General features: G+C 43.5%; 2 protein-coding genes across 4 annotated transcripts; one reads left to right on the top strand and one right to left on the bottom strand.

Annotated features, from left to right (window-relative positions):
• Positions 1-3,392: 3,392 nt before the first annotated feature.
• Positions 3,393-18,860, top strand: B4GALT4 (UDP-Gal:betaGlcNAc beta 1,4- galactosyltransferase, polypeptide 4). 2 transcript variants are annotated; one of them, XM_015559264.1, is made up of 6 exons: positions 3,393-3,788; positions 6,965-7,197; positions 10,100-10,287; positions 13,084-13,206; positions 15,654-15,758; positions 17,932-18,860. In XM_015559264.1, the coding sequence occupies exons 1-6, from the start codon at positions 3,536-3,538 to the stop codon at positions 18,062-18,064; spliced, it is 1,035 nt and encodes a 344-aa protein (XP_015414750.1). In that variant the 5' UTR covers positions 3,393-3,535; the 3' UTR covers positions 18,065-18,860. The 2 variants fall into 2 exon arrangements, with proteins under 2 accessions (XP_015414750.1, XP_015414751.1); XM_015559265.1 differs by lacking the exon at positions 17,932-18,860 and having other exon boundaries at positions 13,084-13,144; positions 15,654-15,759.
• A 7,328-nt stretch (positions 18,861-26,188) lies between these two features.
• Positions 26,189-54,055, bottom strand: UPK1B (uroplakin 1B). 2 transcript variants are annotated; one of them, XM_006756427.2, is made up of 8 exons: positions 53,944-54,055; positions 42,772-42,859; positions 41,361-41,561; positions 38,742-38,816; positions 37,672-37,794; positions 35,622-35,801; positions 30,450-30,533; positions 26,189-26,703 (listed from the first exon to the last, which is right to left on the bottom strand). In XM_006756427.2, the coding sequence occupies exons 2-8, from the start codon at positions 42,838-42,840 to the stop codon at positions 26,653-26,655; spliced, it is 783 nt and encodes a 260-aa protein (XP_006756490.1). In that variant the 5' UTR covers positions 42,841-42,859; positions 53,944-54,055; the 3' UTR covers positions 26,189-26,652. The 2 variants fall into 2 exon arrangements, with proteins under 2 accessions (XP_006756490.1, XP_006756489.2); XM_006756426.2 differs by lacking the exon at positions 53,944-54,055 and adding an exon at positions 52,376-52,459.
• Between the last annotated feature and the right edge of the window lie 9,631 nt (positions 54,056-63,686).

Below are 63,686 nucleotides of genomic sequence, written 5' to 3'. Positions count from 1 at the left end.
CAGGGCGAGGGACTGCGGGAGGTTGGCCAGCCACGGTAGGTTGGCTGTTGGAGCACACTGACCACCAGGGGGCAGCTCCTGCGTTAAGCATCTCCCCCTGGTGGTCAGTGCGTTGTCATAGCAACCGGTCAACCGGGTTGCTTAGATACACACACACACACACACAATTGGTTAACTTAAAAAGGAAGGCCTGATGCATGAAATTTGTGCAAGAGTAGGCCTTCCTTCCCCCAGCTGCCAGCACTGGCTTCCCTTGCAGCCCTGGCTTTGTCCGGAAGGTCGTCCGGAAGGACGTCTGGTCTAATTAGCATATTATGCTTTTATTATTATAGATCATAAGGATGGCCCCTTGCTTTTATAATGAATTTCTTATCTTTGGACAAATTGGGCTGCAGTTCAGCAGCAGTAGTCTATGCCTATTCCTAATTCACTACTTGGGTAGGTTTTTAACTCTCTCTAAAAAACACTCCCTCCCTCTGCAGAATGTGTGTGTGTGTGTGCACGCACTGTAGTTCTGTGATCAGAAGTCCTTTCAGGCAGGTGAGTGTCCCTGTTAGGGGACCATCCCTCCACAAGCAGCTCTTAGGAAAACAATGCTTCCAGTCCAAATTTTCCAAGATTGAGATTTTAATCAAAAGCCATTGGCAATCCTAGCATTTGTGCTTCCTGCCATTAAGTCCACAAGGTTGTCTGATTGGTCCCAGGAATCTGCAGACTTACCTGGAGGGAAGAGAAGAAACTTCAGGAAGCCCGTTGAACAAACAGGCCTGAAGAGAGGGACAGGAGGATGTGGGAGAGAGACAGGAGGCTGCTAAAGAAAACTCTGCCTATGGACAGGGTTTGTGTTGGGTGCACCCGGGCCACAAGGAAAGAGATTGACATGTCCATGTGAAGAATATGGCAGAAGCCCAGGCTTTGGGGCTGACCACGTGGGCTCAGATCCCAGCTTCACCATTTACTACTTGTGTATCTTGGGCAAGTTCTTTAATCTCTCTAAACCTTCATTTTTTTCATCTATAAAATGAGGAGACTAATAATTCTTAGCTCGTAAGGTTGAAATGGGAATTAAATAAGGTGATAAAGTGATTTAACCACATTACATGGCACAGAGTAAATGCATAAATAAACCACTCTTATTAGCTGTTATTATTGTTATTTTTTAGGTACCTTCAAGACTAAACACAGGTCATACTGTTTAATTGCTTGCTGGGTCAAAACCTCTCTTTTGTGGTTTGACCCAAGAACCTAACCTCCATCTATTACGTTGTGTCTAGAGAGAAATGCTTTCTAGGCTTCCCTCAAACTAGCCCTCAGCTACATTTTGAAATACTACCCTTCAGTAAGTATGAGGCCCTTTTGAAAGTAGCTAAGACTTTGTTTTTCATAGTAAATTACCATATCCCCACATCTCATTTAAAAGCAACTTTGTTTTCATTATTAAAAAAACAGAAGTGTATTATACAAAATTTGGAAAAGAAAAGAGAAAAATTCACCCTTGGCTAATCCCATACTCCTGATACAATTATTACTAGCTTTTGGCTATGTTTTTTTCTAGAGTTTTCTTATTTCTGTAATTTCAGTAGTAATCATACACACATATGGAGTTTGTTTTCTCTGTTTCATTTTTGTTACTTAAGATTTAATCATAAGTGTTTCTGTGTTATCACTTGGTATAGAAAATATTCATTCTATTCATATACTTGAGGATATGTTTGGCTATAGAGATTATTATGCCCTGACTTTAGCATTTCTGTGTTCTTCTGTTAACATGTTTAGAATTTGAGGAGAGGTGTGATTTTGGCAATGCAGAGAGGATGTGGGGGTATTGCTACTCATCACCTTCATCACCTTAGTGCACTCGCCATGGTCCAGCCGAGTCCTCACCTATGTGACCTCAGAGACTGATTCATACTTAAGTATGAAATCAGCATGGCAGTTTATCAGATGACAGTGAAAAACATAGAAAGGTGGTTCTGCCAACCTCCAGTGTGTCTGCCTGTTGGCCATCCCTAACCTAAAGTTACTTAAAGTAAAGCATATAACAGTATCAACAGCGATTGTCACCAGGTAGTGGGTGCCTCCTGTACACCAGGAGGTGGGCTAACATGTGATGTATGAATATATTAGGTCATCCAGTCCCACAGTAACCTCTCCGGGTCAGTACTATATTTATCCCCATCCTATATGAGGTAATATGCAAATTGACTGTCATACCTTCACACAAGATGGCCGCCCCCATGTGGGCACAAGATGGCCGGCAGGGGAGAGCAGTTGGGGGGGACCAGGCCTACAGGGGAGGGCAGTTAGGGGAAACCAGATCAGCAGGGGAGGGCAGTTGAGGGCGACCAGGCTGGCAGGGGAGGGAAGTTAGGGGTGACCAGGTCGGCAGAGGAGGGCAGTTGGGGGGGACCAAGCCTACAGGGGAGGGCAGTTGGTGGCGACCAGATTGGCAGGGGAGGGCAGTTGGAGGCAATTGGGCTGGCAGGGTAGCAGTTAGGCATCAATCAGGCTGGCAGGGGAGTGGTTAGGGGGTGATCAGGCTGGCAGGCGAGCAGTTGGGAACCAGCAGTCCCAGATTGTGAGGGGGATGTCCGATTGCCGGTTTAGACCCGATCCTAAATCGGGTCTAAACCGGCAGTCGGACATCCCCTGAGGGGTCCCAGATTAGAGAGGATACAGGCTGGGCTGAGGGACACCCCCCAATCCCGGTGCACAAATTTCGTGCACTGGGCCATTAGTTTTATAGATAAGAAGACAGGTTTCAGGGCCAATATGTGGCGGAGTTAGAGTTTCTGTCTGAATCAAAACCCCTGACCGTAACCAGTTTTACCTGTTATTTTTGTAGATGATTGACCTCCTGCATTGGGCTTTTCTTATGTTTCTTGCCCTCTCCCCCACCTGTTGGGATGTGCCCATGAAGTGCCTCATTGTGAAAATCCTTGATTTTTCATCCCTGTTTTTGAGGAACACATTTTTCTAACTCTCACAGGATAGAGCTTCTGTCTTGTTCTCCGTAACAATATTTCACAGGTTGTTAACCTTCTCTTACAGCTGTGCCAGGAAGAGGACCCTTATGGCTGTATTTTAGGCTGTGCCAGCTCAAAGCTGAGGAGGCATTTCCTGTCTCTGCTTTCTCCTCCCCTAATATCTGGGCATGGCTTTCTTCCTGGGTGACAGAGATGACCCAGAGAGAACTCCTATGATGAATAGATGGCTGGGACCTTCTGCCTCGAAAGTCTCTGAGTTTCTGATCTCTAAACCCTCGCTGGAGAACTCCCATTACTGTCAGTCAGGTTCCCTGGGGGATAGGTTTTCAGTTCGCGCTGACGTGTGACGTGAATCATTGCAGGGTAGGATTTCCATCAGAAACATGTCTTTGTGCTTGCCTTCCAGAGATTGTTGGAGCAGAACTACTGAACACAAGCAGGCACTGCGTCTTCAGCTGTCACCGAGTGTGCACTCGGATTGGAAAAGGTGAACTGGAAGCTTTCTGCTGCAGTGACGCGGAGTGACCCATCTGCTCACATAACAAGACATGGGCTTCCACGTGACTTCCTTCCTTTCCTACAAACTCCGGTTACTCTTGCTTTTTACTTTATGCCTGACGGTGGTGGGGTGGGCCACCAGTAACTACTTTGTCAGTGCTATTCAGGAGATTCCTAAAGCAAAGGATTTCATTACTACTTTCAAAAAGGCCATGGTTTTGGGGAAGAAAGAAACTCTGGCTGACGAAGCCTCTGTGAAAAGAGCAGACCTGGACGACTGCCCTTCCGTCTCTCCACACCTCAGTGAGTATTTGTTTTTCTTTCTTGCTTTCTTTTTCACAAGTGCTACATAAATTTTTTTTACTAGATACATATACAGAAAAGTAGAAAGATCAGAAGTGCCCAGCTCAACTAAGTTTCACCAAATGAACATACCTGTGTAGCGGCATGTAAATTATGAAATGGAATCTTCATGGGACCCTAGACGTTCCCATTCTTTCAGTCACGACCCTTACTTTGGGATTGTAACCCACCCACAGATTCCCCTGCTTTTGAACTCTGCCTACTTGGAAACATGCACTGTGTACTCCTTTGTGTCTGAACTCCCGTTGTTCGACGTTATGTTTGTGAGCTGTGTCCATATGGCTGATGCAGAGTCTTCCACTATATGCGCACATCCACTGTTATTATCCAGCTGCACACGTCAACAGGCATTATTTATTTAGCTCGCAAGTCTGTGGCGTGAGCTTGGGGTCAGTTGGTTTAGGCTGGTGGTCCTGCTCCACAGGTCTCTCATCCTTTTGGGACCAACGGGCTGGCCTGGGCACTTCTCTCCTGGCATCTGCAGACCACAAGTGGAGAAATACAAGCCAGTCAGGCCTCCATTTGTGCCCCACCTGCTAGCATCTCTTTGGCCAAAAGTATGATGTGGAAGGACAGGATTGAGTCCGTCCTTCAGTGTTGCATTTAGCGGTTATTTCTTAAATACGTTGTATGTTCCCCTTTGATGTGTTGCCTCTCTGTTTAAAGCAACAGTGAACTGGTTTTAGCGAACACGTTAATTAGAGAGAACAACCCCACTGCGATATTGTCTATAACCCACAAAGGTTCCAGCACACCTCTGATTCTTTAGGACATTAAATGCTGATGGTCTGTCAGGCACTGAGCCTACATATTGTTCCCTTTTCCGGGATGCCTTTTTCTCAATTCATGTCTGCCTGGTGGATTCCTGTTTATTCACAAAAAGTCTAGCTTAGATAACTTCTCTTCCCGAAAGGTTTCTGGGACTGCCCCAGAGTTCATCTCATGCTCCCTGTGTGTCTGCCTATATTCCTGTTGTGGTGCTGACCACAGTGTGTTCATACGCTTGTCTTTCTGTCCCCGGGCACAGCATGTGGGCAGGATGCAGGCAGGGTGAGCCCTTCCAGCCTACAGAGCCCGTGCCCCTCCCTGTCCTGCAGAGGTGGCTCTCTGTGTACATGAAATTAACTCTCCGTGGGGCAGCCTGGGGCTTTTCGGAGGCTTTTTGCTGTTTACAAAAACCTGCAGACCTGCTTTCCTAATTGAATCACAGTCTTGTACTGTGTTGGTATTGGCATGCTTCTCTCTACCTAGTCATGGAAAAGCCAAAACATTACTCTGAATTGTGTGAGGGAATTAGTCTTCTCAGAAACTACACAAGCTGGGATAGGAAAATGAGTTATTGAAATGCAAATCTGACGGTATTATCCTCCTTGTTCAAAATCCTCACAGCGTATTTAAGCCATATCTGCATTTATAAGAATAGATGGGCAGCTCTGGCCTGCGTTCTCAGTGGTTAGAGCATTGGCCTGTGCACTGAAGGGTGGCAGGTTTGATTCCTGGTCAAGGGCACATACCTGGTTTATAGGCTTGATCCCTGGCCCCAGTCAGAGAGGGAGCAGGAGGCAACCAATTGATGTGTCTCTCACATTGATGTTTCTCTCTCTCTCCTCCTCCCTCCCTTTCCACTCTCTCTGAAAACCAATGAAAAAATATCCTCAGGTGAGGATTAACCACAACAGAAATAGATGGGCAGTGACACAAAACTGAGCAAGGACCTGGATAAAGAGGGTGACATATTAGAGATGGAGGAAGGTGGGCCAGAAGGGACAAAAACTGAGGGTTGTAGGGAGGCTGATAGAGGACGTGGCAGCAGGTACTGGAAGGTTAGGATCATAAAAAATTATGGCAACGAGAAAGTGAGCAAGGGACTGGCTTATATCAGACCTGTTGCACGGGGCTCTTTCAGGGGCCAAGAAGAGAGGCGTAGCAGGTTAACTCGGATGATGGGGTTTATTAACAGGCTACACAGGAAACCACCTCAGTAGCCACACCATCATCTCTCAGAAGCTCTGTGGCCTGGCAGCAGCCCCGGTAGCTTGCCTTTCTTCTTACTCCTTTTCTTAGCGTTTGTTTTAAGGGCCTCGGTGCCTTGCTGACTCTGGTCACATGCAGAGCCTTCAGGAGTTACTCCCCTCAGGTGGCTGGAAATAGTCACTTGCTCTTGGGGCTGTTGGTAGAGTCTTTAACTACTTCATGGACGCTGGAGCCTGGTCTCAGCAGCCACAGCCATGGTAGGGGATGGTCACCGTGACATACATTGGAAGGACCTGCAATTGTTTGGTGCAGAAGAGGAGAGCACTACTTGCAAGCAACATGAGATCTTGCAGCCTGACCAGTGTATATGGAGCTTTAAGGAAGTGTGTCTCAGTTCTCTGCGCTCTGCCTCATTTCTTACCAGTGTTCCCTGTTCATTCAGACCCAAGAGGAGGGTCCCTGGCTTCAGCCTGATCTTCAAAGTCTTGCATGCGATTGGTTACCATGGACGGCTCCTGGGTTTCATCCCACCAGGCTGTGTCCGGACTCGCAGAGCAAATGCTCCATCGGGGATGCCTGCTATGATGGCACATGCCTGCCATCGCTGGGTTAGGGAGTGAGGCTAGTTTCTACATCCTTATGCTGTTTTACCTCCAAGGAGCTAGGATAGCTCCTAAGAGCCCAGGGAAGGTGTGGGCAAGGGGCCTCGTCCATGAGCTTGATCCCACAGAACACTCTTGATTTTGTAAGAGGCTTCACCCTCCTTTGGAACTTTGAGAAGGAAAAGTGGGTAGAGCACATTTGAAGTTAGTCTAGTCTTGCCCTCTGCTTTTCATCAGGGTCATCAGGACAGAATGCATTTCTAATTTATGGCTGAATCACTGAGCTGAAGTTGGCTATCCAGCCACAAGGGAATGCTCTTATATGTCGCTTTCTGGCTTTTGTAGCCAAAAACCTGAGTCATATTGTTCTGCAGTTGTAGTTTATGACCAAATGAGGCTTTGAAGTAGTAATAATAGAAGCTAGCACTCATACAGTGCCAGGCAATGTTCTAAATGCTTACGTGTGTACTCGCTCATGCCAGCCTATCAACACTTAAGGAGAGAGCTACTGTTGTTTCTTGTGTTCTGTTTTAATGGTAGGAGGTCAGGACAAGCTCGTTTTCAAACCAGATCTTACTCTGGAAGACGTGCAGGCAGAAAATCCCAAAGTGCACAGAGGCCGGTATCACCCCGAGGAATGTAAGGCTTTACAGCGGGTTGCCATCCTCATTCCACACCGGAACCGAGAGAGACACCTGATGTACCTGCTAGAACACCTTCATCCCTTCTTGCAGAGGCAGCAGCTGGAATATGGCATCTACATCATCCACCAGGTGAGTGTGGGGACAGACCAGGGCTCTGCCTCAGATTCTCCCCTCTCTGAGGTACTTGGCCACCTGTCCGTCTTGGTTAAAAGGCACATCACACTGTTGTCAAAGGAGGGATCTCTTACCTTGTTCATCCTTGAAAGGAGTGAAAGAAATTCTTGTCCCAGAGTGTGGAGTGATGGAGCTAAGTGCTGGGAAACTTCACTGCCCCTTCACTAAAGCTCTGGAGGAGGCCTGTTTTGTTGTGAGCCCTTCCATGTTCGCCAATGGCTGCCCTGCAGTTTCCCCCTGACATAGACCTACGCTTCCCTCTGTTCGTTACACACTACACAATGAGACGTTGGAATTGTTTTGCATTATTGAGTGTGGCTACTCACTGGGGAGCTAGCAGGATTTGACAGACCACTGTGTGTTCATCATGGAGTTCTGTGACCCTCTCCACCATCCTGCCTTTAAGTTTGCCACTATTTGTTATGTAAAACATGTTTAGTTTTCACTTTCTTCCCTCCCCTCCCTTTTCTTGTTTCTTGATTTATTTATTTGGCATCCAGAAGCATGATTTAGTGGGAACACAGTGTCAGTGTTCGCTTTTGAAGAGTTTAGTGCAAAGTGGAGTGCGTAATTAAAGATATCTTTATTTGGTATTAATGTTTATTGAAAGAAAAATAAGGCATCAACTGAAACGTCCATGTCTAGCTTTTCAAAACTGCCCTGGGCCTTCCAAAAATTTCCCCTCAAATCCTTACAAATGCTAAAAAATGCAAGCAGAAATCATTAATTGCATCCTTGCTATTGGTTATAACCAGTAATATTTGTTTAATGAAAACTTTTGACACATCAGAGGGTATGTATAGCTCTGCAATGTATATTTTATAATAAACTGGGGCTTTTGAAAATTAATGTATATATACAATACCTCTATGCCTATTATTTTAGTATTTGAAACAAAATTTTACTATTATTATATTGTTTTATAATTATTTTTGCTTTTAACATGGTTAGTCACTCTGAGTTTTTTTTCTCAGGACAGCTACACCCAATATATATATTTCATGAGTAGAAAAATGTTTGCTTTGTGTTATTCTTTTCAGGAGAGTACTGTGGGAACTTGAGAGAACTGCCTATATTTTTGTTATGATAAACTGTTTATTGAACTGGAATTTATTCTGAAGGAATTTGATCTAAACAGCCATGAAAATATGAATGCTGTGAAATCTTTTTCATGCTTTACTTCTGATCTTATTACTGGTCGAAATGTGTTCTTTTCTTACCCAGTGATGAATCCCTTCTGGGGGGTCACTGTGGGGATTAGCTTCTGCTGTTAAACATGAAAACAGAATTTTCTTACAGTGATTTTTAAGTAGCTTAGAAATACTATCAGTAACCTTCTCTGTGTATAGGTCAGAAACTTTTTTTTAAATTTAAATTTTTAATTTTTTTTTTTTTTTTTAGGTTAGTCCTTACCTGAGGGTATTTTTCCATTGATTTTTAGAGAGAGTGGAAGGGACGGGGAGGGACAGAGCAACATCAATGCCAGAGAGACACATTGATTGGTTGCCTCCCACATGTTCCCCAACCAAGGTCGGGGATCAAACCTGCAACCAAGGTACATGCCCTTGACCGGAATCAAAGTCAGGACCCTTTACTCCACAGGCCAACGCTCTATCCACTGAGCCAACTGGCTAAGGCAGCTCACGAACTCTTGGTCTTTTCTGGCAAGCTATATGTCTTGGAAGCTTAGTGTAAATTGATTACGTAGGATAAGATTGGGATGAGCTTAGAGCTGAACAGTGAGACAATGATACTTATCAGTTTGACTAGTATGTAAGAAAGGTTTTGTAGTTTTACACGGAATAAAGATATATTTTAAATTTTTTGAGTTATTTTCACTTGTATTTTAAAACTATGGGACCTTGAAAGCTTGTTTGGAGGTTCTGGCAGAGGAGTGAAGCTACACATATACCCTTGACTGAAGAGAAGTCCTCTTCTCTGTTGGGGAAGGTCACCCCGTTTGACGAAGAAGCGTGCGACTTTGGGAGGGATGAGCATGGAGCGGTGAGGAAGGAAGGGGACACCCGCCTAGCCAGCCAGATTAGCCAAATCAACCCTGGCAATCAACGGGGTGACAGATGTCGCAGCCAGATCGCCCTCACATCCATTTGAAAAAATATATATATATGTGGAATCCCCCCAAAATGTATACACACACTTTGAATAATTGTAAAGGCAGTGTTTATTAAAATACATTTCATTTTCAAAATTGAGCTATCAGCTGTTATAGTGTGTATACAATTTTTTGGACTCTATATGGGTTAAAAATTGTAGAAAATTATGCATAATACAAATTCACCACCTTAACTATTTGTAAGTGTACACTTCAGTAGTGTTAAGTATATTCACATTGTGCACCTTATCTCTAGAACCTTTTCATTTTGCAAAACTGAGAATCTATACCAGCCATGGGCAAACTACGGCTCGTGGGCCGGATCCGGCCCGTTTGAAATGAATAAAACTATTGAAAAAAAAGACCGTACCCTTTTATGTAACGATGTTTACTTTGAATTTATATTAGTTCACACAAACACTCTATGCATGCTTTTGTTCCGGCCCTCCGGTCCAGTTTAAGAACCCATTGTGGCCCTCAAGTCAAAAAGTTTGCCCACCCCTGATCTATACCCATTAAACGACAACTCATTTCAAGGTATGTTTTTCAGGTATGGAATTTAAGTTTGTATGAAACATTAAGGAACGGACTGTCTTTTACTGTTATTGCGCCTACTGTCACTTCTTCCTGTCACTAGTTGTGAGTAGCAGGAGTAATTCATAGCAGCTCCTGCATCTGAACTGAAGGGGGCCCACTGTGAAATCGTCTCAGGAGCTTTTCAACTTTCCACTTCTCTATCTACAGGCTGGGAGTAAAAAGTTTAATCGAGCCAAACTCTTGAATGTGGGCTATATAGAAGCTCTCAAGGATGAAATGTGGGACTGCTTTATTTTCCACGATGTGGACCTGGTGCCCGAGAATGACCTGAATCTTTACAGGTGTGAGGATCAGCCCAAGCACCTGGTGGTGGGCAGGAACAGCACTGGCTACAGGTAAGGCGGCTCTGCTCCTGGCCTGCTCGCCCTGTTGTCACCCAGGCTGCGCGATGTCATGCCCAGAGTGTCTTAGGAAAATGAGAACTAGGAAAAACGGCACATGACATATCACTGTCCCCACTGTGCAGAATTCAAGTAACTTACCTGTCTGTCCTTGAGTTCCCCTCTTGGAGGCAACAGCTCTTAGGTCTCTGAGTGAGAATGGGATGTCGGCATCTTCCCCGAGTTCTGAGGGAGAGTAGGGAGGGGAGTATCTACTGGGCAGTCAGCTCAGGAGCCAGAACACCCAGGACAAGTTCCTTTTCTCAAAGCCACCATGGGAAGTGCTAGGCACCCCATTTCTGTCTTCATTCCCCATTTCTTGTGCCCCCCTCCCTCCCAGGAAAGGCATATCCACTTTTCAACCTTATTTTATACCAGCTCCTATTTAAGCGCAGCCCAGGGGAAATAGTGACCAAGAAAATTCTCTACGAATGAAACTATATTTGCTTGTGTGTGTGCACACTTATCTGTCAGCTTCCCCCAGAGCCTGCCATTCCCATGTGCTCAAGTCTATGGTGCTTACTGTACTCCAGGCCATGAGACCACTTTGAATAGGCGTGCTGCCTGCCCTCAAAGGGCTCCCTGTTGTGTGCTGGTGGGGAGACAGCTACAGTGGAGTTGCATCAGTTTTGCACTTAACTTTAGCAAATTTAACTATGAGCACTTGGTAAGGACTGGGGGAGGGAGGAGGAGAAAAAGCTGTGAGGGGGTGAAGATGCCATGTGCCTGAATGAGGCAGGTGTGGTGGGTCCACAGGGCTGGGGAGGTTCTGGAAGAGAATCATGGATCTGAATCTCATTATCTGGAGGTTTTGTCTTTTGTTCTCTGAACCACCTTGGCCGTGAAGAAAGCAGTGTATCATGGTTGGGCACCGTGTATTTTCATGAACATGTAAAACCATCTGTTCACTTTTGTATTGATACATTGGCACTATCTACAACTCAGCATATCTGTATGTTGAACCTTTGACATAGATACTAAGTAAACATCTGTGGTGAGAAATTACAATTGCACAGGGTTTATTTTTCCAGTGCAAATAACAGGATTGTTTTAAGGGCAGGCCTTTTGTTGGAATTCTAGATTTTATGTTAAGCTATACCACAAAAAACTGAATTCTTGGGGCATTGCTCCTGGGAATTGATTTTGAATAAAACTTCCATGTCACAATCATGGATTTCATCAGAGGCTACTCACTCTAAAAACAGCTCCTGGCCTGGCCAGTGTGGCTTAGTGGTTTAGCTTCAACCTATGAACCAGGAGCTCACGATTTGATTCCCAGTCAGGGCACATGTCCACGTTTTGGGCTTGATCCCCAGAAGGGGGCATGCAGGAGGTAGCTTATCAATGATCCTCTCATCATTGATGTTTCTATCTCTCTCTGTCCCTTCCTTTCTGAAATCAATAAAAATAAATAAATAAAAACAAAAACAGCCCCTGTACAAATATTGCTGTTTGGACTTGCTATTGTAACTGGCCAGACATTTCTTTTATAACTATCAGCGTTTGTCTTTTTTTGAGTACCTGGCAGGTTTTCCTAATGTGAATCAGGGGATTGAATGTGTCCTCTTTTTCTTCTGGCTGTAAGGAGTTCTGAACCAAATTCATCTCCTTTTTATTGAATTTATTGGGGTGACATTGGTTAATTAAATTATATAGGTTTCAGTGTATAATTCTACAATACATCATCTGTATATTGTATTATGTGTTCACCACCTCAAATTTTCTTCTACCACCATTTATCTCCCCTTTACCCTCTTCTCCATAGCTTTATTTTTAAAACTGAAAAGAATCTTTTTTTTAAGAAAATTTTTTTTTTATTGATTTCAAAGAGGAAGGGAGAGGGAGAGATAGAAAGATCAGTGATGAGAGAGAGTCATTGACAGGCTGCCTCCTGCAGGCTCCCTTGTAAGGATTGAGCCTATAACCTGGGCATGTGTCCTGATCGGGAATCAAACCATGACCTCCTGGTTCATAGGTTGACACTCAACCACTGAGCAACACTGGCCAGGCTGAAAAGAGTCTTATTTGCAGATCTGAGATATATTTCAGACTCCACTTATTCAAAACATAATTTACTGTCTTCCTTTCAAAACCTAGTTATTGTTCTATATACTCTGTTTCTGTGAAAGCCACTATCATCTACCTAACTGCTCAAACCAGAAACATCAGGTAAGTTGAGGTGTATTGGGTTCTTCAGGAACAGACACTGAGATGGAGCTTTGCATGCTGGAAATGGAAATTTGCACACAATGTGTGAGCAGGAACTGTCTCCTGCTCTCTACCCCCACCCAAAACAAAGTGAGAGTAAAAATACCAGTATATTCTCTATGACACTTATTCATGCTGAACCTGGGTGCAGCTTCAGAATCCTTTTTAACCCAGTGCCCTGTAGCTACAGCTACACATTGGATTGGCACATGGGATGAAATCTGTCATCCACATCCTATGGTGCACACTTACAGGTACTTCTGTAGACCTCTGCACACAAACATTAAACATTAACAATAACAGGTGGGTGGCACCGTTGCTTAGCGAGGAGATGTGAGCACTTGTCTAGACAGGAATGGAGGCCAGAAGGCAAGGCCAGGAATGTCAGGAGGCGGGTGCCCAGCAGGCATGGATGGGTGGAGTGCATGGTCTTCAAGTGTTCCTAGAATGCCGGCCCCGAATCAGAGACTTCCCAGCGTCTGTGGAGAACAAAAAGCCTTTGCGCTAATGCTCTTACCCTTTCTCTCCTCTCTTCTGCTCCAGGTTGCGTTACAACGGATATTTTGGGGGTGTTACTGCCCTAAGCCGAGAGCAATTTTTCAAGGTGAATGGATTCTCTAACAACTACTGGGGATGGGGAGGCGAAGACGATGACCTCAGACTCAGGTGAACAACAGAGACAGGTCCCCTTCACGGAGCTCTGTGGTCAGTGAGGGCTCTAGAAACCTGTGTGTTATAGTTCCTATAGATGCCAGTCCAGCAGGGCACAAGGCCGCAGATTTGGGCATAAAGGGTGTCAGGGGTGGAGGGAAGAAGCCCAGATTGCTCTTTGACCCTGGCAGCGTGGAAATGATGGAAGGTGCCTGCTCCTGGCTTGCAGGTGTTAGGGGCCTGCAGTGTTGACGGAGGTCTCTGTGGCCTTGTCAGTGAGCACTGCTTACTGAGAAAGGTCTCACCAGTGAATGCAAAGCTGTAATTTGAGGAAAGTGGCCAGAGAGCTTGTTATAAGCCTATGCTTTCTCTCAGACCCCAGGGAATCCTGCCCAGTTCCCAGTGCCCAGGGCAGGGAGTGCCAGCAACCTGTGGACTGCACACCTGGAACTGGCCTAGAGGTCCTCTCAGGCATTAGCCAGCCCTGCATACCCAGGGAGCAGCTGCTGCCTGCCGCCCAGGCCGACCTCCGGGCTGCTAGCATTACCCTCAGGTTCTCCTGGACTGCTCTCTGCTCTGAGGGCTTCAGGAAGAATATATCTGACCTCTTCTCTTAGCTCCCTCTCCTGAGCAGGGTTTCGTAGCCAGATAGCTATTAGTATCCCTATCTCCCAGAGATAAGTAATTATTCAAGAGCCTAGGGCCAGTATCTTAAAAAAATATGTATTTTTACTTCAGAAAGGAAGGAAGAGGAAGAGAGATACAGAAACATCAATGATGAGAGAAAATCATTGATCGGTGGCCTCCTGCACGCCCCACACTGGGGGTCGAGCCTGCAACCCAGGCATGTGTCCTGACCGGGAATCGAACTGTGACCTCCTGGTTCACAGGTCAATGCTCAACCACTGAGCCACACCAGCAGGCTGGGGCCAGTGTCTTTAGACTTATAATAATAAGGCCTTCCTGGGGACCCCCTTTTCCTCCTGCTGTTGTCTCTTGGGAAGGAACTCTGTCAGCTGCGGTTCTGAATTAACGTATATGTGACTGCCAGACTTTCCCCTTGCTTCAGCCTAAAGAAGCCAAGGCTCCCTGCTGGTCTTGTCCCCATGTGTAGGCTTGGAGTCTGGGATGTTTCTGGCAGGAGGGGAGTGGATTTCCCTGACTGAAGTCTCCATAGGAGTGGCCATGTGACGGCAACAGCTCTTCAAGGCCTATGTGGCCGGGCCTTTTGAAGTGGACAAAGGGTATCCACTCGATTTCAGGGCAAGAGTAGCGAAGGCTAGAGGTAAACGACATCCATCATGTTCCCCAAGTCCATTTTGCTGCCCAGATGGATGGTTAGTAGAATTTTGCACTGATCATGTATCATCACTGTCCTTTATCCCACCGCTCCTTGGCTGCCAGGTCCAGGGGAGCACCAAGTTTTGCTTTTGTTTGATAAGAACGTCAGGGCCTTCAGAATGATTCTCAACCAATGCCGTGGATGGCTAGATGATTTTTTTAAATATATATTTTATTGACTTTTTTACAGAGAAGAAGGGAGAGGGATAGAGAGTTAGAAACATCGATGAGAGAGATTGATCAGCTGCCTCCTGCATGCCCCCTACTGGGGATGTGCCCGCAACCAAGGTACATGCCCTTGACTGGAATTGAACCTGGGACCCTTGAGTCCGCAGGCTGACACTCTATCCACTGAGCCAAACCGGTTCGGCTGACTAGATGATTTTAACGTAAAAGTTGGTTGAGATTTATTTACTAAATATTTTTTGGCTCATCTGTGCAGCAGTCACCACCCTTCTTTGCACTTATATATTACATTGGGGTTTGCAAAGCATGCTCCTGTGGACGCTCTCATTTGAGCCTGTCTGATCACCTCTATAACACCCTGGGTATTTTATAGATGGGAAACCAAGACCTAGAACAATGAACCGACTTACCAAGATTGTAAAGAACAAAGTCTAGATTTGAACCTCGGTTCATGGGCTTTATAGCTTGTCATTACTTTGGAAAAAGGAGGAAGTGCTAAGTAAATTGGGATCCTAAGAGACTTGATTCTTCTATTTGTCACACTTTAAAAAAATATTTTTCAATTACAACGGACATACAATATTATATTAATTTAAGGTGTACAACATAGTGATTAGACATTTATATACCTTAAATCATGATGTTTTAAAACATGTACTTTCTCAGTTGCTTTTGGAAAAATAACACACTATAAATTGACATATCTCCTTTGTACCCCAAAAGTAAATGTTAAGTGTGATTTTTTTTGATGGACTTACTGCCTGAGGCCCAACATTCTAAGAAAATTCTTTCTTTAATATGCAGATAAGCAAGCTATGTGTGACTCTGAGTGTGTGTGCACCTGTGTATAAATTTTTACAAATGATTCTGTTTAAGTGCCTAGTGGTAGGTAAGTAGACTAGAATTTTTTTTAACCACCTGTGTTCTTTTTCTAGGGTTGAACTTCATAGAATGAAAATAATCCGGCCGATGCCTGATGTGGGCAAATATACAATGATCTTTCACACTAGAGACCGAGGCAATGAGGTGAACATAGGGCGGTAAGTCCTGGCTTCCGAGCCTTGCCGGCTACCTGCTTAGTTCCTTCTGTCAGTATTGGATGCTGTGAAATCCGATCAGATGAGCCTATTTATTTCGTTCAACGCTTTTTTATTGGGTAATTTTTAGACAGACACCAGAGGATATGTTTTTATTGATTTGCAGAAAGAGGAAAGGAGAGAGAGAGAGAGAGAGAGAGAGAGAGAGAGAGAGAGAGAGAGAGAGAAACACCAATGAGAGAGAGAAACATCGATCACTTGCCTCCCCAGTGTGCCCCGACTAGGGATTGAATACACAACCTGCATATGTGCCCTGACAGGGAATCGAACCCACAACCTTTTTAGTGTGTGGACAACACTTCAACCAATTGAGCCACCCAATCAGGGCTCCCCTCACTTTTCCAATAGTTTTAAAGGGCTTTCGGCCCTTTTGTTGAAGTCTACATTTTTCTTTTTAAATCTTTATTGTTGAAAGTCTTACAAATGTCCCCTTCCCCCCCCCCCATTGACCCTTTCTAGCCTGCCTCCACCCCTCTGAAGTCTATATTTTAAAACAATATTAGTGGGCTTTTAGCCTTTTTGTTAAAATCTACCACTTTAACAAAACAAATATTTCTATTTTCCCTTTGTCTTACTAGTCTCTGTCCATAGGCTCTGTCCATGTGCATCTTTCTCTTTAAATAAAAAAAATTATTATTGAATAGATAAAAAAGAATACTTACAAATTATATGAAAAATCTGAAGATTCTTGATACCATGAACACTAGTGGTGTCCCCCACCCAATGTATGTCTATTACCTGTGTGGCTCTCCTCATATCTGCCCCCCATGACAGGAGGCAACAATTTCCTGAAATTTTGTGATAATTATAATTAGTTGTGCCATTTCTTGGTTTTCTTGTTTTCCCACATATTTGTATCCCTACACAAAAGACGGTTTAATTTACATGTTTCTCAATTTTCTGTAAGTGAAATCCTGCTGTATTATCTTCCCCTGACTTGATTTAGCTCAACATTGTGCTTCTGGTCTCCATGCACATTGTTATTGTCACTGAAGTGGATTGCTTTTCTCTGCTGGGCTCTTGGGACCAGCTCAGTTCACCACCCACTTTACCCACATCCCAGGCTCCGGCCACACACTTGCTTCTTCTTCTTCAAATGCGTTCGGCTGTTTGCATGTCTGTGCATCTTGCCCAGGGTGGTTTCTCTTCCTGGGAGTCCTTTGCCTCACCTTCTTCATGTAGTGAATTTCTCCTCTTTTAAGCCTCAAATTTTCCTTCTCTGCAACCCCTCTCCAGACTCCATCGTGAAGTGAGGTGCCCTTAATTCATCCTGCTCTCTGTACATTCTGACTTTGAGATTCTTAGGAAAGCTATGTACACTCCCTGCATACAGGCGCAACAACAGTGGAGGATTCATAGATCCCCTGAAGCCTATACAAGGACCTGTTAGCAGGGGACGACACATACCACACTGTATCAGTGTATATTGTACCTGTACATCCTCTGTCCATAGGCTAGAGCAGCCGTGGGCAAACTATGGCCCGTGGGCCGGATCCGGCCCGTTTGAAATGAATAAAACTAAAAAAAAAAAAAGACCGTACCCTTTTATGTAATGATTTACTTTGAGAATTTTTATTAGTTCACACAAACACTCCATCCATGCTTTTTTTCCAGCCCTCCAGTCCAGTTTAAGAACCCATTGTGGCCCTCGAGTCAAAAAGTTTGCCCACCCCTGGGCTAGAGTGTCCACCCTCGGACTGAAAAAAAGACCGTACCCTTTTATGTAATGATGTTTACTTTGAATTTATATTAGTTCACACAAACACTCCATCCATGCTTTTGTTCCGGCCCTCCGGTCCAGTTTAAGAACCCATTGTGGCCCTCGAGTCAAAAAGTTTGCCCACCCCTGGGCTAGGGGCTCACTGTATGCAAGTGTCATTATTACATGACACTTCATCATTGGTCTCCAGGGTCTCACATGGAGTCAGGCACAGGAACACATGGCTGTCATTGATGTCTGTTACCTTAGGTGGGAACAATAAACTTTTTTGCAGTAAGAAACCCAACGGGTATAATAATTTACCTAGATGCTTTTGTGAAATTCTATGGCAAGGCAAAAAGCGATGGAAATATATGTTAAATTCTTGTCTTACACATTTGCTCTTTTTATCTTTAGGATGAAGCTCTTACATCAGGTGTCACGAGTCTGGAGGACAGATGGGTTGAACAGTTGTGTTTATAAATTACTATCCGTGGATTACAATCCTTTATATGTCAACATCACGGTGGACTTCTGGTCTGGCCCATGACCCTGGATTGCCTGGTGATGTTCGGAAGAACTGGATATCTGATTGCAATAATTTTGGCCTAGAGACTTCCCCTAGTAGCACACAGTAAGAACGTGCTGCAGCTGATTATCGAGCTGAACTTTTCCTTTTTGTATTTTCTTAGTAGAGCTCCTGGTGAGATGGAACATAACGCAATAGTAACAAAACAGCGTTCTTAGTTGTTTTGATCACGAAGGTTAAAATATTGTAATAGATACTTGAAGGACTAAGTGTAAAAGGAAGACTCAAAAGCTCTCATGCAGGCTACTTGAGAACTCTAATTGAAGGAGATTTATTTAAGTTTGAAGTGGTTCATTGTGGGATAAAAAAGTCCACTGGAAATAAGATTGCTGAATGTCCCAGAGAACCAGAATTGTTCTCCCTGGAGGGAGAGAAAGGTACGAAGATGTATTTCTATTCCTCGTTTATCCTGCATGGCCAATCTGTGAAGAGGCTGGTCCCAGTGAGAAGACAGCGGCAGAAGAGGGGAGAAAGGTGAAGAACCAAGATGCAGTGGACTTGGGAATTTACGAGGTGGTCGGAAGACAGGGCCAGATGGAGAGGCAGCCACAGTACTGGCTGCTGCTGCTGCTAATCCTGTCACCTGCCCGGATACACCTTCCAGTAAGATCCCAGCAGAAGACACATTATCTACTACTTTTTCAATAATTTTTGTAAAATGATTTTGTACATGTAGGGTATGAATGAGCAGTTTACAAATTATATAGTGACTAATAATACATCGAAAATACCTCTGCAGTAAAATATAAAAAAGCTTTGGGTGCTCAATCTTGTTTACTGTTGTGTGAGGCCTACAGATGTGTTGATTTCAATATCCATAACCCTAAACAGCTTAAAAACAAAACAGAGGCGACCAGCCCTCTCACTCCCCCTCTTCCTCATCTTCGGTTCCTCCTCTGCTCTTCCTGTGTCCGGCCACCTTGTGGAAGCCGCTCCAGGCCTGTGGCAAGTGCCCGTGCCTCTGGTCTCCTCGGCCACATCATGGTTTTGTTCTCTTCATCGTCGTGTGCCTATTCCCTTCTTGTGAACCATTGTAATGACCAACCCCTAACCCTGGAGTCCTTAATTTGGAGGCTGTGGGTCCCTGGCTATGGTTGAGGAGGATAAAGCAAGAGACTATGTGCAAGGAACTTGAAAATCCATATTTGAGAATTCCATTTCTCAGTCAATGGAAATGACATACAGTTACTGCCATATGGGAACTCCATGTGCATTTTCAGCTATTAACAAAGCATCTGCATTTTTTAAATGCTAGTAATCACTATACCATGTCTATTACTATTCTTCAGATAATTCTTATAATTCTTTCAACCTACATAATGTCCAAATCACTTAAATGACTCATGAAACTTCTTGAGGTGGAAGATAATTAAAACATTTTTTGTTTTGTTAATCCTCACCCGAGGATATTTTCCCATTGATTTTTAGAGAGTGGAAGGGAGAGGGAGAGACACGGAGAGAGAAACATCAATGTGAGAAAGACATATCGATTGGTTGCCTCCTGCACGTGCCCCGACCAGGGACCGGAAGAAGCCTACAACTGAGGTGTGTGCCTTTGACTAGAATCAAACCTGGGACCCTTTAGTCTGAGGGCTGACGCTCTGTCCACTGAGCCAAACAGGCTAGGGCAAGATAATTTTTTAAGACCTTTATTTCCTCACTGTGCCACTGACTTCATGGGAATGAAGCCCGGGGACTGGCTGGAGGCATGGGGCTGCTCTCCCAAGCAGGGGAGTTCGGTCTCCTTGGAGCAGAGTTTTCCCCTAATTCCTGCCCTGTGTATTTCCCATTAACTGCCACTAAGAGACCACGGTTTTTGAGAATTGTATATGTGCCTGCCATAATTGCTAAGGATTATATGGATGGAGTTATTTGGACATCACAGTACTGAGCATGAAGACTGTTCTATAAGATTTCATTGTGTTTTTTCTCACACTACCATGCATCGCACTCTATGGCTTGTAGTGTTTTTACATGCACTCTATGGATCCTGTTGAATCTTGAGATAAGCAGGGTAGATGAGGAAGTGGGGATTAAAAACAGGTGGGGGACTTGCCAGAAGTCCCTCCGCTAGTGAGTGGCAGACTCAGGATGCAAACTCGGGTCTCCTGTCCACAAGATCATTTTACAATATCTCCTTCATCTAGGCTTCTCTCATTCTTTGTTGTAGTTTTCCTGGAGCTATATTTTGGTCCTAGTTCCTGGAAAAGGTATCTTCAGGGCCCTAAAGAGTATGTCCCATTCTCATTTGGTCTCTGACCTTTTCCCAGACAGCCTCTCTGTTTTCTTTTTTTGCCCTTAATGCCCTCACTTCTACTCAAGCTTCTATCAGACAGGTTTCCTGGGGGCACCCAAATGCTCTGTGAGTGGACTCTTGGGTGAGATGAGACATTTTCTGCCAGACTCGAAACCTCACTTTCCCCAAGTCCTATACATACACAGTTGCTCTCAAAAGCCATTACCATGCTTCTCAAGATGGGCCACAGGCAGGTACGTTTCATCATTAATTTTGTAATCACATTCCAAAACTTCTTTTAAAAAATCTATTCCTTAGTACCTTATATATTTAAGCGATTGCCTCCTTAATTGGTGTAGGTACCCTGCTGAGAGGGCCTAATAAGTCTTGAAAGCATTCACAAGGATGTAGCCAAGAGGCCCTTCCCCAGGGACCCTGCCTGTACAGGCAAAGGCTCCATTGCTCCACCGACAGCTATTGAAGTTGAAAATGCAAATAAAATTGTACCTTGTATGTATGTGTGTGGGATGTGTGCAAGTGTGTGTGGTGTATGTATGTGAGTGTGTGTAACTTTGGACCTTGGGGGAGAGATTGGTGAAGGGTGGGGCATAACAATAATTGAGTGCTAGCTTCTTATTAGTCAATTTCCTTGTGTTTTTTATTGTAACTTTCCAATAAAAATGTAGGTATATACATACTGCAAAGAAAAAACAGATTCAAGTGAGTAACTCCCTAAAGTAAGTGAGAGGGAAAGATAAGACTTGAACCCAGGTCTCTTTTGACTCCAATATCTGTGTGTGTGTGTGTGTGTGTGTGTGTGTGTGTGTGTGTGTGTTTGCCCTTGGAATATAACATTGTCAGGAGATTATGAGATTTTCTGTGAAGGCAGCATAGACAGAGATCTCATTTGTAGCTAAAAATAATACACAGAGCCCTGGCTGGGTATGTCAGTTTGTTGGAGCATCATCCTGTACACCAAAAGGCTGTGGGTTCGATTCCTGGTCAGGGCACATACCTGGGTAGTGGGTTCGGTCCCTGGACAGGACATGTGCAGGAGGCAACTGATCAAAGTTTTTTTCTCTCTCTCCCTCTCTTTCTAAATATTAATAAAAACCTACCCTTGGGTGAGGATTAAAACAACAACAACACAGAACTTGAGATGTATCCACTAAAATGTCTTATCTTCATGACCCTAGTACATTCTTCCACTATGGAGTAGGAGTTTTGCTGAAAAGCTATTACTCATAACTATTGTTTGAGGGCCAGTTAATTTGGACCAATATATTTGGTCATTAAACTTACTGCGATAAATTGAAGCAAGATGACATTAGTTGGCATGTTCCTAGGGATTATGGGCCAAGTAGAGTTCTTCAAAACAGATTTATGGTACAACTTCCTGTCGGTATCTCCGACAGGCTGTTAGCCATTCTAATGCACACTTTGCATATCTGGCAGGACCCTCCCAGATCTGTGTGAGAATCGACATGTTTCCCTGAAGCAGTTGCTGGGAGGCCGAGTGACCTGCCAAAGCCATGCAGAGCTGGGGTTTGGAGCCAGGTATTTGACTCCAAAGCTCTTGTTCTTAACCACTTCATGGTAACCACTTCATGGTAACGCGTATGTGTGTGTGTGTGTATGTGTGTGTGTGTGTGTGTGTGTGTGACAAATACACAAAGAGAGGAAATAAGGGTGGGTGATTGGAGAGTGTCATGTCCTTCAACCAAAGACCCCCAGGAACACATCTGCAGATAAATAAATTGGGATCATGACTCATTGCAGTGAGGGAGAGCATACCATGAGGAGCAGTGAGGTATCTCAGGCCAAGGGAGTTAGAAAGAACCTATGATAGCATTTGGGCTTGGGTCGGGTCATTTGGGGAGGGTCTGAGGAAACAAGGTGTGCTCTCTATGGGGTACTCTCAGAAAGGGGGACAGTTCTGTGGCTGTGCATCTCAGTACATTTTATCCATAGGGAGGGACTAGCAGGAAACCAGAGCGGAAATAGGTAAACACATAGTAGCCACTCATTTCAGCCAAGAAAGGGTGTGCAGCACTTGGTGGGGGACATGGTGACCTTGTGTCTGCCTGCGCTTACACAGAATTGTGAAGTGGCCTTGCTCTGCCTCCGTTTATCTTGGTCACAGAGGAACCTTATCTGAGGTTGGGATCCTATGAGATTGTTTATATCTAATAGGAGAACAGCATGACCTAGTTGTGGGGGCCAGGTTAGCTTCTTAGTGTCAGGGGCTCCCCCTTTTTCTTTTTTTAAGAGGAACTCAGAGTAGAGGCCATGAGAAAGTAGGGCATGATGGCAGCATTTCCCTTTAATCCTATTTGTCTTCTTTAAGTGTGTGTGTGTGTGTATGTGTGTGGGTGTGGGTGTGGGTATGTGTGTGTGTGTGTGTGTGGGTGTGTGGGTGTGTGTGTGTGTGTGTGTGTGTGTGTGTGGATGTGTGGATGTGTGTGGGTGTGGGTGTGGGTATGTGTGTGTGTGTGTATGTGGGTATGTGTGTGTGTGTGTGTGTGGGTGTGTGGGTGTGTGTGTGTGTGTGTGTGTGTGTGTGTGGATGTGTGGATGTGTGTGGGTGTGGGTGTGGGTATGTGTGTGTGTGTGTATGTGGGTATGTGTGTGTGTGTGTGTGTGGGTGTGTGGGTGTGTGTGTGTGTGTGTGTGTGTGTGTGTGGATGTGTGGATGTGTGTGGGTGTGGGTGTGGGTATGTGTGTGAGTGTGTGTGGATATGTGTGTGTGTGGATGTGGGTATGTGTTGAGAGTTGGTGGGGGGATGGGAGGAGAGAGGGTTGGGGAAGAATCTGGGAACTACGAATTCCTCAGGAATCTTGCCTTTTTCCAAGATTTCTTTTGGCTCTGCTCATTGGATATGGTCACTTGGGCCTTATCATAAAAATGTCACACATGGACTATGGGAATTGGGAGAGCGAAATGCCCCCTCATAGTCCCGGATTTGCAATAAATGTGACTCTTCAATTTGAAAAAATAAATGTCACACATGAAAGCCTACTCAATAGCTTACAATTGGCCTCCTCTGGGTTTCTTCTTTGATTTGGTGTCAGGTATAGGACATGATAAAGATCTGGGTGAGGTGAAGCAGGGAAGAGAAACAAAGAAATGCTGTATACAGAAGGAGAAAGGAAATTGTTCAGTCAATAGAAACGAGGAACCAGCTCAGTTTCTAATTCCTCAACCTCAGCCCAGCTTGTCAATCAGGTTGGTTGTGGTTGGGGTGGAAAAGAGAGATTAGAGTTTCAAACTCACATGACTATTATTATTCCTTCTTTTCTTTTTGGGAGTCTGGAGAGTGCCTGATCTGCTGCTTAGAAAGGAAGCAGCTCTTATTTATCCCAGCAGATGGAAAAAGAAGCTGTAGACCTGATACTATGGGCAGCAGGCTTTCTAACATTCAGTGTAAGCAGCCAGCCTGCCAGGAGCCTGAGTATCGAGCTGGGGAGGAAACGGCCCAGGAATGACCCGCTGGTGTTGTAATCAGGTAAAACCTGCCCCAGAGTTAGTCTGACACATTTCTGGTGCTAGGTAATACTTTTTCCTCACCGACTTGATAAGCAGGGGAACAGATGCGGGAGAAGTGAGAAATTTCATAAGATGGCTTGGTCTGGGTGTGCCTGAAGCCCAGCAACCCACCAGCAACCAGGCTCTCCCAGGCTCTCCCACTCTCTCTTTCCCCTCCCTGGGCTGGTGGGGCTGGAGGTGTCTTTGGTGATGCTGGGCCTGGGCCTCATCCTGAATAGTAGCCTGGGTCTCACTGTGAATGCCCTTCCTAGTGTCAGATGCCAGAGGAAGAGGGGCAAGGCTGGGCTTCCTGGAAAGGCGGTGTGTGTGTGTGTGTGTGTGTGTGTGTGTGTGTGTGTGTGCGTGTGCAGGAACTGGGCAGAGCAGAAGCTGCCCTGAGGTTAGCAGGAATAACAGAAGTCCTGAATGGCTGGACCTTCTGTAGGGGAATCTTCAGGTCCGGGTCTGCCTTAGCTGAAAAGTGTGTCCTTCCCAAGTGTTGGGGTCTGGACATAGTGGGTTCGGGGCCTTAGTTGCCTTTGGGAGAAGCAGAGCCCGTCCACGTACATCTGCAGTGGCACCGGCACCTTCTATGAAGGATGAGGCTGAGGCCCCACGAAGGAAGCTAGGTGCGCCCGGGGGTGGGGATGGGGGCAGCTGCTTTCTGAAGACTCATTCTCTTTATAGTCACTTCCTAGTAGAGAAGCAGGAGGTAAGATTTAAGGAGCAGCAGGCGGGCCATGTTGCCTCACAATAGCTCTTTTCTGCTCCCAGGGCTGACTCCGGTTCCACCAACAAGAGATACATTTCAGTTACCAAAGAAAAACCTGTAGAGAAGATGAAGAGAGTGAGGACTGGTTGCCACTCACCCCTTAGTATGAATTAGTTTTCAAAAAGGTTTTACTTCTACCTAGCTGAGTTCAAATCACGAGGAGGATGGAATTTTATGTGTGAAGCATGAAGACCTGGAGGGGAAGGCAGGAGTGGGCAGCGTTTGCTCAGCCAGTGGAGAGCATGAGGACAATGGAAAACCTAGTCAGCAGTGGAAGAGAAGGCACCAGAACACGGGAGAGATATGGAGAGGAAGATGGGAGAGAGGCATGTCAAAGCTTTGCCTGGAATACTAGTAAGTTTCTTCTCTCTCTTCTAAAAGACCATCGACAGAACCTTGTCAGCCACGTGTACGTGTCATTTATCCTGAGCGTGTAGCCCTGCCCTGGAAGATTAGGTGAGCCAGGGGCAGGTCAAGCTGGATGTGGGGCAGGACATGAGCTTGTATTTAGCCCCCTGTCCTGGGAATCATGAGTCAGGCTGTGGCCTCAGCTTTACCCCCGGGTGTGGGTGCACAGCGGAGGCTGCCCTCTGCTCCTCTCTTGTCTCTCCCGGTCCCAGGGCTCAGCCTGAGGCACAGGAACCTGGTCAGGGCATGGTATTGGAGCACTCCCTGTGACTGAGTGGGCCGGGAGTAGGACCTTAAAGTGACAGGCACATTTTCTTCATAGGAGACAGTTGGTAGCTGGAGTCAGAGGTGTTTCCAAGCACAGGAGGCAAAGGACTTGAGGAGCAGCGGCTCCAGGACCACTTCTGGTCCTAAGTGCAGCAGGTAAACATAGAAGTTCTCACCATTTGACTGCACAGTAGGGTTACTGGTGTCCAAGAGGAAACACACCCTATCGAGTCCTCATCTCCTAAACTTCAATTCCCAGGAATAACAACAAGAGAAAATGAACATATGTAAAAGCACTTTTTTTTTATAAGACAGATGTTGAATTACATGAACTTCCTTCAGGGCCAGAAACAGTTCAGAAGAGAAATATTTTGACAGTAAACACAAATCACCACAAATCCCCTAGCTAACAGCTGGCTTGCATCTCCTCTATATGAAAGGTGTTTCCAGTTGAGACTGGTAAATATATATAACGGGCCTCCACTTTGTCCCAGGAAGTCTACATACTTTTAACTAATGGAAGGTTGAGGCTACTAAACATACATCACTCTGCAACAGTGGTTCTCAACCTTCTGGCCCTTTAAATACGTTTCCTCATATTGTGACCCAACCATAAAATTATTTTTGTTGCTACTTCATAACTGTAATGTTGCTACTGTTATGAATCGTAATGTAAATATCTGATATGCAGGACGGTCTTAGGCAACGCGACCCCTGAAAGGGTCGTTCGCCCGCCAAAGGGGTCGCGACCCTCAGGTTGAGAACCGCTGCTCTACAATGTCTGAGAGGAAGTATCAGCTGTTGTTAACTCAAGATTGGGCGTTGTCCTGGAGAGTGAAAGGATCCCAAGGTAGCATTAAAAGAATCACCCAAGTCTCCACAGAACAAAAGGCAAAAGATATAGTTCGGCACCTTTTCCTTAGTTCTTCCACATGGACGACACTGAGATGAATGAAAGTCTTTGAAGGTATCCGTTAGCAGTGAGAAATACAGGCAGATTTGCTGTCTAAACACGGACTTGGCTGGCTGGGATAGCACAGGTTCCTGTGAATGCCTTTACGCCCCTGTTAAAAACTAAACAGGGATGGGAGACGTTATTGTCTACTTTCCAAATCCCCCCTCTCTTACGGTCCATAAAAATGTTGCAGAATCCTAGGGTGAAAATACAAGTGGGGAGAATTCCAGGAGCCAGAGAGCCTAAAGGACTCCGTACCCACTGACTTGGCAGCTTGAGGGAGAACTCAGGTTCCTGTGGGCACACGTGGAATATTAGGAGAGAGCAGTTCCAGCACCAAATGCAGAGTCCGTGGGGGAGGGGGGACTGTGGTGACACTGCATTCTTAATATTCAATCCTGCTCCAGTAGAACATGGTACCCAGGAGAACCCAAAACTAGAATATAAAAGACAGAAAAAAATAACAGGGGGTTGGTTTAGGAACATCTCATACTTGGGGAAAAGTGATGTTAAGTTCATTCAGGTTTTGACACTGGATTTTGAACAGTAATCTTCCCTTAAGCAATGTCAGTCATTTCTCTGTTAAATTTCCCCCTCCCACCCCCCGTCCCCACCCCCCGGGAAATTCTTCCTTCTTCCCATCAGGGCTCATTACCCTCTAGTGCAGTGGTTCTCAACCTTCCTAATGCCACGACCCTTTAATACAGTTCCTCATGTTGTGGTGACCCCCAACCATAAAATTATTTTTGTTGCTACTTCATAACTGTAATTTTGCTACTGTTATAAATCATAATGTAAATATCTGGTATGCAGGATGTATTTTCATTGTTAAAAATTGAACATAATTAAAGCATAGTGATTAATCACAAAAACAATATGTAATTATATATGTGTTTTCTGATGGTCTTAGGCGACCCCTGTGAAAGGGTCGTTCGACCCCCAACTGGGTCACAACCCACAGGTTGAGAACCGCTGCTCTAGGGGATTCCTACTTCTAGTCTGTATCATTTTGGAATATGTGTTTCTTGCTTCTAGTATAAACTTCTCTTCCCAGGGGACTCTCTCTTTTCCCAAAAATGCTTGTGACCTGGAACAGCTGCCCCCCAAAACTCAAGAATTTGCCTCAGATAAGGGGTTAGGCTATCTGGGTTCTGTGGCAGACCTGCCACGCACTTCCTGCATCTGTAAAGTAATCTAATAACATCTTCACCAATCCCAGAGTGAGAAGATTAAATGAGATACGGAAGTAATAATAATAGTGTTTAATGTTTATTGATAACTTACTGTACCTCAGGCACTGTTCTAGTTGCTACACATATAACTCAATTCAGTGCTTCCAAAACCGTATGAAGAAACTGAGGCAAAAAGAATTTAAGTAACTGGTACTCAAGGTCACAGAACTAGTAGGTGGTGAGGCTGGGGGTCAAGCCCAGGCAGTCACTCAGGGTTTGCCTGTGGAGCCGCTGTGGGAGGGCCTCCGTAAGCCGCCGTGGCCTGGACATGCCCAGGAGCTCTTCTGAAGCACAATTCTTAAGAACCCTGTTGAATTTCTCTATTCCTGTCAGGTAGGAGTCTGGCTACCCACCTAGCCACTGCTGTGGGGATGTGGCATGATGCCTTGTCTCTAGCAGGCCTTCCATAGGTCCAGTTCCCTTTCCTATTTTGAACGTCAAGGGGACTTACATGATCCAGAGTCCCGTCCACTTGATGATTGCAGAAATATCAAAGGTTTCAACTGGCCTGGAGTTCTAAGATCCTCAAAAGCCTTTAAACATTAGCCCATATAGTTCCTGCTAACATGGCATAGTAGAAACGTCACTGTTATCATTTTTCATTCATTCAATGGGTTTTCAAGCACTTACTATAGGCCCTGCTAGGCACTGGGGACACAAAAAGCAGCTGGTTGCCAGGCTTTGGGCAGAGACAAACACCTCAAAGAGGAGCAGTTCCCAGCTAGAGGTGTGTGCGGAGTGTCTGAGGGGTCATAGGAAACTTCTCCGAGGAGGTGCTTTTCTCCTCCCACCTGCCTCATCCAGTTTCCCACCCCAAACACAACATTTCTTAAAGTGTGGTGCACAAACACCTGATGGGCCAGTTTAGGGATCCACGAAGCAAAAATATTTGCATAACAATATTAATAATTTATTTGTCCTTTTCACTGTTTTCACATTTAAATGGATGGTGCAAAGGCAGTGGAAGGTAACACTGCTGGCATCTTAGCAAAATTCAGGGCAGAGGCACTAAACTGTATTAGTTGTCATTGCATTCTCACTGCTATGCACTTGCTGAAAAAAAGCCAGTTTTGCTGAGAATATTACAGATATTTCCTCTTCCCCCAACCCAGTTCCCACTCCACCCCAGGCCTTCACCACCCCATTATCTGTGTCCATGGGCAATGCATATATGTATGCTATAATACTCTCAACAATAAAGATTTTTTTTAAAGCCAGTTTTACTTGAGATTGTCCTTGACGGAGCAGTAAGAATGACTAATTTTATTAAATGATCACCTTTGAGTACACATCCTTTTAACATTCTGTAGGACAAGAAGGAAGCATGCCTAAAGCAGTTTTGTTGCAAACTGAAATAGGATGGTTGTCTTGAGGAAAAGCACTTGGGTGATTGTTCGAGCTGTGCACTGAACTGGTTATTTTTCATGGAACACCATTTTTACTTGAAAAAAATGACTAACAGAAAAGCTGTTCAGAGTTGGGTGTCTGTCACTTTGAGGGGAAAAAACTCACAATATTTGTTGAGAGTGATAAATTTGAGCTTTCCAACAAAAATCATGAAACTTGTATTTGTCCCCACAAGCTTGATAGCACCCCAAGGCTTAAGTTCTTTTCTAAAGTGGCAATATCAGTGAATGCGATTTCTAGTCTTGCATAAAGAAATTGGCCAACATTTGGAAGATCTACGTAACACCATGAGCCAGTATTTTCACAGGTAATCAATGGTATAGAATCATGCACGGGCAAAAGATTTATGCCAAATGCAAGCCATGCCAACATAATGTATCCTAATGTAACAGAGTCTGAAAAGTTCGTTGACATTGTCTTAGACTCCATATGGCAGCTAACCCTCAGAATACGACTTGTCAGGTTTTGGGTAATACCAAAGAAAATTCACACTTATCTTTAGGTTAAGGCTATTGAAACATTTTGGTTTTTCTTTTCCCCAACCACATATCAGTGTGAAAAATTTCAAATCCTTCAACCCAAGCAACCTATTGTAACGGATGGACTGCAAAAACAAATATGAGAATCCAGCTGTCTGCTATTAAGCCACACCCTGCAGAGGCTTTCAAAAATGTAAAACAATGCGACGTTTCTCACTACTTTGTTGTTTAGGAAAACAGTCATTTTCCCACACAAAAAATGTGTTGTTAATGCTAACACGCAATTGTTTTCTTTATTGTTATCTGAAATGCATTAATAAGTATTTTGACATTTCTGTGTTACTTTCCAATAGTGTTGAGAGTCGATAGGGATAGCCCCCACAGACAAAAGCTCTTTGAAAACCTCAATAATTTGAGAGAGTAAAGGGGCCCTGACACCCAAAATCTAGGACTGCTTCCCTAATGCAATGACTCAATCTTGACAGCAAATTAGAATCATCTGGAAATTAAAAAAAAAAAATAAATTCCTGGACCCCACCCCTAGATCAACTGAATTGGCATCTCAGAGGTTGGGGTCCTGGCGTGCTTTGGGTTTCCAAGCTCCCCCAGGAGGTTTCCATGCGCAGCCAGGGCTGAGAGCCACTGCTCCTCCCTCCTGCTGCATGTGCATCTAATAACGGGGGCAGTGGGACAGGCGAGACTGGCTGAGACAGCTCTTTGGGCGGAGCTAGGCAGATCAGTGTCTGGCGGGAGCCATAGATGATGGCAGTCTTTGACACCTCACCATAATGAGCTAATGAGATTTGAGACCTGGGGGAGCAGGCAATCACCCAGCAGGAGCTGGTGAATAGGACACATCCTGTCCCCGGTAGGGGCAGGTAACTCCCCACCCCCGAAGTGACGCCGCTGTCCTTGCTCAGGTGCCAGCAGTTTCCTGACTAGCTCTCAGGTCCAAGGTTTGGTTTCCAGACAGTCGAGTAAGGTTGGGCCAACGAAGGGCAATCTCAAAGCCTCTCTTTATCACCGTCCTCTCAGAAATAAAGCATGTGCCAGGAAATACTCACAGTCCAGCAGAGAATGGCAAATCCAAACCAGGCAACCCCCCAGGCATGTCGGTTCATTGGTCCAGAGATCAGTTCATAGCAGCCCTGGAGGAGCGGGCAATTCCACATCGGTGTGAGAGGAGCCAGGAAAAAAAAAGATGTAAGAGATGGGTGGGGCAGTGACTGCTGCGTGAATCAAAGTCCAGTTTAACATGACCAGGCTATTTCCACATCCCCATGGGCAGCCAGTTATTAACAGCCCGGGGAACAGAAATAATCCTGTTGAACAACTCCTCTATATCACATTTACTTATGTCTTTATCATTCAATCTGCACAGCAAAGGTTTATGCTATTTTTTTTTGTAATTACTTCTGATTAAAGCTTTTTTTTTTAAAAAAAGGTGTTGCTATTATATTTTCTTTTTTAATTTTTTCCTTTATTGATTTTTCAAAAGAGAGAAAGTGAGAGAAATAGAGAAACAGAAACATTGATGAAAGAGAAATATCATCGATCAGCTGCCTCCTGCATGCCCTCCACTGGGGATCAAGCCTGTGCAACCCGGGCATGTGCCCTGACTGGGAATCAAACCTGTGACCTTTTGGTTCATGGTTTGACACTCAACTGCTGAGCCACATCAGCTGGGCTGGTATTTTAGCTTAACATTTTTTTCGCATTGAATATTTGTGTAATGTAAAGTATTTTTAATAAAAATTTGAATTTTTTCCTTTCCAAAAGATTTTGTTGCTGATTTGCTCAAGGGCAGAGTTACTTTTTGATTTGTTTGTTTTTAAATAAAAGCGTTCTGTTCTATGAAAATCAGAGGTTGTTGTTTTAATCACATGATATAGGGACCTCTATATCATGCTTTCTAAATTTTCATTTATCATCATATTTCAACGTATATTTATTGGTTCTAGTGAGACTTTGAGGAGCTTTGGTATGTGTGCAAAAGCATGATTCATTTTTTTATTAATCAAATTATTTATTCATGCATGCTATAATCCAGTAAGTTTTCACATATGGCACACTCTGTTCTAGTCACTATGCAAAGTTCTGGAGTGATAACACACGTGTAGGGCTAAACCTGCTCTCTGACTGCCCTCCACTAAGCCCTGGGAATGTTCTTTGCATAATGCAAAAAACAGCTGGTTCCCTGAACCACAGAGTTTCACAGGAAAATGTTCTTGAATGGCTGACCTTGAAGTTTCGGGCCTCCCCTCCCCCCGCCCCCGAGCTACAGGTGCCCACTTGAGATTCTGTCCTTTCTGCCCCTGCCCCAGTCCCTTGTTAACCCACTGGCATGCCCTGCCTTTGCTATGCCTTGATTTCTCCCCAATTTATTCTTCTCCATCTATGTCAGAGGCACCTCCAATCATCTAGATCAGTGGTTCTCAACCTTCCTAATGCCGCGATCTTTTAATACAATTCCTCATGTTGTGGTGTCTCCCAATTTCATTGTTACAAATTGAACATAATTAAAGCATAGTGATTGATCACAAAGACAATATGTAATTATATATGTGTTTTCCAATGATCTTAGGCGACTCCTGTGAAAGGGGCATTTGACCTCCAAAGGCAGGGATCCTCAAACTTTTTAAACAGGGGGCCAGTTCACTGTCCCTCAGACCATTGGAGGGCTGGACTATAGTTTAAAAAAAACAAACTATGAACAAATTCCTATGCACACTGCACATATCTTATTTTGAAGTAAAAAAACAAAATGGGAACAAATACAATATTTGTATTTGCATGTGGCCCGCGGGCCGTAGTTTGAGGACCCCTGCCCAAAGGAGTCCCGACCCACAGGTTGAGGACCACTGATCTAGATGCTCAAATGAAAACTCTTGAAATTATCCTTAACTGTTTTTCTCTTATTTGACTTCAAACACTTAAGCAAATCCTTTGGGTCTACTTTTACAATATATCTCAAATCCAGACACTTATTACTTCCTGCTACCAGCTTGGTCCTCACTCCCGGATCACTACAATAGCTTTCTAACTGGTCTCCCCCGGGACTGAGTCCATCCTTGGCACTCTACTAGCCTTCATAGGTGCCAGGGGGATCCTTGTAAAACGTGAGTCAGATAGATCACTGTGCATACCTGCTCAAAGCCCTCCAATGGCTTCCCATCACCCTTCAAGAGAAACCCCAAGCCCTCACAATGGCCCACAGGCACTGGATGATATGGCCCTTCCATACCATAGAATCTCTAGAATCGAGAAGCTGGGGGAACAGAGAGAGAAACCAGCTTCACTGCCAGAGGCTGTGTTACTGCAAAGCTAGTGAGTTTGAGCTTCAGGGCTGCTCATTTGCAAGACCCTTTCAAAGGCCTGCACCTGTGTGCATGTTTTTTTTTTGTTGTTTGTTTTGTTTTGTTGGGGTTTTTTGGTTGTTGTAAATCCTCATGGAGGATATTTCTCCATTGATTTTTTTATTTTTAGAGAGAGAGAGAGTGGAGGGGGAGAGACACACAGAGAGAAATATCCATGTGAGAGAGACATGTTGATCCGTTGCCTCCTGCACAGGGATCAAGCCTACAACTGAGGTATGTGCTCTTGACTGGATTTGAACCTGGGATCCTTTAGTCCATGGGCCGATGCTCTATCCACTGAGCAAAACTGGCTAGGGCTGCGCATGTTTTTAATTGTTTTTCCTTAGGAGGACCATGCTCTACAAATTTTATAAGCTTCAGTCCATACAAAACCTAGATCCACCCTTGCCTTCCACTCTTCCTTTGCTGATTCTGGCCTTGCCGTACTGATGTCCCTCCAAAAAGTGAAGAATGCTCTTCCTTTAGGGACTTTGCACTTGCTGCCTCCTTTGTTTAGAACCCTCTTCCCCCATCTCCTTACTTCATTCAGAATTTTGTGCAAATATCATCTCAGTAATGATTACGAAAATATCCTATCTGACACAGTTGATAATTCACAAACACTCCTACATTTATTGTTCACTTGCTCGTCCTGACAATCCTGGGAGATGGTCATTTGTCCAATAATCTGTCTGAGGCTCTGGGATGGGCATTCATCTGTGACAAGACAGGAACGGGTCTTTCCCTCATGGAGCTCACAAACAAAACCCCCGTTTCTTTCACCTCTTCTCATTTAGTGCCTTTTCATCATTACTGCGGTGCGTAACGGGACCTTTCTTAGCTCCATCCATCATAACATTCTCGAGTGTAGTGATCTAAACTTGCACACTTGCATTTCCAGGGCAGATGGACCATGATCCAAGAATATACATAGCTGCATCTGACATGCTATGTAAAATTCTGGTTCGTTTCTATTCTTACCACACTTATGATGACTTCTCTAATCTTGTTAGCATTCACTCGTACAATATACTAGTAGATCTTGAAAAACTACAACATGGATGTGGAAACAGAACCATTCACCTCTTAATTTGCCCACCCACCATTTATCAATGCCTGCTTTGCACCAGGCATTATGCCAAGTAGTGAAGATATAGAACTAATAATGCATGGCCCTCAAGGAAACTAATAGGAAAAACAGACTTGTGAGCAAGTAATTCTAATATAGTTCAAGGTGTCAGCTGCAATAATAGAAGGGAGGTATATGAGGCACCAGGATGGCCTATTTTGTAAGAATCTGGGGAACAGGGGTGGGGGAATTTGAAAGGATTAATGGATAAGAGATTATGTTGAGGTTGAAGGATGAGTGAGATTGAGAAAATAGGAACACAGGGAATCAGGGACGGAGAGAGGTATTTCAGGATTCAGGAATTTGGGGAGCAGGGTTGAGTGATAATGAGTTTGGGTAGTGGAGGTGGAAATGTCAAGGACAAGGTGAGGCCAAGCAACTGTAAGGGAGGGTGCCCGAAGGGTTGTTGCAACAGGTGTGGAGGTCCCTCATTACTAGGATGTAATAGTATTTTTCTGAAATAGTATTATTTCTGTCCCTTTCAAGGAGATAATACAGTTTGTATGTAGTTACAATCCAGTCAAGGTATATCTGCACGGGCCAGCTCCAGGGTTGAAATACTGAAAGCATTTTATGACTCCTGAGAGTGATAATTATATCGTGCATTATAGTTATAGGCAATACATTTAATTTTTATAGCAGTGTGACCATAACTGATTAAAATGATTCTAAAGAACTAAATGAGGGTTGATTTGAACGACTCTGCAAAATAATCTGTATCATGTCCTTTTCTGATGAACTTGACCATTCCTAGGCCAGGCGCCCTTCCAGGTGTGGACGGATGATCTGCAGGGCTGCCCTTCATGCTGGAAGTGCACTTTGTATGATTTACTCCAAGACTAAAGAGCCAGACATTTCTCAATTATTTAATAGACTGGCCCACACTAGCTTTCCTCCAGGTGGTTACTTGCAAAGCAGTGCACAGCATTTCAGAGGCTGGCTGTACATGTGTGAGGATTCTCTTCAAGGCTTTATGGGAATATTTCCAAGTTCTTTCTTGGCTTGGAGTCTGGGCTCTGGAGCCAGACGCTAGCATTTTAATCCTGACTACCATTCACTACCTGTGTGGTTTTGGGCAAGGTACCCACTGGAATCTCTGTATTTCAGTCCCTCATTTGGAAAATAGGGACCATACTGGCACCTACCTGTGGGCATTAAATGAGTTAATATAGGTCTGGCACTTGGAACAGTGTCTGGCATTTGGTAAGTACTCAGTAAATGTTAGTTTCCATCATCAACATAGCATCCTCATTAGACAGGAGACACCTTTTCAAAAACCATCTGTATGTAAATTACCTTCTACCCAAATCATTATTCTAACGTTTTATTAAGGCTATCCTGTATGATTACTGAATAAGGAATGTGGATATATATAATTACGGCATTCAGCCTCAGCAATTTCCATTGCTTTGGAACTGGCAGATCATTCCTTCCAATTTACATTCTGCAAAACTAGAACAACTCTTTGTCCAAGGCAAATGGTTTTTGAGACACCACTTCTATACATTGTACAAATCGCTTTCCTTTAAACAAAGTTGGATTTTGCTATTGCAATTCTCATGTTCTGTTCATTTTATTCAAATGTAACATTTCCCCCCATCAGCCCTCGATCAGCACTGACATGTTACTAAGAGGAGAATATAGCATAAGGCTTAGGAAGAAGAATGCAGAGTTCCTTACGGAGAGACGGTTACGTTCAGTAACCAGTATGTTGCTTACGAAGTGGGAAGGGGCAGGGGGCGGGGACTCACCTGGCTGTGATAATAACCAGGCACGCCTAGTTTGCAGGCATCCACGTTGAGAGGTTCTTTCAGCTTGCTCATGACACAGCACTGACGAGGCCAGGGGTAGTCGGCATCGTTATTCTCCGTCCGGAAGGCAGACGTGTATTTCTGCCAGTCTGATGGGCCGTTCACACCACAGCAACTTTCCTGTCAGCAGATGAGAGATACAAAATGCTCTTCTGTGGTCCTTATTAGGGCCATCAATGCAGCAACTGAGATTTTATGGAGAATGAAAATATAAAGAGTGTACCATAGTTTACATTTACTACAAGTGCCTCAATGAGGGCTGAAGGTATCGAGAACTTACATTTTAGAGTTTGTAAAATATTTTTATATTTATTACTTTACTAGCCCTTGAAGGGGTTTTTTAACATTTGATAGGTCATTTAAACTCTCTAAACCTCAATTTCCTTCATTGTAAAATTGGGATAAATAAAGTACCCACCTCATAGAGCTGTCATGAGAATTAAGTTAGTTAATACACTTAACATGTTTAGTATTCTGCTTGGTCCATAGTACACCCTCAATAAATACTAATACTTAAGAAATACAATACTAATATCTATATACAACAATGTGAGAGAGGCATAACTAGGCTCATATTACATATGAAAAAGTTGAGAATCAGAAAATTAACATTTCTAGTGGTGAAGAGATTATGACTAATGCTTTTTGCTTACTTTTCTATATTTGTAACATTTTTTCTGCAGTAAATATGTATTACTTTTATAATGGGAGAAAATAAACTGAAAAAGTAATCTAAGCCTGTGACACACAGCTGTGCCTCTACATAGGAAAGATCTATTAACACATAGCTAACTTCCTTATACTCTGGACAGAATTGAGGATGGAGGGTAAAACACAACTCATATCACTTTCCTTTCATGTTGTAAATTCTGCTAGAATACTTCAAGGGAAGAAATGAAACCTATGGGCATCTCTCAAGTTTTACAATAAATATATTCAAGCAAACTTGATGGTAAATCAACTACCTTTAAAGCATGTCCCTTTTTGCCAGTGGATTATGGAAAATATCTTACCAAAAAAAATAATTATCCCGTATTTTGACCTGAGCATTTTGGGTAAAGATGGTTAAGTTTGAGTCAAATGTATTTCAGACTGGATTTTAAAGAAGTTGGCAAATGGAATTTTCAAATATGTGAACATTCACATTTTCATTTGAGGAGCTTAATTCTTGCTAACAAGAGAATGATATAAAGCGAAAAAGTGGCCAATGAATTGAAGGGCCAAAGAGGGTGAAAAAACATTAGTGGAATGGGAATATTAAAATAAATGAAAGAAATTATAGAATGGAGGGGAGAGAATTCAAAGAAGGGGTGGAGGCCATGAGGGAGCTTATTGATAACAGACTGTGAAATGTTGGTGTTGGAGTGATGTTAGGGGTGGGGGTTTGGGAGCAGGGTGAGCGTTAGGCTATGTAGGGGATAAGAATTTACATACGTACAGCAACGGAGAGGTGGTAATATTCTGAAATACTTGAATTTTTATAACATTTGAGGAAAACTTGGATATGAGGTAGAGACAACTGGGTGATCAAGTCAAGTCATGACTCTTGGTCCTTAGCAGGCCTGGTCCATAGGAAGTGTGAGAAGGTACTGAATAAGCAAACAGACAGTGACTGCCATTGGAGCTCACTGTGAGGCAGAGGATCCAACACGTTTCATCTTAATATAAGTGATGTCTGAGTTCTAAGAGGCAAAGTGTGCGATTAATCTAAGTTTCTTGAACCTGTCGTTATCCCTATCCATGCAAGCTAATCAATATCATGGCTTGAAATAAATATAGCTCCAGGGATCCCTCTGAGTCATGTGTACACCTCCTGCCCCTGCTGGTAAATAAGAGCATCAGATGCACTTGCTGACGTCAAGTCCCTTTGTGAAGGAAATCCCCTTGGAGGCTGTCGTCCCCACCCTTTGACTTCACTCACAGGCATACATACACCTCTGGGGACTTTTCTGGGCACAAAATGGCATCTTCCCAGGATCACAGGTTTTACCTGGAGCATAAGCCTGTCCCAGGTTCGGGTGACTCCGTTGTTTTTCCACTGGTCATCGTTGGTTGGAGGGCTGTTGTTTTGGTACCTCTCCAGCATCTGCTTCAGGAAGAGGTTGGGTGTGAACTACAGAGGGAGGAGGCAATACAAGAGAGAGAGTTCATTGGCACACTTACCCCCAAGGAGGCAAAGTGACTTGCTCAGCCCATTGCTGGGGGCACTGAACACTGTCTGCTGGAGTAATCATTGTGCTCAGAGGCACTGACTAGGGGTAGGGGTGGGTATGAGGCTGCTCCAGTGGCTTGGCTGAAGGCCCCATTAGGGAGAAATCTCCATCTTCAAAGAAATCCCTGGGAGACCAGGGTGGACAGGCATTGCAGGGTGGCTCAGGCCAGGGATTGGAGAAAAGAAAAGAAAGCAGGATGCTGAACTGAGAGGAAGTTTTAGATGTGGTGATTGGTGATTGTCCTATTGGGGAGCAGTGGCCATGGCACAGCGGTGAAGGGGTTACAAGGGGTTACAAGCACATGGGGTTATAAGCTTGGACCCTGGGAGTCACACTGCCTGGACTCAGGATTCCTGCCTTCGACTCACCAGCTCTGTAACCTTGGACAAGTTACTTTACCTTGTCAGGTCTCATTTTTTTCATCTATAATTGACAATAGCGATAATACCCATTTCATAGAGTTATTATTGGGATTAAGTAAAATTATATATTTTTTATTAATATGCATATTAGAGTGACTGGTGTGGAGTAAGAGCTTAATACATGTTAACTATTTTTTTTTAAATATATTTTATTGATTTTTTACAGAGAGGAAGGGAGAGAGACAGAGAGTCAGAAACATCGATGAGAGAGAAACACCGATCAGCTGCCTCCTGCACATCCCCCACCGGGGATGTGCCCGCAACCCAGGTACATGCCCTTGACCGGAATCGAACCCGGGACCTTTCGGTCCGCAGGCCGACGCTCTATCCACTGAGCCAAACCGGTTTCGGCCATGTTAACTATTATCTTATAATAATGATGATCTGCATGATCATTTTGCTCTGTGCTGTTGGGATTTACTCACAAAGTCGCGTTGTGTTGCTGCCGTGATACAAGATGCCACTTCAAAGCCATAGACGATAAACATCAGAATGAAATACTGAAAGGAAAAAAAAAAAAGAGTTACATTTACCTCCAAGGGAAGATTTTTTTTAAAATATATTTTATTGATTTTTTTTTAAATTATTTTATTGATTTTTTACAGAGAGGAAGGGAGAGAGATAGAGAGTTAGAAACATCGATGAGAGAGAAACATCGATCAGCTGCCTTCTGCACACCCCAACCGGGGATGTGCCCGCAACCAAGGTACATGCCCTTGACCGGAATCGAACCTGGGACCTTTCAGTCCGCAAGCCGACACTCTATCCACTGAGCCAAACCAGTTTCAGCCAAGGGAAGATTTTTTAAAACAAATAATTGTTATGTTTTTTCAGTACAGAGGTGGGCAAAAGTAGGTCAACAATAATAAGAAATAACACAAGGATAAACTCTTTTTCATGTACTCACAACTGTAAGCGTACTTTTGTCCACCCCTGTAGAGTCATATAAATATAATCATCTCATTATTTATTTATTAAAGTTTTAAAAATTTTTTTTACTTTTATTGATTTCAGAGAGGAAGGGAGAGGGGGAGAGAGATAGAAACATCAATGATGCCTCCTGCACGCCCCTTCCTGGGGATTGAGCCTGAAACCCAAGCATGTGCCCTGACCAGGAATTGAACTGTGACTTCTGGGTTCATAGGTCGATGCTCAACCACGGAACCACACTGGCCGGGCAATCATCCAATTGTTCACATAGTTATTCAACAAACCCTTGTTGATTAGCTGCTTGGAGCAAGACTTGGTGCTAATCAGCCCAATCCTTTCCTTTTCCTCAGAGAACAAATGCTCACTGAATATAGAGCTTTCTCAGTCCAGTCTCCTGCATTTCTATTTTAACTGAGAAAAACAAATACAAGAGAATGAACTGATGTGTGTACACATGTGTGTGTGTGTTTATGTGTGTGCGGCACGCATGTGCACATGTTGCCCACATACCACACTGCCTCTATTTAGGTCTGGAAAATATCTGAACAACAAACAATCCCTGAATCTGGGACGATGACTACTTTCGAGAGTTCTGTGTCTGCTTTCCTCAGCCCTGCACACACACTATCAGACCTTGTGTTCTTCTGGGAAGGTACCTCGGTCATGTTGGGGGGAGAACACAGGGAAACCTGTTCTTCCCCTGAGCACTAGGCCCAGAGGAAAGCTTTGGCTGGAGGGTAAACAGCAGGAGCACCTCCAGAGGCCTCATAGCAGTTCCCTCCCTGTATTAGCTGCTGTCTTGCTCTTTGTCAAGAGCTTGGCTGGCTCCTGTGAAAGAAGCTCAGGAACTCCTCGAGACTCTCTGGGAAGGAGGCACGGGGTGCAGATGTTTTCTGCGTCAGCCCCTGTTAGGGCGTCCTGCTCCTTCTCTTTGGGGGCGTGGTGAAGAGTGTTCTTTCCCCACTCAGTTCTCCTGGCTGCGTCAGGCACACGCGACTGGCCCACAGTGAGACAGATGCAGCTGAAGCATGTCTCTAGGGACATCTGTCCCTCCCCTACCTTTCCCTGCATTCCTTTCCCCACCCTCCAAAAGTGGGGGCTTTTGCCCGGAACTAACTCACACTAGGGAACCAGAGAATGTAAATGGTCTGCATTCCCTGGGTGCCAGAACAAGGTCAGAGCACAGGAAGAGTGAACCAACAGGCATCTAAGCTGCTGGACTGGTTCCCTAAACGTGGAACTCAGGTCCGACAGCCTTGAGTAGGAGAGTTGTTTCAGGATGGGGTGTGGGGGGTGGACCCCGTCACAGAGTGAGAAACCACTGTCTTGAGCCTGGGGGCAGAGAGTAAAGGTCTTAACCCAGTGCCCAGGGTTCTTAGATCTGCCGGTTTTTGCAAAATATCTCAAATTTACTTTCTCTGCAAAGGCAGGACAGGTGTCTTGGGGCCAAAGAGCCTCTGTAGGTGCACAGAGTCAGAGCCTCCACAGGCCGGTGGGAGCTGAGGCTGTACCCTAGGCCGTGTGCATTAGCTCTTCTGGGATCCCTGGAAAGCAGAGGGAATGCGAAACACTGTAACGCAGGACAACACACAACATCATCGGCCTTGAGCTAAAAAGTGTCAGAAAAGGCTCATGTTTTCTCTGAAAAATTCATGCATATTTTGTATTTTATATGCTAATCTTAAATCTTGTATTTTGTAACCAAGTTTTAATACTAATGCTACAGTAATATTTTAAACCTCATTGTGAAGAGAAAACAATCTAATTATGAAGTTCTCACTCTGTCCTTTGGCCTATCAACTCTTGGCTGTACCAGTTGGGTCCACGCAGACAACAGTTGGAGAAGCACAGGTCTGGAGAGTATTCAACAGGGTCATCCCTGGGGTGTCCCCTTTGGGTTCCCTGTACTGGAGTCTTCTGCACTTGCGATAGCAGAAGGCATCCTTGCCCCCACTGGGTCAAGCTTTACTGCAGGGAGAGTCTGCCTCTTCCTCTCCCATCTCACCTGGCACCCTCTGCTCCCTTAACCCCACCAAAGCATTGTGCTCAGGGAAGAAGAAACAATCCATCAACATCGGTCCAGGAGACAACTGTAGAGAGATTTAAGGTCTTACCGCCAGAAGAAGTTTCCTGCTAGACTTTGCGATGCCTACGATGCCCAGCACGGACAGGCAGAAGAGGCAGATGCCAACGAACATGCCGATCCAGGCTGCCCCATAGATGTCATCATTGTCGGTGGCTTCAAGCAGGGGGTAGAGGCTGTGTTGGTCGGATACAAAGAAGATGCACTCGGCGGTCAGTGCGATGCCACACATCTGGGGGCAGAGGGACTTCTGTCAGGCTGGTGGGAGAGCAGCATTGGGAAGGGATGGAGAAGTGGGGGGTAGGGGAGAAGAAAGACGGTCTCTATCCCTTGCATAAGTTTCAGCAACTGATTCAAACTCATTGTCAGGAAATCAAACAGCTCCTTCCAGCCACTAATTGATTGCACGCCTCCATCCACATGTTGATCTCATTGCTATTTGGGGAAAGACCCAATTTCAGACCATTATAAAGTTTTGGGGGCATGAGCCAATCAAACAATGTCTTCTTGTATAACAACAATCTCCCACCTCCACGACTATCATCCAAATTCCCGGATTGTGATATTGTAACTGGTGCTGGTCATATCTGTCAGTGCCAGCGAACCACTGAATGTTAGAGCTGGAAAGAACCTTGGTGATTATCTTTCCCACCTTCTGAGTCACACGGAGTCAGAAGCAGGGCTGGGCCAAGAGCCAGTGTTCCTGATTCCTACCTGCTCTCCCACCACAGCATGTCCCCCAGCCTGGCCTCTGAGCTACTCTCACACCCTGCAGTGGCCTCTGTGTGATGAGAACAAGCAGACGCAAACATTTGCCCCCAAGAGCCTTAACAGCAGAGTCCCATGAAATCAAATGAAGGTGAAATAGGAAAGAAACACCAGAGCAAGTGTGTAGTGGGAGTGTTTGGATGCCGACCGTGACCAATGGGGCCCCTTTTACATTTCTCTGCTTTAAACTTAAGAAGGAAATATCTATTTTTTAACCTATTCTTTTGATATATTACATAGGTATATATGATTATTTATAAGTTAAATATGTTAGTATATTTCACTAACATATTTCTTAAACTGAAGAAAAGGTGTAGGGAGCCAGTAATTATATCATTAATTTCCTTTAAACCTTCACTTTTAAAAAAATATTTTTAAAAACCAAGTTTTAGAGAAAGGAAGGGAGAGAGAGAGAGAGAAAGAGAGAGAGAGAGAGAGATAAACACCAATGTGAGGATACATTGATAGGCTGCCTCCTGCATGCCCACCACTGGGGATTGAGCCCATATTCCAGGCATGTGCCCTGACCAGGAATCAAATTGGCAACCTTTTGGTGCATGGGACGACGCTCAACTGAGCCACACCAACCAGGGAAAAACTTTCACTTTTAATTGATCTAAAATCATAATTACAGAAAGAGCAGAATTGTCAGAAAAAAAATACTCATTACTTACACCAAAAATCACATTTCCAAAAATCAGCAGGCCCTGAAAGCAACGAATGGTGGAGTCGTCTTTGGCCATCTTCAGGATTTCCCCCAAGCTGGAGACACAGTTGAGAATATTACAACTTAATAGGCACAGGTGACAAATACCACTGCAAGATCTACAGCATGGCTAAGTCACACAATGGTGTTTTGCCTTCTCATTTCAAAGCATCCAAACCAAAGTCATGAAATCCCTTAGCAATGGAGGACATTTGGTTACTAAACTCAGTAATCACTGTAATTTTATAAAGAAGAAAAAAAGAGTCAAGTTTGCCAAAGTCTGATTAGTACTTGCAGGGGTTCTATAAGGTGTGGAATATACAGACTGCATACTTCTGAGTGACGAACTGAGGCCCCACAAGTCAACAAAGGCAGACCCGAGGGGGCAATGACTGGGTGGGGCTGAGGCTCAGGGAGGGGCCTTGGGATGAAACCCAAAGGGTTGACCAGGGTTGACAGTTGGTTCCCAGAGGGACTATAGGCAGCTGTTAAAAACCATTATTTTCAGAATATTTTGTTATCTTCAAACATAGTTGGCACTCGGTCTTTGGATTTATGAGCTTGTTTCTGTCTCATTTTGTTGGTTCATTTGTTTTTTAGATTCCACATAGAAGTGAAATCAGAGAACCAATTGTTGGCTGCTAAAGGGGAGGGGAGAAGGGTGGAAAAGGAAGGGGGTTAAGAAGGGTAAATTTCTACTTATTAAATAAGTCATGGGGATGTAATGTACAGCATAGGGAATAGAGTTGATTCTATTGTAAAAACTATGTATGGTGAGTGGTTACTGGACCTATTGTGGTGATCACTTTGTAAAGTAGATAAAGGTTGAATCACTATGCGGTACACCTGACACTAACATAATACTGTATGTCACCTATAATTAAAAAAGTAAATTCATAAAACAGTAATTGGCAAATAAAAAAGCACATTGTTACCTTAGAGAGTGGGAGAAAAGAGGGACTAGCACATTTAGTTCCTTCTACATGCCACTCCACTGGGTACTGTATATGCAGTCATCTAAGTCTCATAACACATTTAGGTAGAAACAGGAAAAAGGTGAAGAGGCTCATGTTGCAGATGAGAACACTAAAGCTTTAATTTAGGTAAACTGAGTTCCTGGCGTTATACAACCAGCACGTGCAAGAGCGAGGCTGGAGATTTTGGTCTGTGTGACTCCAGAGCTCAGGCTTAGTGCTTTGTATGGCCCTGAAGATGAGTGGGCTTCTCCCTCCCCTAGGACCCCCTGGAAGGAACACAAGGGTAAGTGTTTGGCTCTTGCCCTGGAATCACCTTGAGAAGAGCTATCCACATCTTTCCGTGTTTTAGTCATTAAATTAATTAACCAATCACTTCATGCATTCATGCTTTAAATAAAATTGTATTAAATGATACAAGCTGTGTTTTGAGGCATACATAGAAATAAAATGCCAGGGAGATAGTTTTAGTCTAGGATTTTATGCTCTAGTAGGGAAGCTGAGATATGTGTCTTATAATACAGCTAGGAAGACCCTAAGTAGAGGTCCTGAGGAGGGGAGATGTAAGCCTTGCAGAATATGTATGGTTTTTGATAAGCAGACTAGGGGTGGATGGGTGACATTCCAGGTAAAGGGAGGGTCGGGCACTAGAGCCCAGAAGAGCCAGGAGCCCGTGAGATTGCAATCTAGTCAGTTTGGCTGAAGTCTCAGGTTGTATGGAGATCAGTGGGAGACAAAGACGCAGCCCTTGCTAAATTTGAACTTCATTGTTATACTCCATTGTAAGTACTAACAACCTTCCAAGTAATCTTAAACATCTCCGAATATCTCCCCTTTCCCATTCGCCTGAGTAGCTGTGAGAGCTGAAGACTTAACATTTGTGTGTTTTTGGCCCAGAATTGGGCACATACTGGCGCCCCCCCGCCCCCCCCTCAATGTTTGCTGAGTAAATAGAAGAATCTGGCCTGTGTTACAAGACCCGTTGGTATAGTTTCTGCTTAGAAATGCCGTTCATTTATTTCTGCTTGGAAATGTCATCGCATGCTTACAATGCCACGCAAGCTTTCCCGAGATTGTTACACACCAGACGGAGGGAGCCCGAGGGCCCGGAAGGAGTTAATGCACAAACTGCACCCAGGGGAGCCTTACTCATGGAGCCGGGTGGGTGGGCCACGTAGTAAAGCTCACCACTGGTATGCACAGACCAGTTGGGTTACCACCTGAACTTGAAACATAAGTAAATAGACTGTGAAAGGTAGAAGTTCAGACAACACACATATAGAGAGTAAAGGGCAAGTTTCTGGAGAGGCCAAATTCAGCACCATTACCAACCACTGCTGCGTAGGCACCCGTTTGCCAGGTGCAGCCCATTTGTGGTGATTAGTTGGGCCGAAAGCACAGAAAATGCACATTTGTTCTTTCAACCAAGTGTGATTATAAGCAACACGATTCAAGGCAAACATGACCGCACACAGGGAATAAAGGGGGAAAAGGGCCGTGGAGAAATGGAAGAAGGTCAGAGAGGGACTTTATGGTTCCAGAGAAGAGCTGGAGGGACTCTGAAAAAGGATTTGGCCCCCATGAGCCAATTATGTCCTGTAACACCCATACTTTCTCAAAGGCGATTCTGCCACACAGTTGTAAAATGGGGAGAGACAACTGGATACTCTGGGAGATTGTAAGTCAGACTCAGAGTGGAAAAATGCTGACAAGAGAGGGAGAAGAGAAGGAAAGAGATAGGTAGGAGCTTGTTTTGAGTGAAAAGAAGAATGAGTTGAGAAAATCCAGACAAGCATGTGGTAGGAAATGCCAGGAGGCATGGCTGTGAGTTGATGTCTGTAAGGCAGGAGTGGGTTGATGCACAAGATACTCTGAAGTTGCAGATCACTAGATTTTTCTCCTTTTCTGCTAGGCGTCCTCTTCTCCTTCAGGCCCTATGCATCAGCGGCACATAATAACTTAGAAAGTCACTCTGTTTTTTTAAAGTAACAAAATGATGCTGAAAGCTGTCCTTTAACAACCACATGCTCAGCACTTATGATCATCCTCTCAACAGACCTGAGAGCTGGTATTTTTACCAAAATCTGTATTAGGTTCCTGTTGCTGCTATAACAAATTACCATGAACTTAGTGGCTTACAATGGAATATTACTCAGCCATAATAAAAGATGAAATATGTCATTTGCACCAACACAGATGGACCTTGACAATATTATGCTAAATGAAATAGGTCAGACAGAAAAAGCTAAGAACCATATGATTTCACTCAGATGTGGGATATAAAACTGAAACTCATAGACACAACAACGGTATGGAGGTTACCAGAGGGAAGGGCGGAGAGTAGTAAAGAGGACCAAAAATATGGTGAAGGAAGAGGATTTGACTTTGGGTGGTGGGCACACAATGCAATCAATGTATAGATCATGTATCATAGAAATGTACACTTGAAACTATATGATCTTATTAACCAATGTCACCCTAAAAGAAAAAAGAGAGGAAGAGAGACAGAAAGAAAGAAAGAAAAAGAGAGAGAGAGAGAGAGAAGAAAGAAAAAACAACCAACCCACACAAATGTATTCTCTTACGGTCCTGGAGTCAGAAGTGTGAAATGAGTCTCCTCGCTGGGTCAAAATCAAGGTGTGAGCAGACCTGCCCTACTCCTGGAAGGTCTAGGGGAGAACCTGTCTTGTCATTTTGCAGATGAAGAAAAGGAGGCTTGAAGAGATCCCTTTGCTCAGACACATTGCTAGAAAATGCAAAAGCTGCGATTCAAACCCAGGTCTGCCGGCTCCGGATCATTTCCTTAACATGTTGCAGCTTGTAAAGTCCTGTCCCATAGCTAGTAATTTCAATAGAAAAAGAAACGCCTGGTCACTTCCTGGAACAGAGAGAGCAGACACATTTCCCTGCTCAGACGACACAGCCTCTGCAAAGGGCAGAACCACCAACCAGGCCTCTCTTCAATCGCTTCCCCAGGATTGTGTCTCCTCAGCCCCTGACGCTGCACTAATGTTTGCACATTTCCCCCAAACCCACATGTTTGTTTTTCCAGGAAACCTGTCTAGATGTATATCCCGCCCCCCCCACCCCCCGCCCCCCGGGACTGAAATCCTTGGATGTAAAAGGTACAAATGTAGAGGTCAATGTGAGAGTCCACATTTCATGGCCTCTCCTTGGCCACCTTGTTTAGATGTGGTTGGTATCTAAGGAACATAAAAAATTTGTTCCACCCCCTAAACAGCCACAGACGTCAAGAGGGAGGGCGGTTGGAGAGCCGGGTCTAGGCTTCCGATGGTTGGCTCACGGCTGTGGTGCTAGGCTCACGGTCGTGGTCACATAGTGAGCACCCTGGACCCAGCCTCAGAACACTGGATCCAGATCCCAGCCTGGCCCGTCCTTCCTGTGTGACCCTGGGCAATGCCCTCAGGGTCTACTTCTGCATTTATCAAATGGGTGAAACACGCATACTTGAGGGGATTGTGACCACTAGGATGAGAGATGCAGAAGGGGTTGGCAACACTAAAATTATTTACCGACATAAGAAATTATGAATAATAACCAGGGGATATTTAAGAAGGACGGGGTATTAGGTTATGCTTTTGCTTTATGCACCAGTGACCCCTGGGGCCTAGGAGGGAGGTTCTGCATAAATGGCCCCCACCAAGGGCTCCGAGGTTGAGGTGATGCAGCGCCTTCCTCCTTCCCTCTCCCCCTGCCCTGCGCTGCTCTGCTGGAGGGGCCTGGAGGCCTTCCCCAGGTGCCCCTCTTTTTATTTTCCATGGGAGGGTTCACAGGGTTCATGGGGGGAAAGTCTCTTTGGGAGAGAAAACAAAAAGCTTCCCAGTTGTGCGTGGGTTGTGGCCAGAGTCAGGTACCAGGCAGCACATCCTGTCCATATGGGAGAGGCCCTCTGTGCATTCCATCAGCATTCCTGAGCGGGTAACACCCACCATCCGGCCTCATCCCTCTGGCCTTGGCCAGCTGATGCAGAGATGAGCTTTGAGGTTCTGTCTCCTCTGAACTGGGGCTGTTTTCTCCCTGACGCAGACACTCCTCAGGGAGGACCCTGTTCTGCTGCCCTTGTCCCTTCCTTCCTCCTGGTATCAACCTAGGAAGGGCTTGTCCTGCGTTTCACTGCAAGAATCTCCAAAGCAGGAGAAGGCACCGGGACCCTGTTTTATTTGCCATTCTAGGTCCAAGGTGGCACAGTGCTTGCAACATAGTAGGCACTCGGTAAATTCTTTTGCTAAATTAAAGGGCAGATAAAGTAAATTTTTAAAAATGTATATTTGAATGGGTGAATGAATATATGTGTGCAAACTTTGTCTAGACCCTTATTGCCGAGCTGGCTAGAGTATGGTGAGGTGGGAAGGACATGGGCTTTGGGCAGACTGGAGTTTGAATCTTAACTCCACCCCTTAACCATTTTGTGACCTCAGGTAGTTACTCAATTTGTTGAACTTTATTTCTAAATGGATATTGTAATACTTAACTAGAAGGGTTACCATGAAAATTAAATGAGACTATATGTGAAATTCTAACACAATATTACCATGCAATATTAACTTTCTTTACTTTTGCCTCAGTTACTTGAAGCAGACAGACCAGAGCTAATAGACTATTGCATGGGGAAGGCACCGAAAACTAGTTGTTTAATTTTGTTTTAAAGCAGAGCCATATTTTCAAAAGGAATATGATTTCAATATGTAACTCTAATATATACAAATAGGTAAAAATCTGGCTGAAATGAGAGTAGGGAGTCTGGGCCTCACAGAGCTTCCCCTAATCAGCCCTAAACTTCCTAACCACATGGCTAGCCCCAGAGTGCCTGGAAACCACTATTCTAGAATCAACCGAAAAGAAACGTGAAGGGAAGTTACTGAGCTCAGAGGGAAGTTACCCAAGAATTTAGAAGACACTCAAGACTGAAGTTGGAAAACCCTGGTTGAAATGTGTAAATTGACATTACATAGTCTCTGCGTCAAAGACCCCCATCGAGGGGAAAGTTCCTAGGAAAGGATCCTGGAGAAGGGGGGCAAATGAATTTACTCCCATAGCAGAGAGGCTGGAAAGGCCTCCAGGAAGGGCTGTAGCCCTGATACCCTCAGAGGAAAGGCAACGCGATTTCTATGAAAGAAAACAATCAGGTCCGGCTAACCTCTTAGAGTTCTTTGACAGCTATCATATTTTTGTGCCTAGGCCAGACTAATGAACTTATGTAGGTTAAAAAAAAAAGAGAAAAACTCTGATAAAGTTTCACACCAGTGGCTATTAAAAAATTCTGAATTTGTTGACCTTCTCGGAGAAGGAGAGAGGACAGAAGGGATGGACAAGTGGGGTACACATAGAACATAAACTGGTGTCCTCTGGGCCTGTAGCCATAGTGCCTTAAGAGGTTAATGATTTCTTGAGTTTTGTCTCTGCCTGCCTGACAAGGAAGTACCAAAATGAACACTATGTCAGGGTCAATTTTATTTGTCAACGTAACTAGTTGTTTGGTCACATACCAGCCTAGGTATCTGTGTGAAGATATTTTTTAAGATAGGGTTAACATTTAAGTCAGGCTTTGAGTAAAGCAGATTATCCTCCATTATATGGTGAGCCTCAGCCCATCAGACAAAGGGCTTAAGAGCAGAGACTGAGGTTTCCTGCAGAAGAGGCAATTCTTCCTCAAGATGGCAGCATAGAATCCCTGTGTGAGTTTCCAGGCTCAAAGCAGCAACATTAACTTCTTACCTGACTTTTCAGTCTGCTGGGATGCAGATTTCTGACTTACCAGCCCCATAGTCACATGAGCCAATTCCTTAAAATAAATCTCTCTCTCTATCTCTGTCTCAGTTCTTCACAGAAACAGAATAGGATACATACATATCCTATTTGTTCTGTTTCTGTGAAGAACCCTGAATAATACACACCCCCCCCCCCAATTTGGGTTGACTTCTATTTTTGATAGAAGCAAACATGATCATCCTCTGATGTTTCCTGAGACAGTTTTACCCTTTCCTTCCAATTCCTACTGACAGCTCCTAGCTCTGGCTCCGATGAATTCAACTGTTTCTGTTTCCATTCCACACAGTGCGTCCAGGGTGAACTTCTGAAGCAGAGGTTCTCAAATGACCCTACAGAGCACAGATGTTGCACCTACTGGGCCAACATGTTTTGAGCCAAAACCAAATAATTGCAGTCATTTCATAATTTGGAGAAAAATTAATGATCAAAATTTGTCACTTTAAGCATTTTTCTCTCACAAATTTTTCTTAAATCTGGGTGCTTGTTACCACTTGTCTAGCTAGAATCTAGTTTATAAGTATGAATTTAGGCCAAATTGATTACTTAAAATTATTTTTAATTTAATTTATCAACACTTTGTTGTGTTCAAAAAAATCAAACCTGCCCTCTAAGTGCCAGACAATCAATCTTGAGAGCCACTGTCCTAAAACACAGCTCTGATTTCATATCACTTCCTGCTCCAACACCCAGAAAGACTCCCTATCCCCCTCATTCAAAGGAGAGCCCTGGAGAGCTCCCATTGTACCCCCAGCTCTGCCACAGGACCCTTCTTACTTCCTGTTGCCAGATGGCTCCTCTTACCAACCCATTCTCTCTTGCCGACCAATCACTTCAAATCCAGATTTCTCCTGAATTAGAAAATATCTTGACTTTTCAATTCTTGGAGATATAACAATGCCTTCCCTTTGCCTGCATCTACTTTATTTGTCTGGACCCAACCACTTTATTCTCCTGGGAGAGAGGTTGGCCAACCTAAGCGATAAAGCTCATGCTCCTTAGCTTGTATTCAAGACCGTACCAGTCACACTTCAAAGGGCCTGCTGCTTGTCTTCTGCTGCCCTGAGCGCCCTGATCCTGTGTCCAGGTTGTGTTTAGGTTGTCTCTCCCTTTGGGATGATCCCTTCTCTTATTTCTGCCTATGGAACGCTTTGTCATTGTCTGAAGCTCAGTTGAAAAACCTCTTCTTTCCCCAAGTGCCCTTGCCCTAAGTTATCCTTTCTTCCACACCTTCCTCTCTTTTCAGCCTCTAACAGCTCTCCAGACATGTCCTGTTTGGTGGATATGTGAGTGTGGCTTTTCTCCTCTGCTAGTCTCCGCCACGGCAATCTAACCCGATACTTTGTTAACTCTTTTCTTTACCAAAGTTTGTTTAATCAGTTATTCTGAACCCACAAAGGAATAAATTACTGTACACAAAAAAGTCAATTTGACAAATAATTGCACTAAAGAAACAAAAATATAACCTTTCAAATTAATTGGTGAGTGACTCACCTGGAAGCCAATGACTAACTCTTGGTAGTTTTTGTCTTATTCAGAAGATACATGATTAAGAAGAAATTAAAGTGTCATTTGTCCTCGGGCATTGACTGGCCACATGCCCATTCATATCATGAAAGAATATTGGCTCTGACTGCAAATTTAGAGGCTTGGTAATCAGCCTCCTTATTGTGCAGACAGGAAACTAAGGTACCGAGAGGGGCGGTGACTTTCTTAAGAGCATAGAAGCGTCATTGCAGAGTCTCTAAAGCCAGGCTTATACTGGATTTGTCGCTAATGATTCCCCTTTTATAAGTATGGATAGATAACTTATTTTTATGTTTCTTTAAAATTAAGAGTAACTCCCAATGCCCTGCCCTTGAGCTTGCCCTTTTCCCTTACAAACAAGTTAAGCCACAAGGGGAGCCACATTACAAAGCTGGAGAGAGCCTTCCACCCTTGCCCTCCTTTCAAAGAATCCTCACTCTTCACCCTAATTTCTGAAATCCCACAACTACAGAATCACTCCTTTGCTGTTCCTGATTAGAATGCAAACAGGACACATAACAGGGGCACAATGAGTCTCACAAGTCATCAATGTCAGTGCCTTATTGTGAATGTTGTTATCAGATCCCTTCCTCATGTTTCCAAAGGGAGAGAGAAGATGCCATGAGACAGAAGAGACCCAAGGAGAGGGTAGGACCTAAAAAGACACACCTCGTAACTCATGACTTGGAGCTTGGGGCTATCTCTGTGGAAAGAGACTGACTCCTGGTAATATGATGTGTCTTCCTTCCCTTTAGCCCCCAGTACATATGAGTTATTTCACACATGGGCTTTTCTGAAACTTGCCTGTTATTTTAAAGCAGCACTTCCCACATATGTATTTGATTTTCTTTTTCTTTTCTTTTTTTTTTTAACCTGGCAGGGCTAGAAAGGATGCAGATGGGTGGTATGAATTTTTATCTTTTAAAAAATATTTTTATTAATTTCAGAGAGGAAAGGAGAAGGAGGAGGAGAGGAAGAGAGAGAGAGAGAGCGAGAGAGAGAGAGAGAGAGAAAGAGAGAGAGAGAGAATGAGAGAGAATCACTGGTTGGCTGCCCTCTGCACTCCCCGAACTGGGGACTGAGCCCACAACCTGAGCATGTGCCCCATCCAGGAATCGAACTGTGACCTCCTGGTTCATGGGTCAACACTCAACTCCTGAGCCACATCGGCCCGGCAGGAATGGGGTGAATTTTTAAAGGTGGGACTGGTAGAGGACAGAGGGCATAGTAGCAGCTGTCCACTTCAGAAATGTCATTGCCCCCTAGTGAAAGTATGCAGCTCACCTCAAAATGTTTTCCACATAAGGAACAGTTCCTGGTGAGCCCAACCCTATAGGAAACTGCCCGGTGGCCTGGCACCAAGATGCTCTATTTGAATTACTCAACATCCGGGGAGTTCTTTTGCTCTGAAGAGTAGAGGTTTTTTTCCATGGGCTGCAGTTTTATTTCTTTTTTTTTCTTGTGACTTCATTCAGTTGTTATATTATTCATATCTGTAGCGTTGATGTTTCCAGACACACCGAACAGGTCTAAAAACCATTGATTGCTCACTACACAAATCAATTTTCAAAGAATGAGTGAGGCTCACCCACCAAGAGTGAGATCATTTTTTTTTCAAACTCATTACCTCTTGTCCCCACCTAAGTTTATTGGACCAAATAATACCGACCACACCTCAAACCTCAAACTCTATTTCATGTGAGAGAAATTTGGATTAACAAAAGAAAACAAAAGGAGAGGTAGGAAAGGAAGAAGCGAGAAACACAATGCGCTGTTGCCTTAGTCCGGAGTCTGAAACCCGGACGGACGAGAGGAGACAGTGATATGACTTAGAGGTGAGAATAAAAACGGGTGTGGAGGTATTCTCTCAATTGTTGGTCTACTTCCATTTAGGGTGGGATGAGTCCCTGGGAATGATGAGAAAAGGAGCTTGTTCCAGGCCACAGCACCCTTCCTTTTTCTTCTTTAAAACTCTAAACCTGCTCTGACCAAAATGGTACCTAGCAGCAACAAGCAGCTATTAAAATTCAAAGGATTTCAAGAAATAAGAATTCAGGTCTTTAGTTATGCAAGCCACCTCTCGTGTGCTCAGTGGTGGGACAAAAGTGGGTTCATAGTTGTGAGTACACACAACACAAGAGTTTATTCTTGTATTAGTATTTATTCATTATTGTATTATTTTCCATACAAACAACTGTGGGCCCACTTTTGCCCCACCCTGTATATTTAGGACCTGTAGATTCTCGTGGATCAGCTAATTATTGAAGAATAAAAATGACATTGCGCCATAGATAAAGCAAATTTGTTGACTTCTTTACGGACACATTTATTAACAGAATTGTTTGCAGAGAAGAAGCCCAAGTAAACTATTTCATAAACCCCGTTCCGAGTTGGCAGAACCAAATGATTTCTGACAAGGAGACCAGAAAACTTGGTCTCTGCTAGGCTAAGGACTGATTATTCAGAACATGAGCAAACTGGGGGTCCATCAAGGTGTCTGTCTGAGCTTTAATCAGGACATACCCGTTCTCCCAGGGTTCTTGGATTTTCCTTGGTCTTTCTGTGAGGAAATCTGAGGTTGAAATCAGGGTGGAGGGAGAACAGCCCCAGAAGAAGTTTAATCTTAGTTCTGAGCACTGGGCAATACCAAAGGGTTCCAGAAAGCAATTTGTACAGTTGAAAGTAAAGGGAACAGAACAGTCACAATGCTCTAAATTACAAAAAAAAGGGGGGGGGGACAGGAAATTAACTCCTCTCCTCCCCTTCCAGACTGCTGGCTGCCCTCCTGAGAGAGCAGCCGGGACACTGGGAGCCCAGCTGCCTTCCCTGCAGAGTGAAGTTATTTTACTCACGGTGCCCTCGGTGCCCTCGCTGCCTCTTCCTCCGGGTGCTGTGTGGGCCCAGTCTGCAAGCCCAGCGGGCAGGAGGCACTTTAAAACCCCACAGCAATTCTTTGAACCTTCAGGACCAGGGAAGGATGGTCTGTGATTGGGAGGAGGCATCTCACATGGGCTGAGCCTGCCTCCAGGTGGGAAGTAACAGGAAGTCTCCTGTCAGTAGTCGTCTGCTGCTTTGGAATGTATGACTCTGACCCAGGATAGCTCAGGGCTCAGCACCTCACTCCTCTGGACCCTCCCCGGGTCCGGGCTTCCCTCAAGCGCACTCTCAGGGCTTTTGTTTTTATGTTGGTTTGATTTGTTTTCATTAGTGTGATTTGATCCTTTATTCTGCTTTTGGTGCATTAAAAGGCCTATCTGTTGTTCTGGCTGCTCACAGTCATGTGGGTTCATGTGTAGCTGTCTAGGGTCACATCTAGTTTAGCTTTTGTAACTCGCATATGCTATGTTTATGGGGATAGTCATTGCCCAAGTAATGCTCACACTGACTGAGGGACAAGGGATCTGGGAACCAAAATTTTGGGAGAAATTTAGGCACAGAGAGAGAGTGCTCAAGTAATTATCCGATAACGTCCAATTCCTCCCACCTGTCCCCTCCCCTCCCACCTTCCTCTGGACCCACTGTGTGTATACACAACACCAATAATATTTGAACAAAAGAAACCACCTTTTAAAAAATGTATCTTTATTGATTTCAGAGAGGAAGGGAGAGGAACAGAGAGATAGAAACATCAATGATGAGAGAGAATCATTGATTGGCTGCCTCCTGCACGTCTCACACTGCGATCCATCCCACAACCCAAGCATATGCCCTGACCGGGAATTGAACTATGACCTCCTGGTTCACAGGTGGACGCTCAACCACTGAGCCACGCTGGCCTGGAGAAACCACATTTCTTTTAATGGCTGCATAACATATCATGGTACACACGCACCATAGTTTATTTTGCCTAGTTCAGCAATGGGTACTGGCAGTAATGTTAGAACTTACAGGGTGCTTTAATCAATAGATTCTGGATTTTTTTGGGTCAGGACTATCTCTGTAACAGGTTGGGTATTTCAGGGAGCCAACTCTGAGACAAAGTTTAGTGTGCAGTGTATTTATGTGGGATTGAAGCCCCATGGAAAGGAGAGGGGAGAACTGGCATTGGGCAGAGAGGGAAGGCCAGCTGCCATGCAGGTGGGACAGGCTTAGGTGAATCCCTCCCTCTGCCCCAGGAAACAGCTGCAGTTGCTCTGCATCGGGCCTCTCTGTGGTGAGTCCTCGTTTAGGGGTCGCCCTGGGAAGGGGGTCTCTGTGGCTGAGGCAATCCCTGGAGGGCGCCGACAGTTGGGGCTGGGGCTGCTGGTGTTTCCAGCAGCTGGGCAGCACGTTCCCGTTGAGGGGGCTGCACAGGGCCCTGGTCTCTGTGTCCATCACATGCCTTGTTCCTCCTCAGCTCTCCAGGACCTGGTCAAACACAGCATGAGGATGCACACAATGGAATTCTGTGCGATTGTGATGAAAAAAGATACCACAGATGAATGTTTAATGACAGAAAATATGTGCACTCATCTATTCAACAAATATTTATTGAAAACTTATGATATACCAAACACTCTTCTAAAGTACTAAAAGTGAAAAAAGCAGGTTACAAAATAGTTTGTATAATTGATGCACTTTTATTTTTTTAAAGTGTATTTATGTGTAAATGAATTACAAAGTTAGGAAGAATGTAAATGTTAACAGGGTTATTTATATCTGGAGAATGTGATGTGGATGGCTTGTCTTTTTTTTGTAGTTCATATGTTTACAAAGGATCTATATTACAATGATAAAAAGAGAAATATGTAAGTTACTTAAAACATACTTTTGGAAATACTTTTGTGGTAAAATAGCAAGAAAGCAAACAAGGATATACGTCTCCATTTACATCTTAGGCATTTTTTGTTCTGTTACCAGAATTACGTGGAAAGAAAATAAACACAAATCTTTTCAAAACGGATATTGTGAACACAAAACCCACAACAAGAAACAAGAAACTAGCTAGGAAAGGGAAAATTACTTTTCAGATAATAACTTAAGTGATTAGAGGAGGAATTTCAGGTCCTTAACATGTAAATATGATTGGTTTATTCTTCCAACAATTGCTTTCTAATTGTGTTCTGCTAATCTCTCCTTTTCCTTAACCACTTCTTAACTCGATTCCAAGGCTCATTTCTCAATTCTCATGACTAGGAATCTCCATTCAATTATAAAGACTTAGATATTTCCTTCCTATCACTGCAATTTAGATGTGAGACTCCAGTGGTTGGGGAGGCTAGGTGGCAGAAGGGAGATGGTCTTCCCAATTTCCTGTATACACCCCAAGAGTGAAGCAATGTCATCTGGGACAGACTGCTGTTTCTTCCTCTTGGTCATCACCACCTCCACCATCTGGCTCACCACTAGCAGCCTCAGTGTAGAAGGGGGTGGTGTACAGGTCTGGCTGATGAGAGTTCTTACCATCCCCAGCCAGCTCTCCTAACCCCCAGAGGGTGCTCTGCCCTTTCATTGATTTGCAGCTAGTTTGTTCACACTCTTAGACCCCAGTTCTCAAGCTGAATCCATCTTCAGTCCATTTCAGGAACCTGGAACTAAAGGAAGGCATACTTGTCCCCTCTCTGCTTGGCCATACCAACGCACCATCACCCTCCAAAGCTGTCCTTCTCTGTGGTTGTTCCAGGACAATTTAACTGGCCTGGTGACTAATGGGATTTCTAACTTGGCTACAGGCTGTTAATCTTGTACATACTTTCAACTTTCCAACCCTCATGGGCTTTTCTCTCTCATCTCTGGGACAAGGAACCACTGGAATATTTCTATTCACAAACACTGCACTCCCTAAGCAGACCCTTCACTTAAAATGCACTAGTGTTTGTTTGTTTTATGAGAAGGGAAAGGTTGTAGTGTCACCTGAGTGGAAAAGAGACAGCCCCACATCTGGAAGTTCTCCGAACCAGAAGTGTGGGTTACACAATCCATTTTGCTCTAATCACCAGCTTCCGGGGAAAAAAAAGGATTCTCAAACCATGATGTTGTTTACCATATTTTTAGTACTTTCTAGAAGTCCCAGGCAGTGTCAGATTTACTCTTCACAATCGCCCTGTGAATTACATGCTATTATTATGCCCCATTTTACAGACGAGGAAGCTGGAGGTTGAGGCTAACTTGCTCATGGTCACAGAGCTATTTATAGGTAAAGACTTGGGTCGGTCTGTCCTCACAACCTACACTCAACTACTAGGCTACATTGTTGGACTGTAGTTAGACAATCAGTGTAACTCTTGAGTCTAAATGTCATTAAAGCTCAGCTTCCATATTAAACACAGCTGAGCCAAACCTGAAAATTATGTTCCTGAGTGCCCAGGTCCACACAATTCTCTGGTGCCTCTGAAAATTGCTTTTTCTCCAGCAGGTTTTGACTCTCTGCAAATTTTACTGAAATGTATAAATTCAGGTTGTTTTTATCTTTCCTGGGTCCTCTCTCTTACTCAGCAATCCTTTAGCTCAACATTCATTAACATTCTCATATCCCCTGCAGTTCCTGTGGATGATAATTGCTTCACTTAGTTCATATTTTTAGATTATGGTCATCAAAAGAGGATGTCTGAAAGCAAGGCTAGCCCTCTCCCAGGAAAGGGACATGCCAGTGTTAATAGACTCCTACAATTAAAAGGGACTTTAGCCCATTTCCATAATCACATATGGTCATTTTATGGAATTATTATATGGAACAACCATATTCCAATAAAATCAACAGTTAGCCCAAGTTTTTCACCCAGTTAAGAAAGGCCTCTGTTAATATCTCCGATGTCCAACATTAAGTGGCAAGTCTATGATACTTGTGTTCATCGCAGAGATATTGTTGAGAATGTTGCGCACAATTGCGTACCCGTCAGGTGTAAGAGGTCCCAACACAAAACAGGATCTCTGGTCTCAGTATTTGGAATGATCTTACTTTCCCTAATCAACTGATTTGTTTTTACCTGTTGGACACTCTACATAAAGATAATTTCCAACCAAATTCAATCTTGCCTCCATTCTTACCACTCCACTGCAACTGCTTGTCAAGTTCCAAACAACCTCTACGTTGCCACATTTAGCAGACACATCTTTGCTTTCATTTCACTGGGTCCCCTTAGCAGCAACTGATAAAACAATGATTCCATCCTTCTTGTACTACTTTCCTCTCTGGCTTCCAGAACACCGTGGTCTCTTCGTGCTTCTGTTTCTCTGGTTGATCCTGCTCAGTTCCTTCTTCCTATTGCTCTCTCCTCCCTGGCTGGACCAATTCTGTTAGGAGACTCAGAGCTTGGACCCAACCCTCAGTTCTGATTCTAACTCTGAAACTGCACTTCCAGCTGGAGTCAGTTTCAGACTCCTCCCCCTCCCCCTTCACTCCTTCCTACTTCCTGGTTAGAAGTTCAGAAAGATAGAGTAACACTGTCTGAATTTAGGGGCGATAATAAGAATTCCAGGCCTTTGCCTTTTTACAAATACAGCTGTTTTTCTCTGCTTTTCCCCTGGAAACTTCTTTTCCTTTCCTTGGCCACCCGCTTTAGAAAAAGAGTGAATTAGATTGTGGCCTTTCTTATTTTGAAGTATTTGTTTATGTTATTAGGTATTGGGGTGGAAGATTCTGTGATGAAATTTAAAACTACCCTCTTAATCAAAAATGTTCTGAGAACTTCTAAGAACATAAATCAGACTTTGTTGTTTCTCTGCTTAAAACTGTTCATTGGCTGCACTTTGCACTCAGGGTAAGATCCAAACACCTTAGCATGACTCACAAGTTGACCATGTATTCTTCCCAATTTCATTAGGTACTGCTTATACCTTATGTATGCTCCAACCACATGGCTTTTGCACTTGCTATTCCCATAGTGGAAATCTGTTTCTCCTAGTGCAGGGGCAACCTCTTTGTGAGTGCATGCCAAAATCAGCAAAATCTCTGACTCAAAATTCTTCTGCGTGCCAACCCTAATTTTTTGAGAACATGTTACGCCTACTTGATATCTCTTAAGGAGTACATATGTGAAGAACCTTGAAGAAATAATAAAATTCATTCAAGCAACAAAAACACAGTGTATAATGATGAAAAATACATTTATTTTTTAGTGTATACATGTACACTAATAGTCCGATAGAAAACTTTATGACTCTGTTTGATATTATCAAAGGGACTTTTGCTGCTGCATCACTGATAACAGAGATTTTACATCAGGTTTATATTTCGTGACCTTCAGAGATATGCACGAGCTACTACTTTCATCCGTCAGGCTACTCCTATTACGAGACTTAACAGAATTCATCACTGAGAACAAAGATTCACAAGCGTATGTGGATGAAACCAAAACACTGGTTGGATCTAGGAAGGCAGGGAGGGTTAAGGCAGAAGCATAGAAATTGCTCTTCCCATTTCTCATCAATCCATGTTTATGGTCTTTAAGATAACTTGTTATGTCAATTTCTGTCATTTTTTGGGAGGTCTTTGATGTGCCTCTTGAGGTTTGGGAAATATCTAAATCTCTCACCATCCACATCCCACTTAAAGACTTCCAGTTTCTTTTCAAAAGCCTTTATGTAACCAAACATAACATCAAGTGTCTTGCTAATTCCTTGTAATTTAAAATTTAAGTCATTCAAATGTTCACAAAAATTATAAATGGAAGATTATAAGAGAGGGTTTTGCCAGCAAAAGTTACTGGTGTGCCATATTTGGCAAGCGTGCCAGGGGTTGCCCACCCCTGTCCTAGTGGTTCCCAGGGCTGGAACCTCTATACCTTTAGGTGCCACTCAGCTTATTCCCTCTAAGAAGCTTTTCCTGATCACCTTAATGAAGTACCTGTCCTCTCTACTCCATTTACTTTCTCTCATATCATCATGTTTTATTTCCTTTGTAAACATAATCAGAATCTGGTGTTCTCTTATTTATTTACTCATTGTCTTTCATCCTCCACCCTTGCTGCCTCACCCAAACTAGAATAGTTTTGAGTGAATGAATGAATGAATTTCTAATTTGAAAGGTCTAGGGTGAACTGTATCTACTCAGTCCTGGAAAAAAACACTGCTTCCCTGCTCCCCGCCCCCAATCTCACATTAAGTAATGAGCCAAAAGTGTACTAGTAAGGACTAAGAACTAAATGTACGTACTTTTAGCTCATTGATGTACACTAGAATTTCTTTTAATAGAGAGTCTGACTCACTTTGAAAGAGAGGCTTGATCTCCATTTTCTCCCTTCTCCTTTCAGTCAAATAGATTTAGACAGGATCACTGAACCATAGCAAGCCCATTCCGCTGGTCCACTGCCTCCCTGAAAGATCAAAATGACAGTTGTGAAATGTATCACAGAAAGCCAGTGAGAAGGGGGTGTGGTCTGGTTTGATGTGTTCTGCTTTAACAGACATACAAAAGCTTTCTGGTATTAGGGCTGAAAACCAGTGAACTAAATTCAATACTTAGTTTCAGATGTTATTGATAACATCCCAGTGTTCAATCCTTAATAATATTGTTGGTCCTTCAGTCTTTGGGTGACTTTGTTCAACCAACTGATTAATTGTAATCCTAGTCATGCCACTTAAACTTTTCCCAAAAGTTCACTGCAAATTTATCAGCTTTCACCCAGTTTTGCCAGCCCACAGTCTGTAACTGACAAGCTGTCTCTGAATGGATAACATTTATTGAGTCTGAGCACTACACATTATGTGAACAACTGAAAGAAAAATGTAATGAATTTTGAAGTTATGAGCAGGGAATTTTTGGTATAATTATTAGGAATGAAATTCAGGTATTAAAAAAAAGTAAGGTTTGAGCATGAATGTTCAACAGAAGCTTAATTCATTGTATTGCAACCACATAATCACATCAAGTCACCAGTAAAACAATCTAAAAAAATCAAATCTACTTTAATGTCCAAATAGAAATTAAATAAAGTTTCACAAAAGTACTACCAGATGATCATATCAGTTATGATTGCTGGGCAGATACTCTCATACCAGACAGACCTTGTTAAGGCTTTCTGTTTTTAAATACCAGTTTGACTGGTTACACATTCCATCCACGTAGATACTCTTCAGGGAATAAAGGTAATGAGAAAGAGACATTCTGCCTCTCGCACAGGTGTGTACAGAGTAGTGTGACACGTTTGAATTTTGCTGTAGGTTAAAAATCAGATGGGATGTGTCCCCAGGAATAGATTTAATTACATCTACTAATGGCAGAAAATAATAGTCAGGGTCAAAGAGGAAAATAGTAAAAATGTGCTGGAGCTATTAAGAAACAAGAAACAAGATATTACAATAACCTTCCATCAAGAGGAAAAAAAGTGCTGCTACAAATTATTTTTCACACATTTTTCTGGTTGAATTTTTTATAAACAGCTTGGAGACATGATAGATTTGTGTCTTGTTTTGTTTTGATGTGTGTGTATGTGTGCGTGCGTGTGTGTGTGTATGTGTGTGTGTGTCTTTAACTTAAATAAATGTTGTATTTATTAACATCCAAGAACAGGTTTTCATTAGCGAAAGTTTGGGAAGCTGCTCTATTAAATTAATTTCAGATGAACAAATATTTTATGGCTTATACTAAATGAAGACATTTTACAAGAGCCTCTGTCCTAAGTAAAATAGGCTATTCCTGGAGGGGTAATTAGATTGGTAATAGAATCAGTCTCATGTTGTTGAATCTACACTCTGATAAATTTTTGACAACTTTAAAGACTCTTTTTAAAAAAATTAAAAACTTTTTTTATTGTTGAAACTATTATAGATGTCTTGTAGTCCCTGACCCCTGCCTCTGGCCATCACCACACTGTTGTCTGTGTCCATTGGCTATGCATATATGTTCTTTGGCTGATAGATTTGTATTCTTTGGGAGAATTGCATATAAATGGCTAATATTCTGTTTTTGATCCTCTTTGAGATCCTTTTTGAACTTATTGTTCAGTACTTTGGAGGAATGAGTATTGAAATATCAATGTATGGATAAGCATAGCATGTATATTTTTGTATGACTAGCCAAAGGTATTTGTAATTGTTATGCAAGTTGTACAAAAATGCCTTATAGATTTTTACTTAAAAAATTAAGAACACATTTAGGCAGAATCACTAGTAATGACCATTCAAAAACCATTTTTCAAAGTAGGAAACAGACGTGGAATTGACACTGATGGTTGCAAACAATGTTGAAGAGATTCATTCGTCGTCGGTTGCATTTTTCTCTCTGTCTTTTATCATTTTCTTTACCTAAGGAGAATGAAAAAGATTTTTTTTTCCAATTGCAATTTTGATCTATTTGGAATTACCAAGTAGTTTGGGGTTAAAATATGTAGGCATTGTACTGAAGTCCTTGTAATGAACTATACAAATAATTTAGACTTTGGTAAGTCAAGAATACCTGTTATCTCTAGGAGAACCAGTAAAAATATGAGGATATTGGGACAGTGACCCTATTTTGTATAATGCTATAATTATAGATACATATCATATGCATTAAAAAATCTACAGAATGTACAACACAAAGAGACAACCCTATGTAAATGGTGGACTTTAGTTAATGATGTGTCACTATTAGCTCTTCAACTGTAGCAAATGTACCACACTAATGTAAGATGTTAATAATAGGGCAAACCAAAGGTGGGGAAAGGAAGTACCAGTAAATGGGAACTCATTGTACTTTATGCTTACTATTTCTGTAAACCTAAAATTACTCTCAAAAATAAGGTTTATTACTTTTAAAAGGTTTCCCCACTGTAAAAAAAATTTAAGAGAGTGTAACTTCTAAACTAATAGAAAAATGGAGTGATAAAAGAAGGCAAAAAGTAGAGGAAAATAAACAGAACAGATAGGACAATAGATAGCATATAGTAGGACAATAGATGTAAACCAAATATATCTTTAACATCAAATATAAATGGACTACATTCTTCAATTAAAAACTTCTCAGATTTTAATTATAGTAAAAGTTATATTATGTGATATTTGTAAGAAAGACATCTAAAACCTTCTCCCAAAATTCAAGAAGATTGAAATCATACCAAGCATCTTCTCAGACCACAATGGCATAATATTAGAAATAAACTACAATAAAAACAACCCAAAATACTCAAACATTTGGAAGATAAATAGCATGTTATTAAATATTGATTGGGTTACCAATGAGATCAAAGAAGAAATTATAAACATCCTGGGCCCAGAGTAAGCAGAAGGACAGAAATAATAAAGATCTGAGCAGAAATAAATAACATAGAGACCAAAAAAAAATAAATACATAAAATCAATGAAACCAAGAGCTGGTTCTTCGAAAGGATAAACAAGATTGATGAAACCCTAGCCACGTTCACTGAGAAACAAAGAGAGAGAACCCAAATAAACAAAATCAGAAATGATAGAGGCAAAATAACAACAGACCCCACAGAAATACAAATGATTGTTAAAAAATACTATGGACAGCTCTACTGCAACAAATTAGACAATCTGAGGAAATGGACATATTCCTAGAAAAATACAACATTCCAAAACTCACTCAGGAAGAATCTAAAAATCTCAACAGGCCAATAACTATGGAAGAAATTGAAGCAGTCATCAAAAAGCTTCCAGCAAACAAAAGCCCAGGACCAGACGGCTTCACAGGGAAGTTTTACCAAACATTCAAGGAAGAACTAAAACCTAACTTCCT

This window comes from Myotis davidii, unplaced genomic scaffold (genome assembly GCF_000327345.1).
Source record: "Myotis davidii unplaced genomic scaffold, ASM32734v1 scaffold2314, whole genome shotgun sequence".
Classification (NCBI taxonomy): domain Eukaryota; kingdom Metazoa; phylum Chordata; class Mammalia; order Chiroptera; family Vespertilionidae; genus Myotis; species Myotis davidii.
This window is presented reverse-complemented; position numbering and strand designations above follow the sequence as displayed.

Coding starts and splice junctions, on each gene's coding strand:
- B4GALT4 (XM_015559264.1), top strand. CDS start 3,536: ATGGGCTTCCACGTGACTTCCTTCCTTTCCTACAAACTCCGGTTACTC. Junction 13,207..15,653: donor GACGATGACCTCAGACTCAG/GTGAACAACAGA, acceptor TTCTTTTTCTAG/GGTTGAACTTCATAGAATGA. Junction 15,759..17,931: donor AATGAGGTGAACATAGGGCG/GTAAGTCCTGGC, acceptor TTTTATCTTTAG/GATGAAGCTCTTACATCAGG.
- UPK1B (XM_006756427.2), bottom strand. CDS start 42,840: ATGGCCAAAGACGACTCCACCATTCGTTGCTTTCAGGGCCTGCTGATT. Junction 35,802..37,671: donor GGGACAGGCTTATGCTCCAG/GTAAAACCTGTG, acceptor ATCTGCTGACAG/GAAAGTTGCTGTGGTGTGAA. Junction 26,704..30,449: donor TTGCCATTCTCTGCTGGACT/GTGAGTATTTCC, acceptor TTTATATTCTAG/TTTTGGGTTCTCCTGGGTAC.